The sequence below is a fragment of the Xyrauchen texanus genome, chromosome 34 (assembly GCF_025860055.1).
Source record: "Xyrauchen texanus isolate HMW12.3.18 chromosome 34, RBS_HiC_50CHRs, whole genome shotgun sequence".
Taxonomy (NCBI): Eukaryota; Metazoa; Chordata; class Actinopteri; order Cypriniformes; family Catostomidae; genus Xyrauchen; species Xyrauchen texanus.
Genome location: NC_068309.1, coordinates 32,082,720 through 32,153,139, shown reverse-complemented (window position 1 = coordinate 32,153,139; position 70,420 = coordinate 32,082,720). Strand labels below are relative to the sequence as shown.

Here is a 70,420-nt window from a genome sequence, read left to right as displayed (position 1 = left end):
AATGACACACCAACTCTGTCGCTGAGATGATCCCAGATGTGGCAGTTTATTGCACTGAACAAAGGAAAAGCAGGCAAGCAATGTGAGGTGAATATTCAGGTAAGTTACTAAGTCTTTGAACACAGTCTTTGGTCATACAGTAAACCAAGGCAGTAGGCACAGATCCACCAATGATTAATACCAAACTAACATGTGCCCAAACAGGTAGGTATGTATTAAAAGACATAAAGTACATTCAGAGTTCTCAAAGTCACGTTTCCAGCATATTCAGAGAGGTTCGTTGTATAACAGGCAAGTTTCAAACAGGTGAGTAGATATGCAGTAAACTCAGGTTTCACAAAGTCACTTATCTCCAGAATAGATCATTGACAATCAGGTAAGTAATAAACAGAAAAGCAATATTCCACTTCGGCAGAGCGAAATGGAAAGCCAAGGTACCTACAACAAGGCCAGGCACTGACATTGGCGGTGTCTCATTTGGAAGGCTGCATGCTAGGTTGGATGCGTCCTATGAAGGCTGCAGTATACAGAACATCCTCCTTTAAACAAGCCTTGATTAAATGAGACGGCCTTCCTAGAACAAACGGAAACGGAACGCAACATGGCTGCTATGACAGCACACCCTTCTTTAACAAGCATGAGCGCTTTGAGTGAGAAGGGAAGTCCCTTTAGAAGGGAATGTATAAGGTACATTCAGGCGAGTGAGAGCGGGTGACTGATGGTGAGGGAGAACCCAGTGCACTCCTGACATCGGACAAGTACATTGGTCATTCACTTTGCTGTTGTGTTTTCTAAAATTAGCAGTAAAAATGGTTGTTTAATGTAAAAAAAAATGCATTACAATTCTAACGAATCCTAAGGAAGTACCCTGTATATTTAATATTGTATGAGGGTTGTTGACAAATAACATAACTGTGAACTTTTATCAAGACTGAAGATTTATCAACATATGAAAATTAATCAACAACCCCACACCTTTACACTTAACATGTGCTCTCTAGAAACATGTCTTACATCCCTGAAAAAACATGTCCCAGCAGGATATCAAATGTCACATGGAGCAACCCACCAAAAAAATCATAATATTCATGACATAAAAATTTATAGTATTTGTCAAAATTACTTTTACCTCAAATGTAATATTTCAATAATATATATATAAACATTAATTAGGTGTAAGGAAAATATGATAAAATAAAAATATGATACAATTTTAAATGAAAAATCTGGATGTGTTCAAAATGTTTGGTATGTTCATGTCACGGTTTCGTGTCACCCGCACCATGTTTCGCGTCATCTGCACCGTGTTTCGCATCATCTGCACCATGTTCCGTGTCGTCTGCACCGTGTCTCGTGTTGTCCGCCCCGTGTTTTCCGTTTCACCCATCACTAGTTACTTTCCATGTCACGCTCCCTTGTTGTCCGCTCACGCTCCCTGTCATGTCTTCCTTGTTGTCCGCCCGTGCTTCACTGTCTCTGTGAAAACTACACTTCCCTTCTTCCCGTCGTTTCCGGCCCTGTCTGCGTGTTATTGTCCGCACCTGTCTGTCATTTTGTCATTACCGTGTCTCTTTATTTAAACCCCGCTGTTTTCCCTTCCCGTTGTCGTGCGTTGACGTTCTCTGTTCGTCGCCCATGTCTGTGCTGGTTACCTTCGCCTTTGTTCTCTGTTCTTGTTTCTCCACCTTGGTTTGCTTACCCTTGCCTTTGTTCTTTGTTCATGTTCCTCCACCTTAGTTAGCTTTTTCCCATTGTGGACCTTTGATTTGCTCCTGTGTTTGTTTATTTAGTTATTCCCTTAATAAACTGCGTTTGGATCTGATCCACCTGTCTGCCTGCTCCTGCTTCCCACACTAACGTTACAGTTCAAAACCACGTGAAACCAACATAAATATTGTATTACAGTTCTAAGATTTTTTTTTTATTAGATTATGTAGATTTTCCCTTTTCTTTATGGAGAACCTTATTTTTGACTGACCCGTGTATTTGAAAGACAAATAATATATTTAAATTTATGTATATTCTTAATGTTATAATGTTTATATTACCATTTTATTTTTATGTTTATATATTATCACATATAAAAATGTACCTTTTTAATTAGTTATACAGGCATAAGCTAAATCACAAATAAACTCGATATTTTTTATAATTATTAAGGTTTCAACCAGGCAATTTGTCCGCAACCAGGCAAGTAAAATAAACTTTGACTTGCCCTTGCAAAAATCCACTTGTGTGTCCCGGACAAGAGGACAAGCGTTAACGTCGAGCCCTGAGTTGTATTGCCACTTTTTGTTGCCACTGTTTCTAAACAAAGTCGACATACCAGCTTGGTCACGTTAATGGGCTCTCCTCTCTCATTCGGTTTAAAGCCAAAATGTTCCCTCACCTGTGGAATGAGGCTTTGAAACCAAGTCCATTTATTCTTCCAAACATTTTGGCTGGAATAATGCAGTCCTCTGGAAAAACACCTATTAAAACATTTATTAGCAACGAGTAACACGTAATCTTCACCTGTTGCTGTCTGCTCTGTGTGTGGAGCGGCTGCCTGAGCCCCGCCTCTGACACAGAGAGCAGAGGAGAGGACAGAAGCAGCGCGACAAGCTAACATATGTTGGTGACATTCATTCTGATGTAAACAAACATGCATGTAAACACAATGGGCAATATCGAGGTCAGAAAATATAAATGAGGAGATGTCCATATCATACGATAAGTCGATAACGTAATTATCGTGACAGGCCTAGGTATGGAATTATTTTCCAGTAAACACGTGGCTATGAAGTATTCCTGGTCTTGACCGTATAATGGTTCCATATCACTTAGCAAAATTATTTCAGTTATTTTAAAGAGCCGTACATGCTTCCACAGCTAAATAACCATATCAAACAACTTAAATTGATAAGAACTACAGCGTCTATAAAATTTTATTTCAATTTCAGTTGAAAAGCGCCCTTGCTCACTCTGTCACTCTTTTTACTCTTGTCTCATCCACACACACACACTCTCACACATTCACACACGCTGACATGCATGCATATGCACACACACACAGACTCCAGTCGCTCCCAACAAACAGAGCCAACACACCCCTGCAACATCATCAATACAACAGTTCTATATGATGTGAAACTACTTTTAATATCTGTCTCTTTCCCTCTCTCACCCACACTCTCACACACATTTTTTGGTCTCCCACACACATACTCATGACCCTGACACATAGCGATGTCAATGGACCCCCGCAACTTAATAACACAGTTGTGTAGCAACAGGCAAGCTAAATACAAGAATTGTGACACAGAGAAATACACCTAAAATTACATCTTGGTGATTTGAAGCAATGTTTCTGATGACAATTGCTGCAAATGAAGTTCCTAAACGTAAGTTTGGGAGGAGCGGGCCCATCTAATAAGCAGCTGCTTACCTCTCTTCGGTCTTAGCTGTTTTCAAGCATCCGGTCAGTCCATCCTTGAAACATATCCAACCTCCCAGGAATACAGCTATTCCCATCAGATGACGAACTCTCTTATCTTCCCGAGACACTAACAATCACATCTCATGTAAGATTGGATGCTCCTTTTTCAAGCACAGATAGCCCTTCTGAGCCTTCAAACCCCCAACCCCGAGTATGCTTCCCCAAGTGGTCTCACCGCACCAACCTGTACTGGCCTAAGACGGGCCTCCTCTTTCCCTAGCTTCTCCCTCACTTCTGCAGCTCCTATTTCAGCTCCTTCCCATGCCATCGCCTTGGACCCACCTCCAGACTCAACCCACCTCCACTCCTTAATCAGCTGCTGACATAGATCTTCCTGCTCTGCTCACATCAGTTACAACCAATGAATCTCATCATTCCTTTGATTGTGGCCCCTTAACCATCAACCTAAAAACTCCTCTACAAAACGAGAGCTCACTCTCACAGAATTCTGCATAGCTTTTGGTAGATTCACCAAATTAATATGCTCTATTTTCCCCACAAGATGCAGGGAGCTAATTGATTATCTCTCCATTATAGCAGAGCTCAGTCACTTTTACACCTACAATAAACTTTTTGCAACAAAATGCACCGCTCACGTCACCAATTGGAACCAATTCCCATAATGGAGGGCACTCGACCTAGAACTTTACAATTGAGTTTTCTTAGGATGTTGAAGCCTCTCTTGCGCCATCTGCAGATCCATCATTCACACAACTTCACTATGCCCCCAAATCAACCCAGATCCACCAACCCATTCAGCAATGCCCCAAGCTCCTAAGTCTACCTCTTATGTCCCCCACTCCAGGAGCGACCACAACCAGACTCTCCCCTTTAACTCAGGCAGACAAGTGTGCAACAGCTTCAATAACTCAAACTGTGCCGGTTTCTTCACATTTGTAATTTTTGTGGCGGAGCAGATGTCGGATCTATTTGTCCTGAATTTCGCTCCTCTATTATGCTCAATACAAATGTCAAAAAGTAACTCTCTTCCCCTATTATTGCTTCCACATTAGCAACTGAACTAGAAAATCACCCAGATAAAAACTTCACTCAGTTCCTCATTTCAGATCTGAAAGAAGATTTCGACCCCAGCCTGGAAAGCCTACCCAACTCCAGTTTGATCTGCAACAACTTGCGGTCTGTGCCAGCCGAACCCAACATAGTACAGGACCTCTCTCGACATAGTCATCAACAAAGAAATATATTCTGGATTCATGATCGGTCCTTTTCATCCCCCCCCCCATTTGAATTGTTCCGCATAAGTCCAATTAGAGTAGCCACTAGGAAATTCTCTGACCAAAAATGCATAATTTACAAAATGCACAAATTATCACCAGGCCCTCATTCTGCTTATGCGATCTAGGCCCTCGCGTCAGATAGATTGTAGCTCTGCAGCAGCACCTGCTCGTGACTCTAGGTCTATAAACACAGCGGCAAAATGTGTTAGCCTTTCGGATTTTATGCAGTCCCAGTCGACACTGCCACTGCAGTACTTTCTCCTGTCTGCAAATAGAAAACCGCAGCAGTGTAGGAAGTCCCAGCAAACTTCAGAGCTCAAGTTGAAGCTGCTTCCTCGAGCCACTTCACCGTGGACATCAAGCCAAATAAGTTTACTTAAATAGCTAAATAGCTTAAATATTAAATGGGCAAATTAACTCATGAATCACAGGTAATCCAACATGCAATCTCTGTTTTCTTTCATTCTTTCTGTCGCTTTCACTCATGTGCACACACAATCAAATGCACAAATTCTCTACCTTGTATTTCAGTAAGTGCTGCATTCAAGCATTGCAAGAATCGCAATCCTCTGTTGCTAGTTATAAAGTGACATTTTCAAACTAGCAATGGAGGCTTGGGCTGTATCAAAACAAGACGCTGAATCTGTGGTGGAAGAAAGTAGTTCCACTCGCAAAAGGGTTTTACGAACAAAAAACCTGAAAGATGTCTTGAGGTGTGGTAACCACTGTATAAGCGAAATAAATGACTCTGGCCCATCTAATCATTAAAAATAAAACTCATCTGTGCATCGTAGCCACATTAGCACCTCAGGTGCGCATTATTATTCAATAATTCAACAGTCCGTCATCAATTATTCCTTATATAACTTCTAACTAGTTAGTTTGTATATATTTTCACAGCCAAACCCCCAACCCCCTCTCTAAGCTACAAACAGACTGGAACAAATAGTATCTGAGTGTAAAGTGTTCTGTGGTTATTTCGTTCCAGCTCCATTTTGGATTTTCCGTTTTCTGCATGCTCCACTCTCAATGGTGAGAGAAATTCCTAACTTTTAATGCTGCTTCTCCAGTCAGATTAGGTGTATTAAACTGTGTATTAAAAAAGTAATGGAATGGTGAATGGAATTTGGGAATTATTAAAGATGTTTTAAAGCTCTCCGTGCTGAATTGATATCAGTGTATTAATTTAGATCTGTACAACGATAAGAGGGCCTGTTTTCATAGCTTTAGAAACTAAACGGATGACCACATATGCAATATCAAGAGAGCACAGCAGGAGACAGAGAGGAGGATAGAGACAAATGACTGTAAATAGAAAGAGCTCACTGCTCTCATGTCTCTACACTGCAGCTATGCCTGTCTGCTTAGGACTAGTCTCGCATTGCCAGCCCTATGACTACATCATTGCACATTTAAAATAGGAGTTGTTTAATAATTCCTGAGGTAATTTTAGTACCTGTCTCTCTTAAGGAAAGTGGCAGCACAGACACCGGTAGGATGGAATTAGCAACTATTTGACAGATCATCTTTACGTGGCTTTACTCTTTGTGTTTGGGTGCGAGAGAGAGAGAAAGGGAGAGAGATAGAGAGCGAGAGAGAGAGAGAGAGAGAGCTCTGTGACAGTGAGAGCAGGCACTTTTCAATGCAGAAATAATACAAAAGCAACTAATGACAAAAAATAAAAAAAAGAAAATAGGGAAAATTCCATCTCATATCACCATTCATCACATATCCATGTGATGGATAATATTTATTTGCAGTGCAACCTTTGGCTGGAACACAGTCTATACAATGTGGCAACATTTTACATAAACTGTGACATAAAAAAATACTCGAAATACAGTTGACAAATTTTCACAGGTATATCATTTAACAGGTATACTGTATAAGTTAAATCCCGGCATATTAACACTTTAAATAACACATTTTTGGTCTGTTTTTAAATGTTGCCTTGTGAAGGTGAACCAAACCAAGGAGAAACTCCAACATTGTAACATATTTAGTCTCTGTTTTGGAACAAATAAAATGAGAAACTGGCTTCAAAATGCCCTTAGTCTATAAATCCTTGCTCTTTCCTGAATATGCAAATGTACAGAATAACTTTCTTTACCTGAATGAGAAAGGAGTGTGTTTTTATATCTTTTGAATATACTGTACATTTTCGAGAACTTGCAACAAAAGTAAGACAGAAGGGAATGAAATAGTTTTAATGACAAATTTGGTAAAGGCATAAAATGATTATAAGTTCAGTCAAGTACTCAATCTTAGTCTAAAATTTTAATTGCATCAGTTGTTTCCAGGTTAAGTCAGTTTCACTGCAGCTCACTACAAGAGTTTTTTCTTTGTAACCCTCCTCCTCCCCAGCACCAATTGTCTAAACATAACAACTTGTCATATCCATTATAATACCATACATTTATTTTGAGAGTTTTCTTGACTAAACTGTGTTAAATAAATGTAAATGGCATATTTAATGGAAAAACATATTTAATTAATATAATAACCTTAATCTTTAACCTACTTATGAATATTAACGTGATGTACATGATGTACACAAAAAAATGCTTTGGAATCAGGCAGGTCAGTAATTATTGAAACCCGCAATTTGATGATAATAGTTACAAGAATATGAATAAGCATCTCTATATACTGTATACTTATTATTTATTATTTTATACAGTGTATTTATATAAACAGTATAATTGTCTTCTGTGTAAATAAAAAAATCAGCTTTGCAGTTTGATGTATCTTTCTGGTATATTCTTCTGCAAATGTTTGGTCACATGTACGTATTCCACAGAACCATGTGTATTAGAGTGTTGATTTTTAATATCTCATTGTTTCTGCAGGCAAAATAATGGCACAAGAGTGCTCTCTTCCTGTTGAGACTTCACGCTGTTTAAAAAAAATTCACATTTATTCACTCCATTAATCAATCGCTTTGAATGCTTCTGCTGACAATTACATGACATACGATGGAAATGAAGAACCTTTCTTCAATCAGACAATATGAGTGGAATCCTAATAAAAATCATTGTCATAAGGTAAATTCATTTAAATTCAATAATAGCTCATATAATTAATTTAAGAGTAACCACACTGTCATTATCTCCATTAGAAATTCATATTTATACACACTGGGGTGCACATATACTCAATAGATGACAGGAAATTGTGCTTGCTTCATTATTATTTGTCCATGCACGGGTGAACAGGGTGTAGATTTTAGTATTCATAGATCCTAAAGAGCAGACATTGATATGGATAGTTGGTGGTACACTAAATTGAGTTTCAAAGTTTCAAACTTGGGGAGGTTTTGAGAAATAGAAGAGAAGAAATTAAGAATATTCATGGTAATGAAAATGAATAGCATTCACACTATGCAGTGATTTTGGTGTTTATTTACTTTTTAGCATTTTTTTTAAATAGTTTTTTGTTTATGTGTGTGTGAAAGGGGTGATTTCAGAGAATCACCTGATAAACCTCTTGCCATGATGACCCCTTTCTATCGTCGAAAGCACCTACAATGGGCACACGAGCAAACACAACTGGACCTTGGATCAGTGGAAGGTCGCCTGGTCTGATGAAACCATTTTCTTTTACATCACATGGACGGCCATGTACGTGTGTGCTGTTTACCTGGGGAAGTGATGGCACCAGGATGCACTGCAGGAAGACAACAAGCCGGTGGAGGGACTGTGATGCTCTGGGCAATGTTCTGCTGGGAAACCCTGGGTCCAGCCATTCATGTGGATGTCAACTTAACACGTGTCACCTACCTAAACATTGTTGCATACCAGGTACACCCCTTCAATGGTATTCCCTGATGGCAGTGGCCTCTTTTAGCAGGATAATGTGCCCTGCCTCACTGCACACATTGTTCAGGAATGGTTTGAGGAACATGATGAAGTGTTCAAGTTGATGCCCTGGCCTCCAAATTCCCCAAATCTCAGTCTGATTGAGCATTTGTGGGATGTGCAGGACCAATTATTCCAACAAGTATTGGGCAGGTTGTCACAATGTTTTGGCTCATCAGTGTATGTTTTATTAATGTTTAAAGTAATCCAAAAATCTAAATAGACCAAATTTACATTTAAAATATTTTGAAATGTAATAACTTGCTCTGCCTCTGAAATGACTGTCCCTTTTGGCTGGCATCACATAAGCTGCATGTGCAGGACAAAAAATATTTAACCAATACTTTAGGCAAATAGGTATTTAGGCATCGTTTTTGGGCTAATAGTTAACACAGTAATTAAACATTAACATTATGTACTGTTTTAAAGGTTATGAAAATAAAAGCAAATAATGATATATTTTAAATTAAGAAGGGTTACCTATGTAATGCATTGAGATCCTCTTGATCCTATGTTCTGGTTAAAAAACCATCTCAAAAGTGAATGTTTTTGTACGGAATCCTCCATAATTGAATCCAAACTCACACTCAGGTCTGGTTCGATTCTACTATGGAACAGCCATTTTTCACAATCCAGTCACTTCCCAATGGATTAAAACAAGTTTAGTTTTAGTTTTCATTTCATTTGAAAATACCCCACATTATGGAAGTAAAATGGGTTGCAAATGTCATTTCATGTTGATGTCTCACACATCAACTACACACTAGGCCCCTCTTGCATTTGATAATCTGTTAATATAAATTTTCAAGCAATATTTGTCTTAACTACACAGAATTAATGAATTCATCGCATTGTACTATTGTTACAAATTCTCACAAATGCCAATTTGGTGTAGAACCAACTAATAATAATGATTCTAACCTGAAGCAACCCTGTGTTTTTGTGTCGCTTCTATGGCACTTTCGCTTCACTTTCACTCAGAGCATCCGTGGCTGGGCTTGAGGCTCCGTCTCCGAGTTCAAAGTCCAACACTCTATGAGGTGAGCTACCACAGAAGCTATGAGTGTTAGAATAACTGTGTTATGTGTAATACAAGCTTAAAAATGTATCGTTTTTCAAATGATGCAATAGATTAAAAGTGTTCTGATATAAAAACAAAGCAGTGTGTGAGTAATAGTATGAAAAATAAGAGTTTATAAAGTCATAAACAGCCATAGTATTAATTAATTTGTGTGAAAGTAAATAAATAAAATGTACAGTTGTTTTTGTGCCTCTATTGTTCACTTCACCAAGAAAATATAGAAAGCGGGATGCAAAACTTAGCAAAAATGTATTTATAGTAAGGTTCATTCTATGAGACTTGGCTGGAACCGTAAGGGAGTCAATTAGTCTCAACAGTAATTAGGCTCACGATGACTCTCCAATATTACAAGTCCAGCCAGAGGGAAAGGCACCCTGATTCCTTCATCTCCATGGTGGCAGCAGGCTAAAGTATATGACCAGCAGCATCCACAGTCTCAGATGTGGAACCAAGGAACAGGCTTGCAATTAAAACTTGCAAAATGTTCCTCTGGAGATATTCATAAAAACTAGTAGTGTAGTCTAGGGCATACACAGGGATATGCCGTATGTCCACCTCTCTTTCTTAAGATTTTGCATATGCCCACCTTAAATAAGTGATGATACGTATGGCCACCAGAACAACTTCTTGGCTTTTGACCCAGAACCTTTGTAATTTACTAACACAGTACCACAGCACCGTTGAAATATATATATATATATATATATATATATATATATATATATATATATATATAGTCTCTCTAAACAGGTAAGGAGCAGTGGGAGGTGGGACTGCAACTGATGGCATTACATTTTATGTATTCATTTTTGTGTGCAATGTTAAAATATAACAACGCACACTATGTAGAAATTGGTCCAATTTTCTGTTTATTTTTAGGTGTAAATGAAACACCCAAACACACACACACACACACACACACACACACACACACACACACACACACACACACACACACACACACACACACACACACAAACACAAAATCCCAGATTTTCTTTGTGGTCTTAGACTTTTGGACACCAATGTATTCTTTACTTACTTGTGAATCTTGCAGTCCAGTATCTAAGGTAATGTAAACAGAAATTCATACACAAACAATTAAAATAATAATAGAATTGCAGACAAGCATTGTACACAAAAACACACATGGCTCCAGTTTACTCTAAATCTCATGGCCAATGGAAGCCAAGCAGGATTGTGTCATCAAAGTTTCAAATGAAGTTTGTGGTTGCATTTAATGACTGGACCTCCAGCTGGTTTCTAAGGCTGCAGGCCTCTCATTAAGTGAATGGTAGTCATGCTGCTCTGTGCTGAAATAAAGTGTGGCTTTAGAAGGTTATGATGGTTTCTAGCTGCTCACAGACACGTTAATGTTGAGAAATTCTCAGACCACCAACCTCTGAGTCTAAAGCATATAAACTTTGAAAAAATCCATTTGTATAGACAAGAATATATGAGTCACTGACAAATAAGGTGTTCTTCGAGGATAAAATTGAGAAATCTTTCAAACATCTAGTTTAAAACACGTGAAGTTCATAGGTTTTTCCACTGTGCCTCAAAAAAAGTAGCTGATATGTATTTGTTAATCAAAGTAATGAGAAGAGGCTCTTTTCTGTTATTTATTTAAATGTTTATTTTTTAAGAAATAATAATAAAAGATTTTTCCACACTACTACTTTTTTTGTAAATCAGCTTTTAATGTGACATTTTATTTTACTTTATTTTGACATTAGGTCCCAGAAAAAATATCAAAATTACTTTGAACTCAGAAAATGAAAGCATGCTAAATGATTTTTTTTACATTAGGAAAAAAACAAAAACAAGCATTCATTGACCCATGTATGGAAATACCTTTAATATCAAATGTCATTGTCATTTTGTTTAATCTACATTATTTACACTCAAATAAGTGTTTTAGCTCCTTTCAGCTGGAAACATGTGCTGTCAATAAATTATGGATCATTGCATTTATTTAAAGTTGAGCCTGAAAATAAACCTGTTTATAAACAGCTGCTCACCAGTAGCTGATGGGCAAAGAAGGGTGGGTTCAATTCCCACTCTGTCAGGTAACCTCCAAAACCTCCAAACTCATCCAGAGGGGGTTCAAGGGCAAGAGGCGTTTGGTTGCAACCTGACAAATACGACTACCTCTGTTCTGTCAAGCACAAATAATTAAGCGGATAGTGGAGTACCATCTCTGATCCTGGACACCCCACATCTCTCCATAGAGAACTGTCAAAACAATAGCTGCAGACTTGCTCTCCCTGCCTCCTGACTGTTGACATTTTGTACTCTCCAGTGCTGCCTAACTAGACAAAAGTTTGGCTGTTTGAGGAAATCCACTTCTTCAAGGCGAAGAGCAATCTGACAGGCTTACAGTTATCTGTGTCTCTGTTTAGCTTTTCTCCTGGTTTTGAGTAAATTGTGTGTGCGTGGGTGATACTGAACTTTATTCATTCATTGTCATTCAACTGATTTGGGGAGTCCGGCGGGTGCAGTTTCGCCTGGTAAATCCCCACGAACCACCCGCCCCCAGCACGCTCGATTGCTTCCATCCGGGCTCGACGTGAGACTGGCTCGCCTCATGGCCAGTCTGATGTCTCCGTTGGCACCATGGAGCAAGATGATTTCGTCGCTACTGCATCAGAGTGCGTCGCAGCATCTGACACGGAGGACTCCTCCACGTCAGGAAGGTGGGATACCACCTTCGGGTCTGCCCGCCCAGTTAGAGGCTGACGTACAGATGTCCAACATGCTTGCCCGGGCCGCCGTGAGCATGGGGCTGGACTGGAACCCTCCGTCCTCCCCTCAACCCTCACGATTGGTTCCTTGGGTACGGGCGCCGCTCAAAGCCACGCACGCCCCCACCTTGTTGTCCAGGAATGTCATCTGTGGCTGAACCTGGTCGAGATGCGGGTGACTGACAAAGCTCGCTTTCTCAACGCCCCCATCTCCCAGTTGGTCTATTCGGTGACACCGTTGAAGACTTTGCTGAGCAGTTTTCAGCGGTGAAAAAGCAGACAGAGCCCATTCAACACATTATGCCTCTCCCACGTACTACCAGCCAAGCCCAATCTGCTCGCCGAGGACATCCCCCTACGGTAACAAGGAACCAACAGGTAGCTCCGCCTCAACCAGGGTCCACCTCTCAGCCCCAGCATAGAGCTACCCCAAGGAAACGGATGCCCCCCATCTCATGAACCTCTTCGAAGACCCGGAAATCTCCCAAGCGTTCCTGAGACAGACCACCCAAGGGATGAGATGTTTGCACAGGAGCTGGTAGCAAGACCACTCCTTCCCCTGGTGGAGGACCAGGAGGAAAATCCTTGTTTTCTATTTTCATTTGCCGCACCGCATTGTCAATAAAAGTCGTTGTCGATTTTCTCATTCCTTGGGTCACCTAGCCGGTGCCTGCAAATGCCATTCTCACGGCACCTGTGTGACACTATGGATGTAGAAACTTCACCTCCACAACCAGGACCACAAGCACGTCTTGATCCGTTCAGATAGTACCGCGATGGTAGCGTACATAAATAGCCATGGCGTCGTGCGCTCTTGTCACATGTCACAACTCTCCCGCCATCTCCTCCTTTGGAGTCAGCACTGATTGAGGTCGCTGCATGCCACTCATAACCCAGGCAGCCTCAACAAGGCAGCGGACACGCTGTCACGACATGCTTCGCTCAGCGGCGAGTGGAGGCTCCATCCCCAGGTGGTTCAGCTGATCTTGGACCGTTATGTCAAAGAACTGGTAGACCTGTTCGCTTCCCAAGAGAACTATCATTGCCCGCTCTGCTACTCTCTCAAGTCGGATGCTCCTCTCAGGACAGATGCGCTGGCACACAGCTGGGCCCGGAGGCTGCGCAAGTACGCATTTCCACCAGTGAGCCTACTTGCACAGGTGCTGTGCAAGGTCAGGGAGGACGAGGAACAAGTCAATCAAGTGGCTCCCTACTGGCCCATTCAGACTCTCGGACCTCATGCTCCTCGCTACAGCACATATGATAAACAAAAAAATGTATTGTGCAAAAATATCGATCGTTCTGCACAAAATGTTTACAAAGCTATATATTTCATTTAGAGCTGTGAAAGTTCATGTGGCTTCATGATTGCTGAAGTAAAGCGGAGAGCCACATTCAGTGCAGAATGAAAGTTTAAGAGAATTAATGGCCATTGCAATGAAAATGCAACCAATGAGGAAACTAGTTCTTTCAATCAGTCGAACTCCCACTTGGACTTTGGGAAACGTTTAATGTTATTTGCATTGGTGCTATTTTAGTGCATTTCTATCTTTATACTGTGGAAGGCTTTGTTTAGAAAATTTTAATAAAGCATTATATTGTTACATGTTGCTTTGTTTTCTCTCCTAAGAAGGAAATAAATGTTTTTTGACAGGAAATGAAGGATATACAGTATAGAGTCAAATTTAAGCATTTTCAAAATCTGCAATTAATCTCGATTAACTATGAAAAATTATGCATTTAATTGCAATGACAGCACTAATTGGACTATTTTTACTTAGTTTGAGTATTTAAGAGAATAGTTTTAAAAATGTTCCTGCTATAAATTACAAATATTTATAAAGTTAAAATGACGAGCGACACTACGTCACATTTCAGCACTTCAGTTATGGACAGTGACTCTTAAGTAACACTTAAAGTGTGTCATTGCTTGTTCATGTTAAGTGCACTTTTAGGAAACACACGTGAAAAAGGGAAGAACATTTGTAACTTTGCGTGTAAAGAATGCTCATAAAAGCTATGATCCATCGTTTTCCAGAAACACAGCCCTGTTCAGTTATAATTTTAGAAGATTGTGTCATACTCCCCTTTAACTACATTTAAACCATTAGTCACGTTTAACCTTCTGATATATGGATAACTTGTTTGGCACCCATATTACTGATGGCCAAAAAAGCAATATACTGGAATCTGAGCAAAAATTGCATCCTGCAATATCTGTGTTGTTATTACAATTGGCCAGATCCTTTATTGATTAGGGCTCTGTGCTGTGCAGCATGTAAACTTGAAAAACAAAAGCTCTGGCGAAACTTCGGACATGCAGAAGCAGCAATAAGGAATAATAATTGCCATATAGTCTTTAAGAGAGACAATATTCAATTAACAATTACAATTTGCATACCAAGAAATCTGAATATTAATTTCGGCAGCCGTTAGGCACAAAATGCACTCCGTCTCAGCCTCAAATCATGATTATAGTCATTGCAACCCATTAAATGTAGTCTGGGTCACATTTACTTTTTATATTTAATTGTTTTCTTAACAGCTTTCGAGGCCATGTCACGTAACATGTCCATATTGACACCTGCAGAATTTGGCTAGCTTTTACCAAATGACAGATACATTTGAACCAAAATACAGCAGAGTTTGATTGGAAGCACAACCGTTCAATTTCAACAACAAAATGTATGGGAAGTGTTTCTCCTCAGTCTCCTCCCTTTTAGATAATGATTCTATTTATTTTGCTACCCTAAGAATTTAGGATTATATGGTTAGTTGGATTTTATGTTTGCATTTTGCATTGTTTTCGCTGCTGTCTACAACCACATTAGAATATATCTGTGACACAATTTTGGGTTATGAACCACCAGTTGAGAACCACTATAAATCTGTCTTTAGGACTTATGGCACTGTAATGTCATCCCAGTTTATTTTGAAACAATTTTTAAAAAGCTGCTTTGGGTTTATCCTCAGAGATTTTTAAAGGGCAAGGTAACTGTAAAACAGTTAAAGGATGGGCAAGGAGGAGGCGAGAACCGGCTTGTCAGTATAAATGATATTTAATGAGAACTTAAACCAAAAGCATACACAAACACACACATGACGGACATGCCCGTAATTCTCTCTCTCTTGAACAATCGTCACCGGCCGCCTTTATCCCTCGCGCGCCTCGTCAGGCCTATTGGGGACCGGGCGCGCGATATTCCGACCCGGCCCCGCCCCCCTCCGCTCCACATTCCTCCCGGCGTTATCTCAGGCCGGGGTGCCACCGGCATGACTTACACCCCCCCTATCCCTGGGGTGGGGTGTATCTCGCGTGGTCATCCCCGCCTTCCTCGCCCTGGGAGGAGACGGAAGGTGACAAACAACAACAAAATAGGCGAGGGAAAAGGCCAACACGGTGCGAAAGGGAGAGAGAGAGGAAAGAGAGAAAAAGCTCACTCACCGGTTCTCTGATGTACCGTCGCGTGGTCCTCGAACACTCCTCCACACTCAGGCGGATGACAGCCGCTCCAACCCAGGGCGAACCGGAGTGAAACCGTCGACCCCCAGCGGGTAGAACGCACCTCCGCTTTTCTGGCGGCAAATGGGGACACTCCTCCGCCCCTGGCAGTGGCTCTACCGCTCCGGGCGGTCGGAGAGTTTCTTCCCTCATCCCCTCGCGGACGGCGGTCTTCCCTCGACCCCTCCGCGTCTCTGGGGACGGCAGGGCACTCCTCCTCCCCCGGCAGCGGCTCCCTCGCTCCAGGCAGTCGGGGTATCCAGTCCCCACTTGCCCCGCGGACGACGGCCGTACCCCGCATCCGGGCGGTCGGGCTACTCCGTCACCCGGCAGATGGCAGCGACACTCCCCTGGGTGGACGGCAGTGTCGAGGACCCTGCGACGGGCATCCCTCCTCCTTCCCGGGTTTCGGCACCAATGTAAAACAGTTAAAGGATGGGCAAGGAGGAGGCGAGAGCCGGCTTGTCAGTATAAATGATATTTAATGAGAACTTAAACCAAAAGCATACACAAACACACACGACGGACATGCCTGTAATTCTCTCTCTCTCGAACAATCGTCACCGGCCGCCTTTATCCCTCGCGTGCCTCGTCAGGCCGATTGGGGACCGGGCGCGCGATATTCCAACCCGGCCCCGCCCCCCTCCGCCCCACAGTGACATATTTTGCGCAACGTTTATTGATTGTTGAGAAGAGGTTGTTTAGAAGGATGCTGTTGGCTCTTACTGGACATTTAACATGAGCTATGACAATATAAGAAGTGCTTCAGTGAGTGTTATTTATTGATAGCACATCACAACAGGCATTTTAAACATTGTTTAATGTATAATGAAATGTGGAGCTATGTGGAGTTGAATTATAATGAATACAGTTATCATGAATATTTGGCCACACAAGCCTACATTGAAAAAGGCACATATGTGCAGTTGTTAAGGAGTTATTGATCTAATCTTTGTTGTTGTTGTTTTTTGGTATGAGCTGATGTAGTCTGATTGATTCAGTCACATTAAATCATATATATATATTATTATTATTATTATTATTATTATTATTATTATTTAACCATTTACCCTTGCATATACTGTAGTAAACTGGTGAGTTTCATGAATTGCCTTGACTTGGTGGCCCACCATTGGTGAAACAACACCTGTCGCAAAGACGTCCAGACTGTATTATAATGTTGCTCCTCATATTTTAGTTTTGCCTGAAATGTGTAGCCACATTCAATGAGGTTACAACAATAAAAACATGCTTTTTTTGTGTCAGGTAACCTGAAACATGCTTAATATGGTAAAATCTAAATTAAATAAAAAATTCAAGTAACATTTTTTAATATGATAAATAAAATTAGTAACCTGACTACATTAGTTTACATCAACAAACATATTTGACATGTGACATGCAAAATATCCATAATTCATTACACATTATAAGGCTGAGGTTTTATTACATATTAGCATTGGATTAAGGCTAATTATAAAAATATGTTTTTATTTTACAGCTTTACTTCTGTATCCCAAGCACTGATCCCCAGTAATAATAGATGTGAAAGTCCATAAAAGTGTTAATGCATCAGATTTAAATGAGGTCCAAATAACTGACTATAGTAATGAAGAATCATATTCACAATGACAGAAAATCTTTAATGGCCACAAATTGCAAACTATTGGTGATACAAAAACAAACACTACAAAATCAACAACAAAAACAGTTTCCTGTGGCCGTTCGTGATTGTTCTGTTTATGTTTCTGCCTTTGAAACCTGAATCTAATTCTTGGGGATCACGCTGTGTCTTTTTGGAATTATTCATTGCATATGTTTTTCAAAAAATTAATGGATACACATGTTTAAGACAAAACACTTCATCGTTCACACTTCAAAGGGTCTGATCTGCACCCGCTGTTAACACCCCCATGTCAGATACAGCATGGTAGTAGTGTATGGGTTAATGGATGCAGGACTGGCATCGCTCCAGGCCATGGGGGTTACATGCGGGACAGCGCAACTCTCTGATTGATTCATTGAAGCGGTTGGCTAACATGGACAGTTTGCTGCCATGACAGAGTGAGCAGGGCGCAGAACCAGAACCTCCACATTGTTCACAGAAGACTGCTTCCTGCTGCACAAACAAAAGGAGTAAAGAAACCAGTAGGCATTATGAACAAGCAAACAAAATGATAAACAACTCAGGTGCACACTATGTAAAGTGTGCATATTCTTAGGCCTGAGTACAAGCAAATGCTTCACAAGCTTGATTTTCTGTGTCAAACCACATTTTTCATTGCATTCTCAGCAGTGCAGCAAAAGCTTTAGTGTAAATTCTTCCTCTTCAGCCAGTTTTCTCTTTTAGGTCAATTACTGTCATGTCAGAGCAACAGGTAAAAGGAATAGTTCACTTAATTCTCTCATTCTTTTCTCACCCTCATGTCATCCCAGATGTGTAAGACTTTCTTTCTCTGCAGAACACAAATGAAGATTTTTAGAACAATATTTCAGCTCTGTAGGTCCCTACAATGCAATTGAATGGTGATCAGGCCTTTGAAGCAACACAAATCACATAAAGGCAGCATGACATTAATCTATATGACTCCTATGATTAAATCCATATCTTAAATGATATGTGTGTGATATGTGTGTGTGAGAAACAGATTAATATGTAAGCCTTTTATACTATAAATCTCCACTTTCGCATTCTTCTTTTGTTTTAAGCAATTTGCATTATTTTGCACACACTGCCACCTACTGGGCAGGAAGGAGAATTCATAGTAAACAATTACATCAACATTTATCTGTTTCTCATCCACACCTACCATATCACTTCTGAAAACATGGTTTTAACCACTGGAGTCTTATTGGATTACTTTTATGCTGCCTTTATGAGCTTTTTGAACCTTCAAAGTTCTGGCCACCATTCGCATTGTAGGACCTACAGAGCTTAGATATTCTTTTAAAAATCTTTGTTTGTGTTCAGCAGAAGAAAGAAAGTCATCCACGTCTGGGACGGCATGAGGGTGAGTAAACTATGAGAGAACTTATAGTTTTGGGTGAACTGTCCCTTTAAAGAGAATCTTGCTAAACAATAAAGTTAGTTAATCCATTGCAGTGTTGGGGAAGCTACTTTGAAACTGTAGTTCCCTTTACAAAAAGCTTCACTACGATGTTGCGCTGCTAAGCGCTACGGGGGAACAGCTTTAGCTGTGAGCCGAGCTGAATAATGTGTGGAACACGTCAATGAACATTGACCGGAATTTATAGCCTCGGCTGATGTAATCATTAGATGCACCTGAGGCCAGGCTATAAATGGATACGTCACCAGGTGTCGTCAGAAACTCTTTTTTCAGAGCGATTCTGTTTCTGTGTGTTTCACACACCCTGTCAAAACTTTCTTTCCTCTGTTAGGAGATAGAATCAGTTAGGCAGTGTGCAGTGAACGTTGTTCTATTTTTCTCTTCTGTTTAGAAAATATTATATATATATATATATATATATATAGCCTATATATATTTCTAAAAAAAAAAAAAAAAAGAGAGAGAATGATTGAAAAACGCTCCAAATTAGGGGATAGATTTTATCTTCCAGTCTAAGAAAGGGAACGCCTCATGGGTCCCTTCCCTTTCTTTGATAACCTCCATGAAGAGCTTTTTCAGCTCATGGAGAACCCCTAAAAAAAAAAAAAAATATATATATATATATATATAAAAATATATATATATTTTCTTCCAGTGTTCACATACCCTCGACGTCATTATATTCGTGGGTGCTGAGGCACGGGGGTATTCAGTGATGCCGCCGGTCGAAGAGACGCTTGCGGGGTAGCTCTCGCCGGGCTCGGCATCCTCACTTAAGAAGCCCTCTCTCCCCTCAAAGCCTTGTAGGACAACCTCCACTTTAGTGGGAAGGGCTTATCAAGCAGCAGGTCAGGCTGGTGCTGCTCTGCACACTATGCTGTTTTTCAGGTGTACCAGGCTGACCTCCTGGACGACCTGAGTGTGGGTTCTTCCCCTTCCAGAGAGAGAGTTAGGTTATTACACTAAATACTTCCCGTTTCCCATGGAGGGTGAGGGGTGGTGTCTGGCTTAGATCTTAAAGATTGAACTACCCGTGGGTGTTCAAGTCCAAGATGATGCCTGTCAAGACGGTCGTGTCTCAAGCCCTACAACTCATTTGGCTGGTCACCATCGATCTTATGATGCACTTCTATACTTCATTTAGAAGTTCTGCCACAACATGGAAAGTTCCTGAGGTTCACTTCTGGGGGCGAAGTCTTCCAGGGTCAGGTTCTTTCACTCAGCCTAGCCCTTTTTACCCGCACATTCACAATGCATGATGTAGCGCTGGCTCCTTGCGACTCCGGGGCATCTGCATTCTGAATTACGTAGACGACTGGCTGATCCTAGCGCAGTTCCAGGAACTGGCAGTTCAGCACAGGGACATCGTCTTAGCTCATCTGTTTCTCTGGGGTTGAGGCTCAACGCCAAGAAAAGCGTCCTCTCTCCCACTCAGAACACTGTCTATCGGGGCATCGTATGGAGTTCAATCACAATGCGGGCACAACTGTCTCCCGCTAGGATTGAGTCCATTCAGATCACCCTGAGCAAAGTCAGGCTAGGTCAAGGTTGCACTGTTATCAGTATCAACGATTTCCAGGTCTCAGGGCGAACGCGTCCACGGTGATCCCTCTGGACCATCTGCTCATGAGACCGTTTTTGTTGTGGCCAAAAGCCAGGGCATTTCTTCCAAGGGCCAAAACCCCTGGGCTAAATAGGGTTACGCACCTCAGGCTTCGTTCCCTTTCTATGTGGTTCAGACCCCGGTTTTCTGCCTTGGGTCCCACTCTAGGTGCGTCTTGTTGTCGCAGACTGCTAACGAAAGACGCCTCCCTGACGGGCGGGGTAGCGGCCTTAAGTGGTCGTCCAGCTTAAGGGGATAGGAGGGTCGTCAGCTCGGTTGTCACAGTCACTGTCTCGGGTTGATGGCTGTATTTCTGGCCCTGAAATACCTCCTCCTGAGGCTGCCATGTCTTGGTGCGGGTGGACAATACAGCGGTAGCCTCTTACATAAATCTTCAAGGAGACCCACGTCTCCTGTATTTCTGACACGTCGGATTCTCCTTAGGGCCCAGGGTAAGCTCCTGTCACTCAGGTCAGTTATATCCCTGGATGCCCGTATATGGGTGCAGATTTACGGTCCAGACAGGAAATACCAATGGGGGAGTTAAGAACTCCACCCTAAGGTAGTAGTTGCCCAGAGTTCGCCAGCAAGGGTTTTTGCCTCTTACTGATAGCACCTCGCTGGCCGAACAGGGCTTGGTTCTCGGAGCTAATCTCTTCCCTCGACGACTCGCCTTGGGCGATTCCGAACAGGAAGGATCTTCTATCTCAGGCACAGGGCAATATTTCATCCCTGCCCCGAATTGTGGAATCTTTCATGTTTGGCCCCTAAGGGTACCAACTGAGGGACACAGGGCTTTCTCCTGAGGTTATTGAGACCTTTTTAAATGCCAGGCTTTTTCCACTTGGAACAAGTTTGGGTGAGATCTTAGGGCAGAAGAGGACCTCTTTGCCTCTATGGATAGCGCAATGTCTCCTCTACTTCTCCCTGAAATCACCCAGCCCCCTTGGGTCTGGACGTTAAGACACATACATGACCCAGAATGCGTCTGTATGCATTTCTTTCCCCAGTTTCTCTGCTCCCGGGAGTCTTGGCGATGTTCACCAGCAAGGGTCTTGCCTCGTATTAATGGTGCTGCGCTGGCCGAACAGGATATGTTTCTCGGAGCTAATTCCTCTCCTCGACGGCTCGCCTTGGGCGATTCCGAACAGGGAGGACCTTCTCATCCTTGGCCCGAATTGTGAAACCTTTCATTCTGGCCCCTAAGGGTACCAAATGGGGTTCACGGGGTTTTCTCTTGGGGTTATCGAGACCATTTCTAGTGCTAGGGCTCCCTCCACTTGGAACTGATCTGGGTAGATTTTACAGGGCAGAAGAGGACCTCTTCGCCTCTGTTGATAGCGCAATGTCTCCTCTACTTCTCCCCGAGTCGCCCAGTCCCCCCCTCCCCCTCGGGAGGGGCTGAACGTAGTAACGCAAATGCGCCTGTATGCGTTTCCTTCTACTAAAGTTCTTATTACAGAACCAGCTAACTGCCAGTTTGTTTCAGTTCTGGATTTTCTGTAGAAAGAACTGTCAGCGGGCACTTGCCTCGCCACTGCCAGGTTCTATGTGGCCACTGCGGTTTGCCACGGCTTGGTGGGCGGGGTGCCCTCAAAGAGGCATCCTCATTATTGCCCGGGCCTACGAGGTGCGCGGTCAAGCTTCGCCAGTAGGTTTCAGGGCGCACTCTACCAGAGGGCTCTCCTCCTCTAAAACCTTGGCTAGAGGTCTCCCTCTGCAGCAAGTTTGTGGTGCGATAGGGTTCTCTTCGCACACATTCATCAACTTTATGGGCTAGATGCTTTGCTACTCCAGACTCTTATGTCCTTGAGTCGACATCTCAGCCCATGCCTAAACAAGTTTGTGATGCGGCAGGTTGTCCTCTCCGCACACATTCATTGGACTTTTTAGTTTGGATGTTCTGCACTCCGGGCTCTCATGCCCTTGAGTCGACATCTCAGCTCATACCTGAACAAGTTTGTGATGCGGCAGGCTGGTCCTCTCCACTCACATTCATCAGTTTTTATGACAAGTTTGTGGTGCGATAGGGTTCCCTTCGCACACATTCATCGAACTTTATGGGTTAGATGCTTTGCTACTCCGGGCTCTTATGCCCTTGAGTCGACATCTCAGCTCATGCCTGAACAAGTTTGTGATGCGGCAGGCTGGTCCTCTCCGCTCACATTCATCAGTTTTTATGACATGTTTGTGGTGCGATAGGGTTCTCTTCACACACATTCATTGAACTTTATGGGTTAGATGCTTTGCTACTCCGGGCTCTTATGCCCTTGAGTTGACATCTCAGCTCATGCCTGAACAAGTTTGTGATGCGGCAGGCTGGTCCTCTCCACACACATTCATCAAAATTGAATGGTTTAGATGTTTATGCTACTCCGGGCTCTTATGCCCTTGAGTCGACATCTGAAGCTCATGTCTGAGACCTCTCGCGTTTTTGTGAGTACACTGCACAACCGTAGGGGTCCGGACAGCCCCAAGCGGCGGCGTGGGTATTGCGTTCCCCGTAGCGCTTAGCAGAGCAACATCGTAGTGAAGCTTTTTGTAAAGGGAACGTCTCGGGTTACATGTGTAACCCTTGTTCCCTGAAAAAAGTGGAACGAGATGTTGCGCTGCTTTGCCGCACTGGGACGTCCCAGGACTGCTCTTCAAAAAGAAGTATCTGACGACACCTGGTGACGTATCCATATATAGCCTGGCCTCAGGTGCATCTAATGATTGCATCAGCCGAGGCTATAAATTCCGGTCAATGTTCATTGACGTGTTCCACACATTATTCAGCTCGGCTCACAGCTAAAGCTGTTCCCCGTAGCGCTTAGCAGCGCAACATCTCGTTCCGCTTTTTTCAGGGAACAAGGGTTACACATGTAACCCGAGACGCTTCCCAAGCTTCAACCTACTCATTAAATGGTTAAAACAGTCAAGCTACTCATTTAAAAAAGTAGTCACAACAAGCTTCCAACAAAAAGTAGCAAACTACACTTAAGTTATTTAGAGAATAAAAGATTTTTACATATACAGTATAACAAGCGGTTAAAATCACTTCTGATTGTAGAATTTAATAATATCACCTGATAGTTATATATGTAATTATGGTGACATTCCCTTGCTAAATTTAACCATGGCTTTACTACAGTAACCATAGTGAACCGTGATATTTGTAGTAAAGCCTGAGTTACCATAAAATTAACCATGGTTACAACAGTCATGATTACTACAATATAGAGCGCAACCGTCTGGTACTGCCGGCTTTCTAATAATACCTAGATAAATAAAATCCCATTCAGTTCTTCCATAAACAAATAGATTTTCAATGCTAACTCATAAACTTTTTAAGATGGACCTACCTTGAGCTCCGAGGTTGTTCATCACTGGTAAATGCTTCTGTTGAAGACATCCACTGTGTTATTTCAACTACATTGTTTTAAAAAATCATCTTTAATAGTGGATTTCCTTCTGAACAACTACATTACCCATAGTCCAGCAGAGAAAGCTTCACCAATCAGAGTACCGTGACCAACAAAGCCCACAAAATACACCCACGCCAATGATGCACTCTGAATGAAGTGAATGAGTCGGTCTCAAACTACTTTGTTTTCAGAATATTTCGCAATAAACGTAAACTACATTGTTTCTATAATTGTAATCAACAACCTAAAATCAATAGTTGTATATATTTCAATAGTTTTATATTCGATTACAGCATTCGCAATGCTTCATGGGATTGTAAACGGTGCCTTCATGAAAGACGGTAAGTACACAGACTTGTACTTTTGTCTTTTTGTTGGATTAATACTTTTTTGTCTTAAAACAAAGTCTTTAATGTTGTGATTCACCTCAGAGCTGGTTGGTTTGGTTCATTGGTTCATCTCTTTAATGGAGGATTTACTGAGGAAGAGAGTCTAAGGAAGAAAGGAATGGGAAAAATACTTCCGGAACCCAGATGGCTGAAAAAGTGGGCGGGCAATGTTGCGCTCTATTACTATAGTACAGCCATGGTTACTATATGGATACTACAGTATTGCTGTAGTAAAAGCATTGTTTAATGGTATCAAACCCATTGTTTTTTGGTGGAAACCATAGTTTTGATACAATCAATTACTACACTCATGGTACTACAACATTACTAAAGTAAAACCATGGTTCATTTTCTTAACAGTTTAACAAATAGGGTTACAACATTAAATTGTACATATATTTATACTTAATATGCACTAATACAACTAGAAAACACCCTATTTTATATAACGGAATCACAATATAGTGATAAACAGCTCCTATTAATGAAATATTTTGCTTTAAAAAAAAAGGCAAAGTCCCTTTTAGGCTGTGCGGCACTCAAATGAATCAGTGAATCATTATGTGAACTAGTTCATGCACATGAACTGTCAGAAAGAATCGGCTTGCTAGAATGAATCAGAGTTCCCAACTTTAAATATAAGGGGATCTTTTATTTTAACAGGTTCATTTACATCAACTGTCCAAAAGAACTGAATTACTTAAACGAGTGAGAAAGGACGGTTTAGGCAAGCGTGTTTGATTACTCCCTCGGCTCCATTGCTGCTTTCGTAATACAGTATGACAACTTGAGCTTTTTATGACGCTACAGCACTACACATTGGAAAATGAAGCTAACTACTGGGAAAACTACATTGAAAAAATCTGAACTACTGTCACGATACAGAAAAATGTTGTTTAGTTTGTTGCCACGCTACTTTTAGGTAACTATACCTCAACACTGAACTCCCTGATGGCACACGTACATCACTCAAACCTCTATTTGATGTGTGTGTTTACATCTGGAAGATGTATTTTTTAGGTTTTATGCTCATCTGCAATATGTCTATAAGACATTTCCTCTCAGATGTCAATAAGATATTCAGCAGATGTCTTTGAGATGTTTATAATTTAGAATGTTTGTAAATCTGATCTTATTAAGATGCAGATGTTAATTAGATTGTGATGCTTTTCAGATGAAAAGTTTTTTTTTTTTTGTGAAAAAAAAAACAGCTTGAAGATGTATGAGCTGTTTATTGCTAGATACCTGAATAATAAATAACACATCCAGTTTAATAAATTAAAACTAAAACAGTGATATGCTGCACAACAGTCAAAGACGTCCATAGTAGAAGTTTACATATTGAACATATTGAATGGAGGCAAATCGCAATAGGTCTGAACAGCCACTAGTATGTACATCGGAACAGCATGTTTGCAATGCGTTGGCCACACGTCTTTGTGCTAGCGTAAAGGTTGTTTCTGGCCTTAAAGGGGTGAAAACTGGTAAAGTTGAATACGGTTCTTTCTAATAATGTGTCATTGTCGCGGTTTTAAAATATGATTCCTTAAGTATTTGACATTATGGCAATGCTGATATAGGTGTAGCTTTACTTGTGTTTTAGTAATGTAAATGATTACATTTAGATGGACAGAACGGAAATATACAAATTGATTAGATGAACAGAACTATGAAAGTGAAGTGTACAAGGATTCATATCATGGTTCATTATTTTCAGTGGTGTATCAGATTCATGATGAACTGCATTGCAGCAGTAAAGAACATGTTATAGATGTCTTAATCATTGTTTTGATCAACTGAGCAACAAGAAAAATGTGACAATTACTGTGACAAAATACAGATCTTCAAAATACAGAACAAAGTGATAAAACCAATGTAGCTATTTTTCCGACAATAGACTAAAGGAATGTCAATCTAAATAATATGCCATCATGTTTATTTCCTGTTCAACATTTTCAAAACACCTTTTGTATTGCTTCTGGTTCCTCTGTATGGGTACATGCTGTTCTGTGTTTTCCTTTGCTCCGGGATTCTCGTCCTGGTGATTTCTCTTTCCTGTCCCGACTGCGATTAGGGCTTCTTCCAGATTCCCTTCTTCTGTGTGGAGCCCGAATAATCTTCAGATTGCTTGTGTAGATAATGATCTTTCCAAAATCTAATACTGGATCCTGTAAAACACAGACACAGAAAACACAGACATAATTTTTTTTTTTTTTTAGACAACTACCATGGCAATACCATACTTTTTGGCATTCTATGAAAAAGGAGTAAACTTGGAGTAAAATGCAAATACCATGGTACATAAATATGGTAATCATATTTCAAAATACCATTACCATCTGATTCCACCATTGTGACATGTTAATGCCACAGTATTACAGTACATGAAAAAATGTTACTGTGGAATAATGAAGGCCTCTTTTAAACTTCTTTTGTTGGGTAGCTGCAGCTGCTCCCTGTTCTAAAGATGTTCTAAAGGAATGTGTTTCCTGACTCACGTTTCACATGTAGCTCAAACATTTATATCACCCCCATATAAGGTAAATAACTATTTCATTGGTGGGGGTCCTGTGGAATGTGGTTTAAATAAATTAAATACATTGGATGACAAAATTATCTAACAGTTACACTGGAAATGCACCTTCATTTAAAAAAGAAAGACTTTACATTGTTACATTGCACATGCAAGAACCAATAGTGTCTTGGTGTCAATGATGTTAAAACTGAGGCGGCACTTTCTGATCTGAATACTTTTGCGAATGAGATTTAAGAGCTGCAATGGAGAGGAAGATTATCATTGAATAAAGAATTCACAAATCTATCGTATGGCTTCAGAAGACTGGAATGTAGTGCATTAGTTGTATGGACTACTTTCTATATACTACGTCGTTTTTGGAGTTTTACAGATGTGGTCACTATGAACTGTTTTTTACAGAAACGAGCTACATAAACATTCGGTAACCCTATTTGATTTCTACATGGTGTAAAGAAGGGTTCCTCAATAGGCAGCCCGCGAGAGACAGATGTTTGGCCCACGCTTAAGGCCTGCTTTGCCTTAAGCGTGGGCCAAACATGGGCCTGCTTTGCCTTAAGCGTGGGCCAAACATCTGCCTTGCATAAATATACGTCCTGTTTATATTTGCACATGCATTTTGCTACGAGCATATTCCAAACGGACTCCCGAACCCAACTACTCTTATTATAATATCTGGATTAATGCCTGGTACTGGATAATATAACACAAGGTCAGGGGTGGAAAGAGTACTGAAAATTCCTACTCAAGTAAAAGTAGCTGTCCTAAAAACTACTCAAGTAAGAGTAAAAGAGTAGCTCATTTAAAAGTACACATTAGTAGTGAGTATTGAGTATTTGGGTTGCGAAAGCTACATTATATGCCCCCTTATAATAAACAATGCTGCAATATAAAATTTTTGCATACATACCATAATTAATATTAATACTTTTACAGCTACTAAAGTTGTTCAGTGAGTGGTTTTCTCATTTTCTTGTAATTGTTGAGATACTAGACAGTGCTCTATTCAGTTTCATGTACACTTCATGTCTAACATTTTGATACAAATCTGCTTTTTATCCCACTGTTTACGTTCACTTTAGACATAACTGACTGTGTTTACATTAATACCTGACCAAGAGGAAGTGTTTTTGACCATTTAAGGCGCGCACCCGCATTAGCACGAGCACTCTCGGAACACACGTGTATCTAAAGCACACATACATAAGCCGCATGTCAGCCATACAGAAGTGATTAAATAAAAAGCCAATCTTTTAGATTTTATTGAGATCAACCAGTGGATATCTTGCTATCGTGATCAGTGTAATGAGCACCACTGGTCTGGATTTCCTTCCCTTTATACCCGTATGTAAGGGGGCGGGACATGCAATTTCTTTCTGCCAATTTCTCATTGGCCTTTTCTCAAGTTCATAGATGCGCAAGGCTGTCAAGAGAGACCCCTAGTGTCGCTTCTTCAACACAACGGCTCGTTCCCTCCATCAGGGAACAGAGGTTACAATAGTAACCTAGACGTTTTCAATGGAGAATAAACATAACCAAAATTTAACCAATGTGTATGACCAAAAGCCATCAAGGTTGGAGCTCTACAAGCTTTAATATGTCCTGTGGGGTATAGATTAAGTTTTCTTTTCCATAAAATAGCTATACTCTACATGAATTCTGACAAAAAACTATCAAACTGCCTCATAAGGCAACAGAACTCAACAGGCTGTACAACTGCATAAGCTGAGAGGTAACGTTTGGACATAAATCAAATATATTTTAATTACCAAAATCACATCTTATACAGCTCATATGGGGGGCAATTTTTACCTTTACAAAGGTCATTTACAACTTAGCAACTCCTTTTTAAAACAATGAACATTAGTCAGAGATAGGATTCATTCACCAAAAGTGGTTCATGTTCTGTAAAATTATTATTGTGTCATTAATAAAGTTTAATTTATCATCAAGGCTGTTTAACACATCCAGATATTATATTGGTTAATAATATTATTAACTACATTGAAGAATTTGATCATTTTAGCACAAGAACATGACACCAAACTGATGCGGAGCGTGAGAATTAGAGTGCCAATCTGTGAACGTTTATGCCGTGAGCATCCGCCACTGACTCTGGAACATCTGCACAACAGACGGACGACTTAAAATGAACAATGTCTAGTGAAAATTCAAACGAAGAACTTGATGTATATTTTCATTTGGAACTATATCAGATTGTTAAGATTTTTTTTACAATATCCTTCGTTAATTTCCGACCCTGGATGGAACTAGAGATGGAGATGAGAGATGTAACAGGTGTTTACACATCTCTCCTCACCATGCAGCAAGTACATTACACAAAGCATTTCTGCTGTTTCTGCGAGGGAGCGGCAGGATATGAAACACTTGCAATGTTAACAGCTTTGTTGATTATAAACAGGAACTATATAACTTTATTGTGTCGCTCACTTACGGAGATCTGGTACAACACCATTTGCATGTTGAATTAACAGGTTTAGAATGGTTTATAAATCTGTAGCATCCAATAGCGGTTCTAGCATGTATGAGTATGTGTGAGGGAAGAATTATAAGTTGAATTTCAGGCACTGTAAACTGTATTATATTAAAATATAAAAGTTGCCTTGGTTCCCCTCCTTTATTATTTCATTATACAAAATTTCAAAAATTTTAAAATAAAACATAACTCTGCAATCTGCTATAATAATGCAATAAAAAGCTGCATCAATAGCATTTTTTTTCCTCTCTTTTTTATGGGATATTTTACTACAAGCTTAGTAAATTCGATTTTACATTGGCATTAGAATATAACAGGGCACAGTGATATAAATATTACATAATATACATTAAGACAAAACACAATAAGCAGACTTTCAAAAACAGATCAGGTTTATGTTTGCAGTAGAAAGGGTTTAAGTATATCATATTTCGGGGTACCAGCTCCACCTCCATCTGTGAGTCATCGTTTTCTATAATGAGCATCATCAAGAATCAGGATTGTGCACATATTGATCAGTGCCTTGGCTTTTTACATTTGACAGAATTTGGATCTAGGAGAAAACTAATTGGGGAACCCTGATATAAAATATTTTAAAATGGACCTGCTAACGAGTCCAAAGGGGGACACTATATCACAAAAGAATATTTATGTTTAAAACATTAAGATCCATAAGTCAGGCATATGAGGTATCATTTGAAAGATTTGAATCTGAATTTTCAGAGATAACCATCACTTCTGCATTTATAACAGATAACATTATATTAAATATTACATATATGTTGAGACAAAATGTGATAAAGGTGCTGTCAGTTCTTGACAACTTGACCTGAAAAACAAAGGATCTTTGGCAGTTTAGTCTTTCAGCAGCACGTCACAGGTGACATTTGAGAAAAAAAGAGAAAAAAAGTATTTTGCAGAACTCCACAAAGACTCAAAACAGCCTTGAACCTTTTTTCTTTTTTTTATGGAGGCCATATTGCTGATTGCGTTTGTTTATGTATTCCTTGTCTGGGTGAATCCATCTGGATGCCAGGGAAGGTTTATCTTATTTTCAGGTTAGAGGCAGAGAAACACAGTTACTGTAGCATTAGACTAGAAAGATAAGCTGAAAGTGAGCAATTGTGCCATTGGGATGTAATTGTATGCCAAATTTTAGAAGCTGTGTTGGAGTGTGGATCTATAAATAGATGTGGGGAACTATGAATTAGTTACAGTGTGGCATAAAACTGTGAATTCATAAATAACACTGGGACCATGGAAGAGAAAAAATCGTCTGGAAATGCTTTTAGTGCATTCACAATGCCAGAGTTAAATAAAGACCAACCAAACAAACTAAACATAATTAGGAAGCAAAAGAGAAGCCCTCACATAACACAAACTGTGTATCACCTGTGATCATTTCTGCAAAATGTGTTAACGTTGTTAGATTTTCAGAAATTGGTTGACCAGTTCATAACATCAAGTACATTTCTTAACTGACACTGTCTGGTTTCCCCGTAATGTTGCATTTTAGCTTTAATTAAGTAAAGTCTTTATGTAAAGAAAATATATAGTCAGATTACTTCTTTTAACTTAAAACTTGATTTTGATCATTAAGTCTCCTCACATTCATTCTCTTTCTGTCACATTCCTCATTGATAGGCCCAGGGGAGGGGTCTTTGTCTCTCATGTGTGAAATACATCCATATTCATGATCATTCACGTCTCCTCGCATATTACCCCAATACTAAAATTGTCTTACAAAAGTTACATTACTATATTGTTTTGTATGAATGAGTGATCAGGATGAATTTCACATCATTTTGTAGCAATAATTCTAGGCTACAAGATCCAGTTCTCAAAAGGCTTGTGGACAAATGTTTAGTATCTGTTATATGACCTTATTTCAGTGACATAAAATTTTAGTTTTTTCAGAAACCCTGCATAAACGTTATTTTTGCAAAAATACAAAAATGTACATGCATGTTGCTCACATATTTTATTGTAGCCCAGTTTGTGCTGAATACAGAGTTATCAGACTTTAGCCATTAATATGTTTTTAAGCAACTGAAAAAGCACAAATGTCAAGGCATGTCAAAACTTCTCCAGGGCCCAAAATACCCTCTGAAACCCATAATAAGTTGACTTTACTCAATTTACTGAGTAACTTGTTTCCTCAATTTAATTGAGTAATGGTGTCTCAAAAACTTGACTTTTCACTTGACTTGGGCATCGTATAGAATTCACTTTTTACAGTAAGTTAACATAACTAGATGCAAGACACTTCGAAGGGAGAGCAATCATGATAGCCATGCTGTAAGATCGCTTCCAACAGAATTACTAATAAAAAATACTTAAAAGGTTTCGAATAAACTTTATTTATGAGCCCTACACCTTTCAGCCCTCCAAAGCACTCACAGTGGATGGTAAAGTCTTCAAAGGGAATAGGACATAGGGATGATCATTCATTGTAACTGTTCAAAATACAATGTGGCAAAAGTAGCGTTTTGTGACTCTACATTGCACTCTCTCTCTCTCTTAATGTTTCTCTCTCTAGGTGCAGGGTCAGCTTCGTTATAGTCTGCATATATATAGATATTAGAAGTTTTACACTAGATGCCCTTCCTGATGCAACCCCCAGTGGGAGGACTCTCACTCACACGGGGCAATTTAGAGTCTCCAATTTACTTAACCTGCATGTTTTTGGAATTGTGGGGGAAACCAGAGCACCTGGAGGAAACCCACACAAACACGGGGAGAACATGCAAACTCATTTAGCTGAACAATATTGACAAATATAATGTAGTTCAGTTAGTAGCATCGATAATTTTAGTTAACTACTCCCCAAAACTAATGTAAATATTCTGGATATTGACCACACAGTCTGAACAAATGGATCAGATTTCATCACTTTAAAATTAAAATGTGAAACGTCAGCCCAAAGGATTTTGAATTTCAAAACCAGATCGGATTTGTGTACAGTGAGAACAATGCCTATGCCATTTTTTTCACCAAGCTGAAGTCGTAAGTCTGATAATTTAGAATAAAATAGACACACTTCTTCTCAAGATGACGTAATTGGTGTGGGACGAGTTTAGAAATTTTTTTTTACCCAAAGTATTATCAATATTAATATTGATGCTTGCCTTAGCAACCAATTGTTTTACGGTAGGATGTTCTTACTTTGTTATCCCCTTCAGGTAGATCTTCACAGGCCAGGGTCCTGCATGCCCCCACTCCTCGATAGACATTTATTCTCTGGGCAATCAGTCCTGTTGGAGGGTAGAAACTCTGGTCCTGTATGTCTTCTAAACCACACAGCTGTCCCATCTCCATCTTGGTGTGGATGAAGCTGTGCGGATATTGCTCCTCTGGACTCTCCAGCTCTTGTCCATCTTCGTAAACATGTTTCAGCACCCGACCGCTGTACGACGAGGCCAGCTTGAACCTCACCTTCCTGGGCTTGCCCTCGATTATTGTCCCTTGCTGCCCCTGAAGCTCCTCCATTGTCTCTCTCAACTCAAATTCCCAATAGTCCTCTAAAGAAAAGGTGGAAGAACAGTACTGAGGAGAGGCCAGGCCAGTCCAGCTGCTTTCCATAAGATTGATCAATAATTGAGCAGGAGATTGTGTGCCCGACAGGAGAGGTGGAAACCGAGAACCCACAGTTTCATCAAATAATGATGGTTCAAGGAGAGTAGCAGGTGTGTCTGCCCTAGTTAGTTATGCATCACCTGTAATGAACGTCAGTATGCATTTGTGTGTGCAGCTTCATACTGAATCCTACTGTTTTACTTCATACTACTCATACTGAAACAATAAATTGCTATTGACCGGTTTTGTGTGACGTTACTATATGACCATGGCACCAAGTTTGCAACAAAAACCTTCATTGATGAAGTGGGAGAGCTGGGGTAAAACACATATTTGTTTTTGCTCTTTTATTTAGAAAATATTTAGCCTGCAGCTTAGAAATTTCACCTGTCATTACATGTGTCACTTCAATGTATAACACAATCGAGTCAGATACAATTCAACTAGAAATGCACATAGGATGATGATACATTTGTAACACCAAGACCATAATTGTTATCGGCGTATGTGATTATTTTAACACAATGTTTTAATAAAAAAAAGCACTATAATGTCAATGTACAGTATAGTTAATGTGTATAGAATAATGTTGGTCAATAAACAACACATCATAAGAATATAGAGCACAAACTCCAGAAAAGGTTATTCCATAAATGTCAGGTTGGAGCAAATTGTCACATTTCGTTATAGTTATAAATATAAAGTTATAAATATATACTATTAACATGCCAAATTAAAAATGAACATATTGTCACAGGTCTGTGAGATAGGACCCAAGAGCAGAGGGTAGCAGTTCAACTGGATTTATTAATCAACACAAAAAGCTCTTCATTCAAAACAACACAAAAGCCCAGGCGATCTTTTTCTGCCGAGACGTGGGCAGAGACCAATGAATCCTCCTCCACAGGAGCTGGGCACAGATGAGATCCTCCCCCGAGACGTGGGCAGAGACCAAGGAATCCTCCTCCACGGGAACAGTGCTTACGCGCTGGTGAGGTAGGCGGCCAACTTGAAGGTAACCAACAGACACATGAGCAAGCTCCAACTAAAAGAGAGCACAGTAAACACTGGACAGCATACTTCACCTTCACATTGACAATCACAGTGATAATAACAAACAATAACAATGATCCAACATCATACATGACACATGTAGGGATTTAAATAAGCGGGAAACAATGAAGAAGCAGGTGCCACTCGCAGCTGAAGGTTGTAATGAGCAGTGTTCCCATTCAGCACGCCATCACCTGAAACATATGTATACATGGGCATGCAGAACATTTCTACCCTTGTATCACCTTTACCCTGTTTTTTATGAACACACTTTTATAAAGTGAAAACATAAATTTTTTGTAACACCTCAAACACACAGTTTCCTGCATCTCTACTCTTGGGTATATCACTGAATCTACATACAAAATATGACAACAGATTGTGAATACATGTGGACAAAAGGCTTGTGTCCAAGTGCATGGCTAGACAACTACTACTACATATCCATCACAATGAAAAAATGTCATCCCCAATTGTGGCTATAGCAATGGTAATGTGAACAATAACTCTGGCCTCCTCTCTTGGCAAGAGCATTAAAGTCTGTTGTAATCTGTGATGTTGAGATCCTCTGAACAGCTGACAAGTGGCTATTTGTTAAATTTGATCTGTGGCTGGATTTGTTGTAGTTCATGATTGAGAAGGTTTGTTCACAACATAAGTAGACCCAAACAAAACAAGCATCCTTTGGGCATAAAACTGGTCAGTAGTTGCTGTTTTGCACTTGTCCTTCAAAGCATTGTCACATTGGTTTTAGTTGTGTGTCTGGTGGTGATTTCTCGCTGCCGAAATTCAGGGGGCATGATATAAGTTCAAGCTCAGCCTTAATTTTCGCAAAGTCTGTGAAGCGATTGGAAAACTCGGCATGCAGGTTGATCAAAGTGCTACTGTATTTGTTTTTCAGAGCTAAACACAGTACTGAGTCTGCTCTTCTAAGAGTAGTAAATTACCTTTTTACTATCTGTAGATTCCTGTAACAATGCCATTCTGGTATTGATAGATTTAAGTGCAGCCTTTGATACTGTGTATCATCGCATCCTTCTAAATAGGTAAAATCTCGAGGTATGCAGTATATGTAATGCTGCATTAGAGTGGTTTTTGTCTTATTTAACTAATAGGAGTTTTTCGGTGGAAATTGGAACTTTTCATAGAGCGTAGCTCCCATTACATGTGGGGTGCCTCAGGGCTCTATTCTGAGTCCAACTTTATTTCCTTTATACATGCTCCCTCTCCGTTCTATATTTCAGTATCACAAGGACTCCTATCAAATCTTCACTGATGATACCAGCTCTATTTTCCTCTAAAATCGGGTACGGATTCAGTCTCCTCCTTGTTAGCATGTTTAAAGGATATTAAAGGCTGGATGGATGATAACTTCCTCTAATTGAACCAAAAACAGACTGAAGTCATTTTGTTTGGCCCCCACAGCAGTTAGAAAATTGTAGCCCTTCCCTGGGTCTCCTTCAAGAAAATATTCATGACTATGTTAGATATCTTGGGGCTATTTTTGATCCTAAATAAAACATTTATAAACAAATAAATTCTGTTGTCAGAATAGTGCTTAAGATATTTAAGAGGCATCCAGTGTTCACCAGTTCCAGGGAACTGTTTATGGACAAATAGCGCACATTATCACCTGGAAAGGGGAAAGGCGCAAGTGCAAGCGATACAACCGACCAGCCGCCTGGCCGACCTGCTGTTATCCCGTAACACTCAGGTTGAAGCCGGTTGTATGCGGAGGTTGTAAAATCTCACGAAAGTATTGGGTGTAGCCCAACCCGCTGCTCTGCATATGTCCGCTAGAGAGGCGCCCCTCACCAGTGCCCAAGAGGACACAACACCTCTTGTGGAGTGCGCCCGGATTCCCAAGGGGCATGGAAGTTCTTGGGATTGGTAGGCCAAGAAAATGGCATCCACAATCCAATGGGCCAGCCTTTGTTTGGAGATAGCTTTCCCCTTCTGCTGACCTCCAAAGCAGACAAAGAGCTGCTCCGAGCATCTCACATGAGAGTGAGCTGGCCCTAACTCCAGGCATTTGCTGGTAACAGAGAGCGCTTGTAGGTCCCTCACCCTCTTGATAGACGTGAGCACCACCAGGAGGGCCATCTTCAGAGATAAAGTGCTAAGAAAGGCCTGCTCCGGGGGCTCAAAGGGGATTCTCTGTAAGGCAGGTAGGGAAAGAGAGATCCCAAGAAGGAATTAGGCATGGCCTAGAAGGATTTAATCTCCTTGTGCCCTTGAGGAACCTGGTGATCAAGTTGTGCTGTCATGAAGGCCTCCCATCCAGTGTGTCATGTCATGCTGCTATGGTAGCTACGTACACCGTCAGGGTAGAGGGAGAGAGCCGTCTCTTTAGCCCCTCCTGTAGGAAGGAGAGCACAGACCTAACTGCGCAACCCACGGGAAGAACATCAGTTTGTGAAGAGATGCCACTTCAGAGCATACAGCCGCCTCGTAAAGAGGGCTCTGTCCTGAGTGATCGTGTATATCACTACTGGCGGAAGGACTGCTAGGTCTACCACGTCCCTTCCAGGAGCCAGACATGGAGATTCCAGAGCTCCGGCAGTGAGTGCCAGAGTGTGCCCTGCCCCTAAGTGAGAAGGTCCTGCGCCAGGGAGGGGCTAATGGCAGGAGCATCAGGTCTGAGAACCAAGTCTGGTTGGGCCAGTATGGTTCATTCATTAGGACCTGCTGCCAATCCTCCTATGTCTGTGCAACAAGGCTCACTGGGGGAAACGCATACTTGAGCAGCCCCCGAGGCCAGCTCTGTGCCAGGGCATCTATGCCTTGGAATGCCTCGGACAGCGAGTACCAAAGGGCCCAATGAGAGGCCTCGCGGGAGGCAAACAGTTCCACGTGTAACTCCCCGAATCTCTCCCAAATCAGCTGGACTGCATGGGGGTGGACTCTCCACTCTCCATGGAGCATTTCATGTTGTGAAAGCACGTCCTCTGAATGGTTGAGAATGCCCGGGATGTGAGTGGCTTGCAGAGACTTCAATGTCTGCTGACTCCAAAGGAGGAGGCGATGGATGAGTTGCGACATGAATGTACACTGCCTTTGCGGTTTTCATACGCCACGGTCACTGTGTTGTCCATCCGGATCAACACATGCTTGCCCTGGATCGGCGGCCAAAGCCTCCACAGGGCCAGTGATACTACCAGCAACTCTAGGCAGTTGATTTGCCATTGCAGACGGGGCCCTGTCAGGTTGTGACGCTTTCCTGCGAGAAGGTCTCTTTCTCAGCGACCGGCGCACGGGCTATGGTGGTGGGGGAACCTGGGCTGATGCTGCAGGAGGACGGCCTTGGCGAGCGTCAGATGGGATGCGGGACCTTGGAGGCCTGTTGGTGGCCAAGTCGCACCACTGCAGGATGTCCTTGATAGCCTACGTCTGCTTCTTCACCGTCGAGAACTGATGGGCGAAGTCCTCGACAGTGTCACCGAAAAGCCCCCCTTGCGAGATGGGTGCATCAAGAAAGCAAGGTTGAGCCACAGGTCCCACTCTTGGACCACCATAGCGGACATCGTCCGGCCTTCAACACACTTTTACACAGGGCTTACTGATGAATAATACAGTGAAGAAATAATAATTCCTCTGAGTTTGGGCTTTATTCTTTGTGCCTGGCCAATGTTTTTTCCGGTAAGATTTGGCGATCCATCCCTTGTGATGCTTGTCAGTTTTCTCCACGGTAAGTTAATTTAAGTCATATAAGTCAGAGCTTCTGGTGGATCTCAAGGCAGCAGTGAATTAGATATGACTGAGCTCATTCTAATTCTTGCAGAATGTTCATGGTTTAATATACCGTACTGCGGGCTACAGCATTATCTATTGGATTTTGTTTGAATGGCACCAAATTAATGATTTTTGCGCAAACTCCTAATTCAAATGTAGTGATATTTAACACTTTTAAAAAATTATAGAAGTGCCCGGCCATGCTTTGCTCCCCTCTGGTACAGGGCATCACTGCAGTGTGTTTTTTGGGTTGATATAGAGTCCCACAGACACACTACACCAACTTCTTGCCTGAATCTAACTCCAACCATCCTTTACAAAAATTAACCATGGTTTAACTACAGTAACAGGCTAATGACATTTACAAAAGCTAATTAGAGTCAGGAGTTGGCAAACCTGGCATCCAATTAATGAAACGAGATTGGAGATGTGGGTTAGAGCTACTTTGAGTTCTAAAATGCAATAAAAAAATATATATTTCCAATTCACAAGAAGCATCTGCTTACGTGGACCATGCCATGCAAAAAAGAGATCTCTGTACATGTATTTAATTGTATTTAAATAAAAGCTTGTGAGGACATTGATTACATTATTTCCTTTTGTGTTCCACAGAAAAAGAAAGTCATACAGGTTTGAAATTGCATGAGGAGGAGCACATTTTACATTTTTGTTTGAACTATCCCTTTAACCTAAGTAACAGTTGAAAACAAAAATAATAGTACATGCAAAAAATGTACAAGCAAACCCCTACAATTAGCTATGTAATTGATATTAGTTTGTGCACTCAACAAACACTGTGTCTCAGCAGATTTGTCTCATTCACAACTGATTACACAAATTTAGATCATTATCATTAGTAAAATTTCAAATAGCTAACAGCTATTCATATCTGTTAGATTCTTAACTGGCAGACTGCAGAATTCCTCGAGATTAGTCCTAAGCCAGTGGGGGCCATTTTACTGAGACAGTAATCTAACAAATGGCTGACATTAACCCTTATGCGTTCCAAACATAAATCTTGCAATTATCCCCCTAGATGACTGACATTGCATTCTAACTCGCTGGTTTGTCTCTTTTTCCTCTCTACATTCATTTCTGCTATTATTATGAAATCATTCATGCAAGAAATAGTTTTTGTTTGCCTTTCGGTAAAAGACTCATTGAGGGTGTCAAGTCTCCAACTAGGCTGTCCTAAATGAGTATTAATCTTCATGCACGCTTATTTTCAGCAGTCATTAGATAGTATATTATTACCTCCACTGGAACGTTATTTTTCTGAGTTTTTAGAGGTTTTCCTTATGATGCCTTTGATAATATATGTCTTTAGCTTTGAATTTTTCAGATGGCCATAAACTTGTGCCGCTAGGCAATCATTTTTGATCGGGTAACCCTTAAACTGTGGAAGCTAGTGTATGTGCTATTGATATACTGTCAGGAGCGGTGTTTAGTTGTAATTCACTGCATGCATTTACTGTTTGAAAATATCTTTGAATAATCAATTTATTTTGAATTGGTTTGTGACAACTATATATCCTAAATGATTTGCTTGAGGCTAAATGTTTTGAATGTCTACGGAGCCTTGTAGGTCAGGGAGGGAATTCATTTTCTGAAACATAGATTTTCGCAATAGATTTGTGTTTTATCACAATGAGTTTTATGTTCCCTTGCAATCATTTTTCATTCCCTCCCAATAGCTTTATCCATCCCTTATGAAAATGAACCATGATTTTAAAACAGGAACCATAGTTCAACTATGGCATTTGTAGTAAAACCACACTAACCACAAAACTGACCATGGTTATATTACAGTAACCAGTAACACTTTACAATAAGATTTCATTTGTTAACAATTGTTAACATGAACCAACAATAATCAATACATTTTTTGTACAGAATATATTTATCTTTATTTATCTTAATAAACACACTGTATAGTAATACATTTTCTTTTATTAAAAGTTGTGTGTTAACATTAGTTAATGCACTATGAACTAACCTGCACTAACAATGAACAATAGTACTTTTATTAACTAACATTAACTAAGATTGATAAATGCTGTAAACATATTCTTCACTGTTAGTTCATGATACTTAATGCAGTAACTGATGTTATAATTTAAAGTGTTACTCAGTAACCATATTTTAACCATTAAATTGGTAGTAAAACAATATTAACCACAGAATTTACAATGGTTTTATTACAGTAACCATATTTTAACCATAATATTTGTAGTAAAACCATAAGTTAAAATACAGGAAATCCCAAACTATGGTAATAATAATCATAATTATTCTGTCAAAATATACAAACAAACATGGTATACAGTTTTAATATAGTAGTAATTTCTCTCCTCAAATTCTCACAGTGAGAACATGACCCATCCACAAATGCTGCCTCAGCGTGCTGGCGACCCAAGCAGTTGAGACAGATTTCGTGGCCGTCCGATGGGGAGAGATAACGGCCACACCCAGTAGCACAAAGGCGAATCTTTTACACCTGTGAACTCAGCTGCCAAAGTGCCCAAGGGAAGAACAACACTTGACCGTGCGAGAGCAACCGCTGATATGCAGCTTATATCCAGCAATAACGAGATGACGGGATGAACACAACACATCTATTCGGCACATGTAAGTCTGAATGAGTGGTGCACGCCATCTCCTTTTATACCCGTATGTCTGGGGCAGAGAGCGGGAAGCAAATTCCACTCGCCAGTTCACAATTGCCTTTTCTGAATAAATCAGTGGTGATTGGGGCTTCTAAGAGTGACCCCTAGTGTCACTACATCGACACAATGTCGAGTGAATGACAGACAGGGAACCATTTTTTTAATTAACTATGGTTTTACTATTTTTACAGTTTTTTTTTTGGCAGAATGAAAATATTTTTATTAACATTTTGTTTATCATTTACCATATCAATACTACTTTTCCTGTAGTAAAACCATGGTAAATGTTGTGGTTGCTATGGATATACTATAATAAATACCCAGGGTTGGGGAGTAACAGAATTCATGTAACGTGATTACGTGTTTAAAATACTAAATGTTAGTAACTGTATGATCAGTTATATTCAAAAAGAATTTTGGTTACTGAACTGATAACTTTGCATTTTACTGTCATTTGTTTAATTTAATATTTATTCTATTCTGTTGAAAAACCTTTACGAGTTTTAATAATTCAATCTGAGGGGCATTGTAACGCTTGAGTAACGAGGCAGACGAGGAGATGCGGATCCAAACGCAGTTTAAACTTTATTTAATTAACAAACAGGTAAACACAAAGGAACAACCCACAATGGGGAAATCAAACATAAAAACTGTTAACTAAACACGATGTAAACAAACAGAGGACTCGGGAAGGAAACACACACCAGGCTAACATCAAACAACGATAGACAAGGACTGAACAAAGAAACAGGGTATAAATACATAAACATGGGAAAAAGGGGCCAATGAACGAACAGAACTCAAACAAGATAACAAGGTGATTAACAGAAGCAAAAGGCAAACTAATGAGGACAGGTGAAAACAATGACAGAAAACACGAACGCTAACAAAGAGACTATGGAGTTACATAAGGGACTAAAGTGAAAACTAAGAAATGCAAAAGTGACAAAAATGGCAAACAAAAGGGCAACAGTGAAACAAGACAGGGTATACATAACAGAGCCCCCCCTCAAAGGATCGGCTTCCAGACGATCCTAGAAGACAAAGACAAAAGACAAAAAACCCACAGAGAACAAAATGATGGCACCGGGGGCAGACAGGCAGACCAGGGGGGCACAAGAACAAGGAGGCAGTCCAAGGGGCACAGAGGGCAGGCAGGAAGTCCAAGGGGGCCACGAGGGAAATGAGACAGTCCACGGGGGCACAAAGGGAGATGAGACAGTCCACGGGGGCACAAAGGGAGATGAGACAGTCCACGGGGGCACAAGGGACAATTAGGCAGTCCATGGGGGCACAAAGGGACAGGTTTAGGAGGCCGGGGTGGTATCGACCGGGCAGGGACAGGTTTCGATGGTCTGGGAGCTGGCCACCGGGCAAGGGTAGGTGCAGGAGGCCTGGGAGCTGGCCACAGGGCTAGGACAGGTTTGGGGGACCTGGGAGGAGGCCACTGGACAGGGACTGGGTCAGGAGGCCAGGGGGGAGGCCTCAGGACGGGAACAGGGTCAGGAGGCCTGGGTGGAGGCCACAGGACTGGGACTGGGTCAGGAGGTCTGGGAAGAGGCCACAGGACAGGGACTGGGTCAGGGGGCCTGGGAAGAGGCCACAGGACGGGAACAGGGTCAGAAGCCCTGGGAGGAGGCCACAGGACAGGGACCGGGTCAGGAGGCCTGGGAGGAGGCCACAGGATAGAGGCCGGCTTTGGTGGCCTGGGAGGTGGTCGTGGGCCAAGGGCCGGTTCAGGGGACCTGGGAGGTGACCACAGGACAGAGGCCGGTTTTGGTGGCCTAGGAGATGGAGTGGCCACAGGGGAGGCCGGTGAGCAGCGTGAGGCGGAGCCAAGGAGGACCTCTGAGGCAGAGCCGAGGGAGGTGATGGCTCAGAAGGCCCAGAAGGCGGAGCTGAGGGAGGCTCAGGAGGTGGAGCTGAAGGAGGCTCAGGAGGCGGAGCCGAGGTAGGCGGCGCCGTGGGAGGCTTTAGGAACGGAGACCAGGAAGGCTCTGGAGTCTCTGGGGGCAGAGACATAGGAGGCTCTGAGGGTGGAGCCGTCGAAGGCTTGAGTGGCTCGAGAGGCGGAGCCGTAGGAGGCTCGGGAGGTGGAGGCTCGGGAGGCTCTGAGGGCAGTGCCGTCGAAGGCTTGAGTGGCTCGTGAGGCGGAGCCGTAGGAGGCTCGGGAGGCTCTGAGGGCGGAGCCGTCGAAGGCTTGAGTGGCTCGAGAGGCGGAGCCATAGGAGGCTCTGGAAGCGGAGCCGTAGGAGGCTCTGGGGCGGAGCCGCAGGAGGCTCGAGAGGCTCTGGGGGCGGAGCCGTAGGAGGCTCAAGAGGCGGAGCCCTCGGTGGCTCGAGAGGCCTGGAAGGCGGAGCCCTGGAAGGCTCGAGAGGCAGAGCCCTGGGAGGCTCGAGAGGCTTGAGAGGTGGAGCCCCAGGAGGCTCGGGAGGAGGAGCTCTGGAAAGCTCGGGAGGCTCGAGAGGCTTGAGGGGTGGAGCCCTGGTAGGCTCGAGAGGCTTGAGGGGCGGAGCCCTGGTAGGCTCGAGAGGCTTGAGGGGCGGAGCCCTGGGAAGCTCGGAGGGCGGAGCTCTGGAAAGCTCGGGAGGCTTGAGAGACGGAGCCCTGGAAGGCTCGAGAGACTTGAGGCGGAGTCCTGGGAGGCTCGAGAGGCTTGAAGGGTGGAGCCCTGGTAGGCTCGAGAGGCTTGAGGGGCGGAGCTCTGGGAAGCTCGGAGGGCGGAGCTCTGGAAAGCTCGGAGGGCGGAGCTCTGGAAAGCTCGGAGGGCGGAGCTCTGGAAAGCTCAGGAAGCTCGGAAGGCTCTGGAAAGCTCAGGAAGGCGGAGCTCTGGAAAGCTCAGAAGGCGGAGCTCTGGAAAGCTCGGGAAACTCGGAAGGCAGAGCTCTGGAAAGCTCGGGAAGCTTCGGAAGGCGGAGCTCTGGAAAGCTCGAGGAAGCTTCGGGAGGCGGAGCTCTGGAAAGCTCGGAGAAGCTTCGGAAGGCGGAGCTCTGGAAAGCTCAGGGAGGCTCTCGGCAGAGGCTGGAGCTCTGGAGCAAGCTCGGGAGGCAGGAGCCCTGGCTCAGGGACGGTCGAGGCTACAGGCTGGCTCAGGGACGGTCGAGGCTACAGGCGCTGGCTCAGGGACAGTCTGAGGCTACAGGCACTGGCACACTGGCGTTTGAGGCTATCGGCACTGGCTCACTGGCGTCTGAGGCTACAGGCTCTGGCTGGGTTACCGTGGTATGTGCCAGCTTAGGTTCGCCGGCGCTGAGGGCAGAGCCAAGGGGGTTTAGGGCATGGGGCTGCGGCAGGCGGAGGCTGGAGTGCAGAGACCTATCCCTTTCTCCTCTTCCTCCGGGCTGATGCAACTGGCGAAGCTGGGATGCTGTTCCTGGTCAAGCGTGGCTTCAGGCTCAGGCTGGCCGTGGTTGACGAGGGCTCAGGCTCGCTGACAGTAGAGGCCGTAGGGCGCTGGTTCGGCTCACTGTGACATGCGTGGCCGCTGGCTCGCTCACTGTGACATGCGTGGCCGCTGGCTCGCTCACTGTGACATCGCGTGGCCGCTGGCTCGCTCACCGTGACAGGCGTGGCCGCTGGCTCGCGAGACCGGGGCAGGCGTGGCCGCTGGCTGCGCAGACCGGGGCGAGGCGTGGGCGCTGGCTGCGCAGACCGGGGCAGGCGTGGGCGGGAGGCGGAAGCCTGTCTTTTCCTCCTCCTCGGGCGGACGAAGTGGACTGTGCAGGTTCAAGGGAAGCCACTGGCGTGGGGGTTGCTTCGCTGACAGGTGAGGCTGGTGTGACAGGGAGCGGTGAGCTGCACGCTAGTAGGGTCGATCTCCAGGTAGTCAGCGGAGAGTGCAGCCGGGCGTTGCCTGTGGCACCCGCTCCCTCAGCGAGGGATTTAAGCTGTCCTTAAAAAACCACCAATCGAGTCCGGGAAGTCCGTAAAGGTCGCCAGGAGGAGAAAGTAGAGGCGTGGTCTACCAAAGGCTGGTCTTCTTGCCGCAAGTTGAGCAGCCGGCATTTGGCCCGTATAGCTGCTGGATCCATGTGTGGTCTATCGTTCTGTAGCAGCTTGAGTAACGAGGCAGGCGAGGAGATCGCGGATCCAAGCGCAGTTTAAACTTTATTTAATTAACAAACAGGTAAACACAAAGGAACAACCCACAATGGGGAAATCAAACATAAAAACTGTTAACTAAACACGATGTAAACAAACAGAGGACTCGGGAAGGAAACACACACCAGGCTAACATCAAACAACGATAGACAAGGACTGAACAAAGAAACAGGGTATAAATACATAAACATGGGAAAAAGGGGCCAATGAACGAACAGAACTCAAACAAGATAACAAGGTGATTAACAGAAGCAAAAGGCAAACTAATGAGGACAGGTGAAAACAATGACAGAAAACACGAACGCTAACAAAGAGACTATGGAGTTACATAAGGGACTAAAGTGAAAACTAAGAAATGCAAAAGTGACAAAAATGGCAAACAAAAGGGCAACAGTGAAACAAGACAGGGTATACATAACAGGCATTTGAACAGCAGTGAAACACTTTCTTATGATGTGTTACTTTCATACTGTTGTGAGTGATATGAAGTCATTGAGGAACTTTCCCTTTGGAGCTTAATAGATGAGCTACATAATGTTTTTACAGCTTAACAAAAAACAGTTAGAAACGCTTTGACAGATGAAACAAAAATCCAATAAATACACGATTACATGCCTTGTCAATATTTTTATGTGGTTCGGGTATTTTTAAAAGAAATGCCAACCAATGTTGCCTTTAACATCATATAGAAAGCTACAAATAATATATGTTCTGCCTCATTCTATATACAGAATCCATATATGATCAGAAAAGTTTGGAGCAGCATGCTAAGCTAAATGCTATTTCTTGCCTTTACATGTATCTGTTACTAGACTCAATTATATTTTTTAATTAATTCTATGCCAAATTCACATTGAAGCATAACTTTTTGTTCTCTAGTAAGACCTTTGTTATTAGAGGCAAAGATGTAGGCTACTACAAAAATCTTATTGTATGTTAAAAGTGTATTTTCTTATTTTATTTATTTGTTTATAGTCAAAACAAGTGAATTGTTTTGCCAGTGCTGAAGAAGTAATCCAAGTAATTAGAACACTGACCTTGAGTAATGTAACAGAATACGTTACAAATCGCATTTTACAACATATATTCTGTCATCATGTAACGGAATACTTTTTAAAATAACCTTCCCAATTCTGTAAATACCATAGATGATTAAACTATTGTTACTGTAGTAAAACCATGGTACATTTTCATAAGGGATGGATAAAGCTATTGGTGGGGAACCCAAATTTGAGAAAACACCAAACCTTTAGGAGACGCAAAACGTTTTGTGAGGGAACGCAAAACTATGCTTTCCCTCACAAATGCTGCAGTTTTTTGTGTGAAAAGGGACTTTTTAGCACCAGTGCACCTGCAGGGGTCTGGCTGTGAGTGAATGGTTAATGGAGGGTCAGCTGCCAACATTAGACTTCGTCAGAATGAATGGCAGTCTGCCACTACTTGGTGACTCGGTGAGATCACACTGCTTGGCTGCTCTTGGGCAACCAAGCGTTTATATGTAGCAGTGCGGTTACTCCCCTCGATACTGTGCTAATACTGTCCAATATGGGAATGTGGCCCATCAGCCTCTCCATTTGGCTGGGTGTCAGGCCATTCTTCCCCTAAACAAGCATATTTACTTCTCTGCCTCATGTGTTGCCTGAGATAAAAATAAAGACACAGGGAGTCTGCTTAATTATATTCAGACTGATACAATGTGCCAGGTTAGGCAATTAGGACCGATACAAATGGTCTGTGTTAAAGCTCAGAGCTAACTGCACTAACTTCTAATGGGGAATGGGGTAAGAGAGATATTTTTAGAGATATTTTAGGGTATTTGCATTCAACAGAAATTAGAAAACTCTGTAACTAAGGGCCATACTTCTTTCAAATGTTTCTTTGAGAAATGAACCACATTTGTTAAATTGAACAATTTTCGAAGTGATTATTTGCATCCAGGTGTAAATAGAACCTGCTGACTATTTGCACCTCAATATTCTGGTGGAATCACAGAAAATTATGACAATGTGCAATGTTATTTTCACTGCAGTGTTATAGTGAGCATGCCTCTTTTCTGCAAGGGAACTGAGTTTGAATCTGCCTTGTGTCCATCTGTTCTGCACATCCTGTTTCCTGTCTCCACTCTTATTCTGAGTTTGGAATGGCATACTAACTGGGGCGTAGATTCTGGGTGTGGGTAGTTTTTTTTATTGGTAACCCCCTAATAATCAAAAGAAGCAAGTACCCCCCACCCCCACACAAAATATTTACACGACATTCTAGTAGCACCATACTACTCTTACTACTTCTGCCATGTCTGTCTATGGCAGAAATAGTAAAAGCAGTTTGGGAGTATCCCATTATCGTTAGTATGCTTACTATTTCTCAACTCTTAATAGCAGCTACCGTTTATTTTTAATTTGAAAACATGAAATTATCATAGTGCAGTGGGGTGGTTATGAGTTTGGTACTACAAGCCCCATGTAGGGCGCCCTCTTACATCATTCATTTTCTAAGCAGGGTCCGGATACACAAGCACCAGATAACTACAGGTAATGTTTATTTCATGTCTTTGCATGTTTTAAGGGAACACACTGTATGTGGTATTAAAGTTTAATGTTTAAAAGAACTCTAAAATTGTCAGAAATGCAGCTTACCATGCACTGTTTTGGTGACTCGTTTCATTCACTCAAATGATCAAGAGAGAGTTGTTTGATGGTGTGTCCCAAGCAGTTCACCTGCTCTCATTTAATTGTGGGTGCAACATTGATTTGTGGGCTTTGTTAGAAAGTGTTATCAGAGGTAATGGGTGTGATTTATAATAGTGTAAAGTGTTAAGTGTTGAATGGAGATCTGTCCAGGGAGATGTAGACATGGTTGAAATATGTAGATGGGCGGCAGCCAAACACTCCATCGACTGGCCATCATAGCAAGTGGGCCAGGATGCAGAGAGAGGCCTGTATGATGGTAAACGGCTGCCGTCTTGTGCTGCCCTAGTAAAACAATTGATTCCTGCCCTCCCTGTGTGTCGCAGAGATACAACATTTTTGGGACAAGCCTTTTTCTCACAGAGTACCTATTAAAGGTTTCTCTAGGTTGGATGTGCATGGGATGGATGATCTAGGGATGTCCAGCCCCCCTCCGGTCGAGGCATCGGTTGAGAATCATCTCAAATCTGATTGTTGGATGGCCTTTTTGCTCCCCCACCCCCTTCATTGCTGGGATGGACAGAGAGATTGTGGTGCTCCATTTGTTAGAAGATCTACAGATCTCAATCTGTGCTTGTCAAGAGAAGCCGTCCAGAGCTGCGGCTGCAGCATGGATCTTGCTGTTGTGGGTGAATGGGCTCTTTGGCTTGTCGTTTTTGTCTAAGAAAGAGAAGACAGACTTCCTGGACACCCTGGTGGAACTGGAAGCCCTTTTCGGGGCTACGGTTTATACGATGTGGCAGCAGTGCGATTCAAGGAAGAAAGATGGGTAGGCGATTGAAACTTGCCTTCCCCAAAATATCACTGCTCGAGCTCTGCAGCCATGACATTCTGGGTTCTTAACCCATTTTAGAGGTGGGCAATCTGGATTCAGAATCCAGAACCTAGACCCCCCACCCCCCCGCCCCAGCAGTCAGTGCAGGGAGGGGAACAGCCGAAACAGCCTCAGCCGCGAAGGAAGACTTCTTTTATGGTGGCAGCTGCAAAACATCGGCCGTCTAACCCTCAGGGGAACAAGAATAAGCGACCTAAGAAGTGGTCTGGTTCGTGACATGGAGTGGGTGAACAGCACTCATGGAGTCTCTGTTCCAGTCCTTCCTCAAGAAGAGAGATGATCGTCCACCCAAAAACTAAGTTTCGTGTTGCACAGGTCTTACAAAAAGAGTTTAAGGAGAGTGTTGGCACCAGTTTTCCCAGTACCTCTAAGTTTGCATTTCCCCTCTCCACCCACAGAGTCAGAAATGAGAGAGGAGGACAGTTTGCACAAAAACATGAGTGTTACAAAAATACAATTATTGTCTATGCATCCAGGCAGTGGGCCGAGGGCACAGAAGTGTGATAAAATAAACACAAAAACCTCAAAATAATGTCCCATTTAGAGCTCCAATCCCCGGATCTGCCGTTCCACCATCAGCGAGTAAGAGCTACAGCATAAAGAGTACTCTCTACTCACACAGAAGGTTGGTGCACAAGCGCAGTCCACCCTTGGGTTTTATCTACAATAGAATGGGGTTATCGCCAGCAATTCACTGTAAAACTACCTCTCTACAATGTGTTAATATCAACAGTGGAGGGGGAGTCAGCTCTGATTGTGGAGGAAGAAATGAGCTATGAGGGTGGTGCCAGCGGAGGACAGCTGTAAGGGATAGCTCCAGGTATTTCGGCATCCCCAAGAGAGGGGGAAGTCTCTGTCCCATTCTGGATTTTTTTAACCTCAACAAACACCTCAGAAGGTACAAATACAAAATGCTCACACTCAAAACGCCCTTTTGTTCATCCCAGAGACTGGTTTACTTCAGTGAACTGAAAGACGCATATTTTCACATTGGCATTTACCCGTCACACAGAAAATTTGTAAGGTTTGCTTATCAGGGAGTAGCCTACTAATTTTTTACGGTGCCTTTTGGACTGTCATTAGCAACAAGAGTGTTCAGCAAGTGTGGAAGCAGCGCTAACGCCTCTGAGATTAACGGGTCTCAGAATGTCTGTTTACATAGATGATATACTGCTCTGTGCTCTGTCATGCCAGCAAGCAGAGATAGATTCTAGAGCGCTGGTGTCTCATTTAGAGAACATAGGTTTCAAAATAAACGAGACAAAGAGATGTCTGGTGCCCTTGCAGGAAATAATATATCTGGCCTCAGATTAAACTCCAATCTGTATCAAGCGTTTCTGTCAGAGGAGCCCATTGGATCGATTCTCAGCTGTTTGTCCCTTTTTCTGAATTTAGACTGTGTCTACGCCTTTTGGGTCTGATGGCCTCAACAGCACCAGTCATTCCATTGGGAATATTGCGAATGAGAGAGTTTCAGCACTGGATAGCAGTGCAGCATTTGCGTCCTCACCATCATTTAAATTGCAGGGGGACAGTGACGTCAGACGGAATGCTCGCTCTCCATCACTGGAAGATCCGCTTTCCTTCATGGGGGAATCCCTCATGGAGGGCAGTTTCTCAGAGGAAAGTGGTGACCACAGACACATCACTCACTATTAAAGTGTTCAATGGCAGAATAGTGAATGGTGTTTGGCCTACGTCTCTACACAATGCGCACATAAACTTTCTGGAGTTACTGACAGTGCTTTGCACTGTTCCTTCAAAGCCACCATGTCCTAGACAAATCAGACAAGATGACAACAGTGGCATATATAAACAGATAAGGGGTACACATTCACAGCAAATTCAGAGCTTGGCACAAAAGCTGACTGTGTGGATTGCACTTTCTCTCATTACGGGTGGCGCATGTTCCGGGAGTTCAGGGGAATCCTCTGTATGGAGAGTGGAAGCTTCACTCTCAGGTGGTGAGTCAGCTGTGGGAGAGATTACAGACAAGCTGCCATAGATCTCTTTGCATCGCACAAAAACACTCATTACCCTCTGTTCTTCAGATGGTGCTCCTATGGGTATGGATGCTCTAGCGCATCCATGACAATATGCACTAATTTATGCATTTCCCCAACTGAGTTTGATCATTCCAACTCTAAGAAGAGTTAGAGATTGTCCTGTACTGGCCGGGGAAACTGTGGCTGGCAGAAATAATACAACTCTTGTATGGCCAGCCTTGACCACTCCCACTGCGCAGAGACTTGCTGTCACAAGCACAGGGGAAAGATTTCACCCCGACCAAGTAGCTCTTTGGGCTTGGCACATGAGAGGCTTTACCCCCAAGGGTGATTGAAGCTGTTCATGTCCAAACTCTGAAAATATGGTGGAACAATCAAAGTATGTCCCTAACAATAGCCTTTGAATGAGATTTGTGTTAAACTATCTTTAGGTCACGGTTTTTGGTTTTCCAGTAATTATTATTATGTTTATATTTACAATTGTAATTATGATCTAATTTGTACTGGTATTGGAAAATCGGAAGCAACATTTCAAGTTCCCATGTGATAATGTTGGTTTCCAGCATGGTTTTGGTCTGGGGAGGAAGTTTTGAGTTCTGAAAGATAATATGTTTTCATAGATTATTGTACTCCTTTAACCCAAAAGATTAAGAAAATTTGATTTCCAGTATGTCCTTAATAATAATATATTATCCTGTTTCATTTATTTATTTTTTGTTGTTGCTGTAAATATTATTCTTATTTTCTAAAGATATCAATAAACCAAAAAAAAGGTTTAATATTCATTATGTTTTATTGTTTATAACACTTTACAATAAGGTTCCATTTGTTAACATTAGTAAACATAAACTAACAATGAACAACACTTATCAAGCATTTATTAATCTTAGTTAATGTGAAATCCAACATATACTAATACAGATTTAAAATGAAAATGTGTATTAGTTAACATTAGTTAATGAACTATGAACTAACATGGACTAACAATGAACAATTCTATTTTTATCAACTAACATAAATTATGTAATAAATGTATCGTTCAATGTTAGTTCATGAAACTTGTTAATGTTAATGAATGGAACCTTTTTGTAAAGTGTTACCATTTCATTTTGGTTAAGTGTAACCAAATATGGTTATTATCCAAATTTATAGACTGTCAACAAAAATGGAGCTAAAATAATTTAATTCAAAGAACAGAATTGAAATATAAAGAAAGAAGCAACCTCTAAAACAAGATATTTATGCAGATTTTGGTAAATTCAGTGACACCGAAGTAATATAAACTTCACATCACAGCCAAGTTGAAAACATAGAGCCTTCAAAATGGTAATTCTCCTCACCTGACACCTGGTTGGGTTGTGAATAATTGTTTTCTTAGTACTCAGTTAAACCTCTCTGCCCTCTCCCTGTCACTTGTAAGTTACTCATTGGTTGTGGCAGCACCTAAGAGATTTAATACAGTCATGAATTGGCTCTCCTTGTTATTAATTAGGGGTCTATAGCACTGATAGTCAAATGGAATACTAAAAGAACTTGCTTTGTAGTAGCGCTACCAAAGGAGTATCATAAACCAAAAGGGACAAGCCTCATGTCTTGAAATTTGTGAGAGCATCCATATGTGGCATTGCGTATAGCTTCTGCATGCAAAATGGTGACTCCACATCATTCACACCTTGTGAACTTGCTATAGCCAATGTCTCTGCCAAATGGTCCAGACCTTAATGCTTATTAAAAGCACTGGTATCACTTACATGCGGTGATATGATTGGTCATTATCTTTGTTGTAGGGACATCCTGTGGCACCGGAGCTGAGGAAGCTAAATATGGAGTTTGTGGATGTGAGAAAAGCACATTAACGCACTGGAAAGAACTCGTGCATCATGCTGAATTATGCACAATCTTCTGGCTAAACCAGATGGAAGGGGTTTTGTAGAAAAGTGCTTTGGATGATACAAATGAAGGTTTTACTGGCAGCATTGTTTAATGTTTGAGTTAAGTACTGATCTGGGAACCCTTTGGCCTCTTAATAAATTACATTTGAGGGCAAAATCTTGACATCAGTAACTGGTCCATGAAAAGTCTGTTTTTGCCTATTATTGTGTCACATGCCTTGTTTGTTTTCTGGTGGGAATAGACGGAAAGGGAAGCGAAAATTACAAAGGCAAAGAAGAAGAATTTTTATTGGCCAAAAAAACACCAACCGTTCAATTCTAGTGACTTTGAGAAAAGCAATTTTACTTGAACTGTCAGTCGATAAAAAATGTAATCGCGATTAATCACATAATTGTTTTGTAGTTAATCGTGATTAGTCGCTGATTTTGAAAGTGCTGAAATTTGACTATGTTTATATATATATATATATATATATATATATATATATATATATATATATATATATATATATATCACCAATTCAAGTCACACCAAACTTTTCCCAAAGTCTAAGTGGGAGTTTAACTAATTGAAAGAGCTAGTTCCCATATAGGTTGCAAATTCATTGCAATTGGCATTAAATCTCTTAAACTCTCATCATCCATAATATTAATCTGCCAGTAGACTGTGGCTATCCGCTTTCCTACAGCAATCGTGAAGCTGCATTGCTGATTCGCATGAGGGTGGCAACACCAGTGTCAAGTGCCGCTTTGAACTTGCCATTCGCATTATATAGGCTGAAAAATCCTTGATTTCTGTATCAAGTCCCAGCTGGGCTTGTTATGTACATCAAATAGCACTAAGAGCTCCTTTATCTATCATTTCATCACTGACGTGCTGTCAGAGATTATTTTATTTAACAAGATAACAACCTTCACAGCTCTATCATAGGAAGAAGCTTAATGGTCAACTTTAGCGTGTTAAAACAGTATGCCTGTAATGACACATTGGAAAGTTTCCACGCTTCACACCAGTGTTTATGCTGTATTTACAATAAATGCGTTAATCGCAATTGAGAAAAATTAACGCATTAAACTTTTTTAATTAATCGTATGCGTTAATTCTGACAGCTGTAATTTTAATTATTTTTTTTTTTTTGTGTAAGCAGTTCAATGGAAAGGAGGAGGCGAGAAACGGCCTGGCGATATAAACTATATTTTAATGATTAACTTAAAGAAAAGACAAACACACACACGTGACGGACATGTTTGTAAACGATCTCTCTCTCGTTGCACCACCGTCCGCAATTATCCCTCTCGGAGGCTTAATTAGCCTGATAAGGGACCCGGACCCGCCCTCCGCCCTGTCACATACAGTAACTATTAGCTAAAGCATTTCTAAAAGACTTAGAGGCCATTCAGATCAAACTAAATATTGTTCAAAAAAGCAAGATGCAGTGCAACCAATAGAGCAGAATGCAGGTGTGTTTTTTAAAACAGAAGTTCTTTTTAACTTGACATGGCATCTAAAGACTATGGCACTCCTTTGCGAGACGCCTGTCTAGCGCAAGTTTACATAGGAAAACAATTGAAAAAAGCTTTGATGCCTTAGCATGTTGTGTGAACGACCCATTATACACATGACACAGCACTAGTTAAAGTTTTGCTAAGTGGTTTGGCCAATTCAGTAAAAATAATCTATTCAAAAGAATGATTAATTCTTGAATCATGCATCTAATTCTACACATCCCATAAAATAACATGATCACAGGGACAATCTGTGACAATCATTATTTGGAGGTGGCATTTTTCCCTCTATGATAAAATTTTACTCCATGAAGGTTTGCTTTAGGGTTGGGGTTTGGGTTAGGGTGTACAATAATAAAAATTAATTCTTCACTGTATTACATCAAAAACAACTCACTTTACAAGTCATTTTGGCACCACTTTGTAGACATTTCACCCAGAAACTTGAGCTCTCACTTGCCCTTACATGAAAAAAAAATAATAATACTTCCAGCTTTGGCCACTGGGGGCAGTGCTTCGAAATTCAGAACTGAGTTAGCTCAAGAAATGTCAACATACTGTTTCCAAATTCACAGTGAGATGGATCAAAATGTGGGACACGCATCACGATTGCGGAAATATTCTCAGGAAAAATATTTCTTAGCTCAGTCAGAGCAACTATGGTACACAGTGTGTGCAGCCATACAAAAGCCCTAGCAAACAATAAAACGAGCAAAAAAACACATTGTAGATTAGTGGTTCTCAACTCTGTTTCTGGAGGCTCCCCAACACTGCACATTTTGTATATCTCCCTTTTCTGACACACCCAATTCGGGTCTTGGAATCTACACTAACTTGCTGATGAGTTGAATCATGTGTGTTTGACTAGGGAGATATCCAAAATATGTAGTGTTGGGAGGAGTCCAGGAACAGGGTTGAGAACCACCTGTGCCGTAATGAGGGGCCAGAATATCATAGAAACTTGGTGGTAGGCTTTTTTAAGTTGGGCCAGTAAGCAACACACCACTCTAACCACTTAACAACTGTATAGCAATGCCCTGTCACCACCTACAACACCTTAGCATCATGGACAGCAAGCGCCACTCACATTTTCTTCTGAAATGTACATATTCCGTTTTTTGTATTTGTAAGTGCTATAAAGCTACATTAAAGATATTAGTTTTTTATAACAAAGAGAGAGGTTATATTGTGTATAAAGTAATCTTACAGTATTATTAGCATTTTAGCATGTCAATGCTCCCACGCAAAAACTCTAGTTTCTTAGCATTGAACCAGAAAAACTTGGCACAGTAATTTCCAACCTCATTGGTGCCTGTACAGGTAACACGAATCTCACTCATAAACCATTACTCAGAAAATAAAAATAATAAGAAGAAGAAAAAACACTGCCTGCTGGTGAGCATGTTTTGTGGTTGCATAACTGCGACACTGAGGCTAATTTCATCTAAGCATGTTCACTCCACTCACAAGCAGCTTCAATTACAGATGGCTGTCAACCTGATTTCAATGTGCACTTGAAGCCTAAATCCAGGTCTCTTGGAAAGGCCAGACCTGTTCCTGAAGCATAATGAAAGTGTTAGTTCTATTTCCAGTCCTCTAATTTGATTGGACAAACAGTGTGCTGATAATTCATATAACAGCAATGGGATGCTTCACTATTTGTATCACTCCAATTACCTTGCCGAGTCATAACTCTGTTGTTATGGCTACAACAGCACTCTTGCCTGTGTTATATTGTTTAAAAAGAGCAGTAAGTGATGTTAGCAAACGCTAGCAAAATAGCATTCTGACATGACAAACGAACAACTGACAACTTCTCATGAAGCTGAATAGGGAGTTAAACTTGAATGATATGCTTTAACTACTACGCTTTTACCTGCCAGGCCCATATAAACACCAACAGCCAGTGGTCAAATTTTTCTTTGCCGTTTTCTGAGCCTAGCGCTGTCACAGACAGATGTGATTTTAGAAGTCAGGACACCTAAGTAAGGGATAATGTACAGTCAGCCGGTTGTTATCAAAAATAAAATAAAACCTGACAGGGTGATCTTGTATGATCCTGAAGGGGTTTATTTTGTGATAACAACCAACTGGCTGTACATAATCCCGCTTATTATATAGCTAAATAACAAAATAAATAAGTAAATGGACCTAAAATATTGATTGGCATTGAAATTATGTAATTTATGAGAAGAAATAAATCGCTGAACAGCTGATTTGCACCTCCGGTTTGCGTCTGAGTTCTGGTGGTTTATTTTGTGAAAATTACCATCTAACTCCTCATTATCTATCCTATTACAAGACTACTTGCCATTTAAATAAATAAATGGACATAAAACATTAATTTGAGTTTACATTATTTTAGAAATCGCACAGTGATCTGAGAAGCAGGAAAGATGACTCATAACACCCGAATGACCGGTCTAATATGTCATTGGCGCCATTGACCAATCAGAATAGAGTATACCAGAGCACCGTGAAATAATTCAGTGATATATGTCAGGTAATAAAACATTTTCTGCTTGCCATTCTATTAAAAAAAAAAACACTTGAGTATGTACCTACATGTGTGGACTGGTTTTTTATATTTGTATTAAAGATCAAATATGGGGGCAGGACTAAACCGTTATGAGTGGGGTGCAGGTGAAAATCTTTAGGAAATACTGCAGAATCCCAATTTCAAGTATTAAATCTTAAAACCGGAGTGCATTTGTGCTGGAGTGGAAAGATACATTTTTTTGTTGTTGTTGTTGGTTATTTTTTCTTTGTTCTGCAGGTTCTTGGTTAGGTCCCCTGAGCAGTTCTGTATCACCTTAATGCCTTATTTTCTGTGTGTGGGTGAGATGCTGCAGATCTTTATCTCACACTGGACAAAATACTGTAACACTGCTAAAATATAGGCTTCACTTCTACAGCAGTTAAAGTGGAGTGTTTGCCATCCTCATATTCTGTGGTCTAAAGAACGGCTTGTCAATAAAAAAAATATTCTGTAGAAAAACTGATTGTTCATGCAGCCTTAACGTCCAAATTAAACATATTTATAATGAATATTTTGCAGTCCTGGTAGGTGACTGGTCAATATATTTTTCCAGCCATGCTAAAATCCACAATACAGTAACAAGTGTTGGGTGTATTGTGATTATAAAGTACTTAGTTACAGTAATAAAATACTTTTTTTTTTGCTTAAATCCAGAATATAGTTGGGTATTATGTGATTACACAGTAAATAGTTACTGTAATCTAATGACTTTTTATTCAAAAGGTAATGAAAAGATTACATTTCAAATTCTCATAAATACTTGAACTAGTAAATAGTAATACATATGCATATTTTTATTTAATTCATAACTCATTATTTGATCAGTCTGCACAAATGAAGACATTTCTAAAGTCTCAGTGAAGTGCTTTGACGAGCGCAGTTCTATTAGGTGTTTTGACGTGTTTCCTACTGAGATCTTAATGCACGCAGATAACTAGACACTAAAACTAGAAACTTAAATTTTGTATACACTGACGGCAAATAGTTTGGAATAATGTTCAGATTTTGCTCTTATGAAAAGAAATTGGTACTTTTATTCACCAAAGTGGCATTCAACTAAACACAATGTATAATCAGTACATTAATAACGTGAAAATTACTAATACAATTTGAAAAAAAAAAACTTCTTAAACTACTTCAAACAGTTCATCAAAAATCCTCATCAAAAAAACGAAGAAATCCACATGCAGCAATGACAGCTTTGTAGATTCTTGTCATTCTAACTGTCAGTTTGTCCAGATCCTCAGGTGATATTTCACCCCACACTTCCTACCCAGGAACAAAACATTTGTTAGATAGTGTTATTAAACCACAGCAGCCTGAGATTTCATTTAAGAAATATCCAGTTCTCTTGTGTTACATGCTTCAATGTAATGTGTGACGGCGTTGACCCGATAAAACATCACATTTAGATTACAGAAAGTGAAACGCTCATTTAATGTTAATTATGCAGCACATATATTTAATGAAATTGCAGCCTCTTACGCATACCTGTCAACACTCCCGTTTTTCCCGGGAGTCTCCCTTATTTCACACCAATCTCCTGTTTTGTTATTTCTTAGCTACCGTAATTTGTATGACCCAAACCTCGTTAAATTAATAATCTATATATTACAATCGACACATCATACAATTTCAACCCATTTGTGACCTCAACCTGGCAACTTACAACCCAGTTGAGCTGTTGATATCTGCGCAGTTACTAGACGCGGGAAGTTGAATCAAGCATCACTGGTAGATGTGAGGAGAAGACTCAGGTATTGCGGTAACCTTGGGGGTAACCATTTGTAATGCCTGAGCAAAAATCATATTATCATGATATCATGTCATTGAAGTCTAGGGTAACTGAAACACACAAAAAATGACTCAACTTTAATTTTACTTCAGTTACATACTATTATGTGTAATTAATGGCTTAAAAGTCATTAAATGTCATATTTACAAAGTTATATCAACATACATCATAAAACGATTTTAAAGGATTTCTACTCAGGCAGTGAATAGAGTTTCCATAAATAGCTGGCATGAAATCTGAAAGCTGACTTCTTCAGTGATCAGCACAAAGCAATATTTTGTAATACTGCAGACATTTGTACATGAAATACTGTGCTTGTATTGTAGCTGAGATACAAATCCACCCCTGCAATTTCTGGAAAATTATTATATAAAATGTCCTATTCAGTAGTAACCACAAAATACTGTTATTGTTCTATTTGGCTCAGCGCTGAGTAAAGTAACATGCATGCCGCTTGTACACTTCAGCAGCATAGTAAGGAAACTTTCACTAATTAAATTTGATTTGGCAAAATATCAAGTCAATAATATAACGATACATGCTCTTTTCTATTTCTGTCATGTGACCATAGTGACCTGCTGCCTGTTTCCAGAGCACACGCACAGAGACTGTAGCAGGATTTTTGGACTTTCATCCTGTAATCGGATTAAATTTAATTCAATATTAGTAGGTCCTCTGGTGAAACTGAATTAAACAGTCGTTTTAATTGGCAATAATGAGAACAAATCTGCGTATAAAGCTTAATAGGATGGAACATGCTAAAGTGTCATTTGAGCAATTAGAGGATCTCTTTTAATAAACTGTGGATTTTACTATCTCACTATTATACCTGTACTTTTGCGTTGGTCTGTTTTTATTTTTATTTTTTTAAGCTATAGTGTCTGTTTTGAGACTTTGTGATTGAGATGCTATGGAGATGGTTATTTTAAGAGTAGTGGATCATTAATAAATGTTTAATTAGGCATAAACAGTCCTCACTTTAGATTAGGTCACGCAAAATGCTTAGTTTGCAAATAGTCAAATGCTTTATTGTAACCTATATATTAAGTAATAACTGCTTAAACAGCATTACTAAAACAGTAACAAATACATAATTACATTTAATGTAAATCCAATTAATTACATTAATTTATTTACTGTGAATTCATGCCTTCATGTAAAAAAATATTATCAAACTGCCTATAAATAAATCAATTTAAAAAAAATTGCTACAGTGAATATAAACATAGCAAACTATTGTATGTAGCTTATTAATGTAGGAACAATAATTTATAAATGATCAATTGACTATAAACTAATGCTTTACAAATACGTTATACTGTGTAATTATTATAAAGTGTTACCATTTCGCCAAACCCACTAGCGCCTAGACTTATAGCATGCTTTCACCAAAATAACAAAACCATGGCCATGCCCATCGACTTTGCATGTATGACTTAAAGCATAGCACTACGCATAACTGAACGTTCACACCAGAGGTGGCGAGAGCGCCAAATCGACCGGAAGTCATTCATTTTCAATGACAGCCAGCGTCTCGGCGGCGAGAAGCGGCGCGGCGAGTCTTGGGCGGCGTGGGCGTCAGATGGAAGTTCAAGTGCAGTCAACATTATGGTAATGAGCTGTGACGCGGTTCGGCGGCAACCTATTGGAATATAGAAGTGCTCCGCTCTAGCGAAGTCTACAGAACACAACAGTGTAAACTTTGGTTCCCACCAAACATTTGTTCCGAAGACAAAATTGAGGAGAAACTAATTACTGCCGTGACGGGTTTCCCTGTAATATATGACCAAGACCACAGTTATTATTACAAATGTATTTTATTTTGATAACAAACAACTATAAATTTAATTACTTTCTGCCATCGATCGATTTCTTATTTTCACATTTTAAAGAGTTCATGAGGATATATGCTACTTGTGATGGGTCGGCAAAAAGTAAATGGTCCACATGTCTGGATGTTTAAATTGCGGCCCCTTTAAATATAGTTCACAAAACAAAGCATTTTGAACAAACGTTGTGTAACGAACCCCGCTCCTTCGGTTCGCCCCGCTCCCTCGAGCTCACACGCTCGTTCTGCTCCCTCGAGCTCACACGCTCGTTCTGCTTCCTCGAGCTCACATGCTCGTTCCCAATCTCCCCCCTCGGGCTCAGATGCCCGCTCCCAATCGCCAGAGTATTGAATACACCTGCACTCGTCTCAATCACCCCTTCATTGTATACACCTGCACTCGTCCCATCACCTAGTTATTCGTTTCACTTGCACCGCTCGTGTGTTCCCCTATATTTATCACGAACCTTTCGTCTCACTCGTGTTGGTTATTGTTTAGTTACCCCTTCGCTTTGCCAGCTCTAGTGTTCCCCTAGCTCCCCTGTTTATTCTACCTGTTAGTATTACTCGCTATTCTGATTCTGATTACCCGGCTTCGACCTTACGCTTTCCTCGACCACTCTATTTGTAGATTTGCCCCTTTGCCTTATCCTGATTCCCCGGCTTCAACCTTACGCTCCCCTTGACTACTCTTCTTCTGGATTTTCCCTATTGTACTTTTGCCTGCTCTTAATAAAAGCAGTTTTCATCTACATTGTGACTGTCTCTTCTTGTGCGGGTTACAGAATAACCAACCTTACAGAAGACAGCCACAATGGAAGCCGCCGAGGATTTCCGCAGCTCACTAGAGCGGATATGCACGGCGCTTTGTGCCCAGGGATCTACCGTTGGCAAACATGACCAAGCACTCACGGCTCAGGGACAGCAAATACAAGAAATTCTGCAAACGGTACGTGCTATTTCCGATCAGAAATAGCATGTACCGTGCCACCTGTGTCTGTCCTGTGTCTGTCCCTGTGTCCATTGATGTTCCCACTGTGGTTCCCACTGATGTTTCCCAGCGCCGCAAGCTTTCAAACCCCCGAGCGGTTTGACGGTTCGTCAGATGCTTGTCAGGGGTTTTTGATGCAATGCACTGTATATATGACTTATCACCCCCTTTTGCACACTGACTGTGAGAAAGTGCATTTTGTTATCTCCCTGCTCTGGGGCAAAGCACGGCAATGGGCTACCGCATTGTGGACCGCCAATAGCCCCCTTTTATTGTCGTATGATCAATTTTGTCACCAGATTGCTGTGGTTTTTAATCACCCGGCAGTTGGCAGAGATACAGGCAGCCGCCTCGTGTTTTTAAAACAGGCGTCACGCACAGCCGCTGCCTATGCACTCGATTTCCGCACCCTTGCCGCGGGTAGCGGGTGGAGCGACCCTGCCTTGTTGACTGTGTACCGCCTGGGGTTGAATGACCGGCTCCAAATGGAATTAGCATGCCGAGGAGAATCGCTGTCACTGGAGGACTACATTCAGCTCTCCATCACTGTGGACAACCTGCTTCGGGACTGTGCTTATCGGAGCCCCTCTGTCGTCCACGAGCCTTCTACGGTTCTCAACCCGCCCAAACCCATGACTCCCGAGCGCTCTTCCACAGCCGAGCCCATGCAACTTGGTTGCGCTCCACTAACCCAAGCAGAACGAACCAGACGGTTGACACTGAATCTCTGCCTGTACTGCGGCACCCCAGGTCACCACATTGACTCCTGCCCAGCCGGTCCTCGGTGTTCCCTCTCCAGAAGCCAGGTGAGAACATCTGTCTTTCTCAACGTTACCCAGAAACAAGTCTGCCTCCCAGTAATGTTGAGTTTTAATGATGTCTCCTTTTCTACCCCAGCCCTAGTGGATTCCGGGGCAGCGGGCAATTTTTTAGACGATGGCTTGGTCCAGAAGCTATCCATCCCACTCAGTCCGGTCGTGCCCCCCCTCAGAGTTAACTCTCTGGATGGGGCACCCCTCGGATCGGGCCTCATTTCCTTCCGGACCATGCCATTGTCCCTCCAAGTGGGCTTATTTCACACAGAGCTAATCCAATTTTTTATAGTACACTCACCCAGAGACCCTGTAGTTTTAGGCCACCCCTGGTTGGCGCTTCATGACCCCCACATTTCCTGGCACACAGGGGAGCTGTTGCGCTGGACCGACCACTGCCTATCACACTGCATTTCCCTTCCTGTGTCCTCCACCTCCGTAGAGAGCCCCGAAGTAAACTCCTCTGTCACCATCCCTCCTGAATACTCTTCTTTTTGCTGACGTGTTCGAGAAGACCCAGGTTAGTCTTCCCCCCCACCGTAGCGTGGACTGCGCCATCGAGCTCCTTCCGGGGTCCCCACTCCCCAAGAGCCGAGTCTACCCCCTAGCATTACCCGAAACTAAAGCCATGGAAGACTACATTGACGAGGCACTCAAACTAGGCATCATCCGGCCGTCCACCTCCCCGGTGGCGTCCTGCTTCTTTTTCGTGGGCAAAAAGGACGGCGGGCTTCGCCCCTGCATCGATTACCGGGCCCTAAACAAGGCCACCGTGACGTTCGCCTACCCCCTACCTCTCATCCAACCGTCCCTCGAACAGGTCAGTAAGGCGAAGGTATTCACCAAACTCGATCTCAGGAGTGTGTACAACCTTGTGCGCATCCGCAAGGGGGACGAATGGAAGACGGCGTTCATCACCACCAGGGGGCACTACGAGTATTTGGTGATGCCGTACGGCCTCGCCAACTCCCCTTCAGTGTTCCAGTCGTTTATGAACGACGTCTTCCGAGACATGCTAGACCTCTTCCTGATCGTCTACATCGACTGACCTGTTAATATACTCCGCTACACTCTCTGAACACACCGCCCACGCCTCGAGGGTGTTACAGAGACTACGAGAGCACGACCTATTCGTGGAAGGCAGAGAAGTGTGCCTTTCACCGCCCCTCCGTCTCCTTCTTGGTTTACGTCCTGTCAGCAGGAACTATGGAGATGGAGACCGACAAAGTTGCTGCAGTCCTATCTTGACCCAAACCTAGTACGCTCAAGGAGCTCCAACGGTTCCTGGGTTTCGCCAATTACTACCAGCGTTTCATTAGAGACTTCGGCAAAATCGCCGCACCCCTCACTTCTCTCACACGAGGCAACCCGAAGTTCCTCACCTGGAACACACCCGCCCGACAAGCCTTCCAGGCCCTTAAGGAGGCCTTCACGACCTCCCCAGTCCTGCGGCAGCCCGATCCCACTCTCCCGTTCGTGGTAGAGGTAGATGCCTCTGAGGTAGGGGTGGGGGCTGTACTCTCCCAACCACACAGGACTCCTGCCAAGTTATACCCGTGTGCGTTCTACTCTCACAAGCTGTCCTCCCCCGAACAGAACTACGACGTCGGGAATAGAGAGCTGCTGGCCATCAAGCTGGCCCTGGAGGAATGGCGCCATTGGCTGGAGGGCTCTAGGTTCGCACTTTCTCGCCTGTTCAGCCATGGCTCGGAACCCCCTGAGTCAGAAACCATTCTCCCCACATCGTGCGTCGTTGCACCCGTTCAGTGGGAACTGACGGAGGCCATCCTGCAGGCTCAAGGCGACGAGCCTGCACCTCCTCAAACCCCCCCCAACAAGGTATATGTCCCCACCATTATTCGCCCTCAACTGATGCAGTGGGTACATACTTCACTTTGTTCTGGCCACCCGGGAATTACCCGGTCTACCGAGCTGCTCGCTAGGCGATATTGGTGGCCCTCACTCAAAGACGACATTCACGACTTTGTCCTCTCATGTCCCGCCTGTGCCCAGTCCAAGACGCTCGTCACCTTCCTGCAGGTCTCCTCCAGCCGTTACCAGTACCTGACCGACCGTGGTCCCATGTTGCTATGGACTTCATCACGGACTTGCCCCCCTCCGACGGCCGGACCGAGATCCTTGTGGTCATAGACCGTTTTTCAAAAATGTGCCGCCTGATTCCTCTGCCCGGGTTGCCCAACGCGACACAACTGGCCGACCTGGTGATCACCCACATCTTCCGTAACTTCGGTATTCCCGAGGAGATCACCTCTGATCGGGGTACCCAATTCACGTCTCGCTTCTGGCGAGCTTTCAGCGACAGGCTGAGTATCCAACTCAACTTCTCCTCGGGATACCACCCCAAACCAATGGCCAAACCGAGCATCTCAATCAAGAGATAGGCAGGTACCTGAGGGCCTACTGCGCCCAAAACCAGGGCAGTTGGCACACCTACCTCCCCTGGGCCGAATACGCCCAGAACAGCCTTGTCAGCTCATCGACACACCTCACCCCCTCCACCACTCGATGTCGGTGGTCAACCCGCCTATACGGTCCGGGCTTTGCTAGACTCCCGACGTCGGGGAGGCGAGCTGCAATACCTGGTTGACTGGGAGGGCTACGGACCTGAGGAGCAGTCGTGGGTATGGTCGAGAGATGTCCTGGATCCAGCTCTTAAGCTGGACTACCATCGCCAGCATCCCGATCATCCCGCACCACTTCCCAGAGGTCGCGCTCCTCGCAACCGAACGCGGCCGTCAGGAGCCGTCCGTAGCAGAGGGGGGAGTACTGTAACGAACCCCGCTCCTTCGGTTCGCCCCACTCCCTCGAGCTCACACGCTTGTTCTGCTCCCTCGAGCTCACACGCTCGTTCTGCTTCCTCGAGCTCACATGCTCGTTCCCAATCTCCCCCCTCGGGCTCACATGCCCGCTCCCAATCGCCAGAGTATTGAATACACCTGCACTCGTCTCAATCACCCCTTCATTGTATACACCTGCACTCGTCCCATCACCTAGTTATTCACCTGCACCACTCGTGTGTTCCCCTATATTTATCACGACCCTTTCGTCTCACTCGTGTTGGTTATTGTTTAGTTACCCCTTCGCTTTGCCAGCTCTAGTGTTCCCCTAGCTCCCCTGTTTATTCTACCTGTTAGTATTACTCACTATTCTGATTACCCGGCTTCGACCTTAAGCTTTCCTCGATCACTCTATTTGTAGATTTGCCCCTTTGCCTTATCCTGATTCCCCGGCTTCGACCTTACGCTCCCCTTGACTACTCTTCTTCTGGATTTTCCCTATTGTACTTTTGCCTGCTCTTAATAAAAGCAGTTTTCATCTACATTGTGACTGTCTCTTCTTGTGCGGGTTACACGTTGCCACCTATTTCAACTACGTCAGAGCGTCCACGAGCGTCCTCGAGCGTTGAAGGCAGGGCAGCAAGAGCAAATTTTGACGCTCTCGCTGCTTCTGGTGTGAACGTACGGTTAGGCAAGTGCTCATAAAAAATGCTCCTAATATTTTTGGAAATATCCTACATTAATGTTTGTGTAATCCATACTGAAAATGTGAATTCTTTGAATTTCATTCTGTGTAATTCTACCATGACCCGAATTCGGATAAGCGGTTGAAGATGGATGGATTGTAATTCTACTTCCATGAATTCAAATTTGAATTACAACTCTGATTCCTGTTTGCTCACTCAATTTATATTAAATTAAAAATCAGTAATTGCATTGGAATTTAAAATGTATTCTCAATTCAATTCTGAATGGCGCACATCCGCATATGAATGATGTTCATTTATTTTCTAAGCACCGAAAGCACCTTATTTTTAGACCCACGGAATTTTGAATCACGCCGTGCAACCTTTTTGCCATATTTTTATAAGGCACAGAAAAGCATTGTGTGCATTTCACATTACAAAGTCCAGGAAATAATTAATCATGGCACTCATTACTGTCTCCTCTTGTATTATCTACAATGTTTAGTTTTTTTTAAGTCATTTTCTGGAAAAGTAACTCAAGCCTTAAGAACCCATCAGGGTGATATCAATGCTTGCTGACCTTTAGAGTTAAGTCAACCCTCTCTCTGTGAGAACTTCGTCCTAAAAATCCCCATTTCACTTCAGAGAGATTTTCCACCTTGATGTCTAAAGAAAATTGTGAAGAGAAGGTACAGATATCTGCCGAAATATTCATTGGATCACCCAGAGTGCGTGGATTGAGATACCAGGTTTATGCCATGTTGAGGAAAGTTCAAAGCAAGACGTCCTATCAGGAAGGCTTCAAATGGACCACCGACCTGTAAGGAGATTCCCCAGTCAGTCATAAAGGTGGCCCATGTGATAAGCTCACCTCTACATGATGTGTGTGTGTACAGTCTACACATTGCCTTTGAATTTTGTTAGAATTAATTTTAAAGTGGTAGTATCTTATATTAGCCGGGACATCTTGTATTTTGTCTGAAATTAAAATGTCACGTTGTGTAAGGTCTTCTAATGCAAAACATTTGTAGTATTGTAATAAGGGTTGCCAACTGTACCATTTTATTAGTATTAGTATTTTTTTATTATAATTATTAATGCCAGAAAACTTACAAAAAGTGTAAATAGCAAGGGGTATATGAAAAAGGGGGTTTAACAAAGTACAAAAAGGGTGTAACAAGAGAGATACGCACATAGGTACTTACATAGACAATACAAGATAGTGTTGACATCAACTATAAAAAGATTGCTCAATAACATAACAGGGGATATAAGTATTATTAATACATACACATACATATATAACATTAAACATTCAGAACAGAGCATGAAACATACACATAGAAGGCAGACACCAGCAAAGTGAATTGTGGGTTTAAATATGTTGAAATATACATATTACGGGTCTGGGTCAATATCAGAAAATAAATAAAAAAGAAGCCATGAAAAGCAGAGGATAATTAAAAATATGTTTAATATACAGTATACACATAATATAATATATTAAATAACTATAATACATACAGTGCATCCGGAAAGTATTCACATCGCTTCACTTTTTCCACTTTTGTTATGTTACAGCCTTATTCCAAAATTGATTAAATTAATTATATTCCTCAAAATTCTACAAACAATACCCCATAATGACAACGTGAAAGAAGTTTGTTTGAAATCTTTGCAAATGTATTAAAAATTAAAAACCACATGTACAGAAGTATTCACAGCCTTTTCTGAATAATTTGTTGAAGCACCTTTGGCACAAATTACAGCCTCAAATCTTTTTGTATATTATGCTACAAGCATGGCACACCTATCTTTGGGCAGTTTCTCCCATTCTTCTTTGCAGGACCTCTCAAGCTCCATCAGGTTGGATGGGGAGCATCGGTGCACAGCCATTTTCAGATCTCTCCAGAGATGTTCAATCGGGTTCAAGTCTGGGCTCTGGCTGGGCCACTCAAGGACATTCACAGAGTTGTCCCGTAGCCACTCCTTTGTTATCTTGGCTGTGTGCTTAGGGTCGTTGTCCTGTTGGAAGATGAACCTTCGCCCCAGTCTGAGATCCAGAGCGCTCTGGAGCAGGTTTTCATCAAGGATGTCTCTGTACATTGCAGCATTTATCTTTCCCTGATCCTGACTAGTTTCCCAGTTCCTGCTGCTGAAAAACATCCCCACAGCATGATGCTGCCACCACCATGCTTCACTGTAGGGATGGTATTGGCCAGGTGATGAGCGGTGCCTGGTTTCCTCCAGACATGACCCTTTGCCATTCTGGCCAAAGAGTTCAATCTTTTGTTTCTTATAGTCTGAGAGTCCTTCAGGTGCCTTTTGGCAAACTCCAGGGAGGCTTTCATGTGCCTTTTACTGAAGAGTGGCTTCGGTCTGGCCACTCTACCATACAGGCCTGATTGGTGGAGTGATGCAGAAATGGTTGTTCTTCTGGAAGGTTCTCCTCTGTCCACAGAGAAACACTGGAGATCTGTCAGAGTGACCATCGGGTTCTTGGTCATCTCCCTGACTAATGCCCTTCTCCCCTGATCGCTCAGTTTGGCCGGGCAGCCAGCTCTAGGAAGAGTCCTGGTGGTTCCAAACTTCATCCATTTACGGATGATGGAGGTCACTGTACTCATTGGGACCTTCAATGCTGCAGACATTTTTCTGTACCCTTCCTCAGATCTGTGCCTCGATACAATCCTGTCTCGGAGGTGTACAGACAATTCCTTGGACTTCATGGCTTGGTTTGTGCTCTGACATACACTGTTATCTGTGGGAATTTATATAGACAGGCGTGTGCCTTTCCAAATCATGTCCAATCAACTGAATTTACCACAGTTGGACTCCAATCAAGTTGTAGAAACATCTCAAGGATGATCAGTGGAAACAGGATGCACCTGAGCTCAATTTTGAGAATCATGGCAAAGGCTGTGAATACTTATGTACATGTGATTTTTTTTTTTTCATTTTTTGTTTAGAATAAATTTGCAAAGATTTCAAACAAACTTCTTTCACGTTGTCATGGGGTACTGCTTGTACAATTTTGAGGAAAATAATGCATTTAATCAATTTTGGAATAAGGCTGTAACATAACAAAAAGTGGAATAAGTGATGCGCTGTGAATACTTTCCGGATGCACTGTAATAACCTGTTTTTAGGTATTTCACATTATGTAGTACTATGTAGTTGTTAAGAATGCAAATCCAGATAATTAAATCAGGAGTTTATACACCCAAACAAACATCCACCTGCACAGGATCGGTACATTTGAATATCACACCTGCGGGACAGGTACAGGATGGCAACAACAACTGCCTGAGTTACACCGGGAATGCACAATCCCTCCATCAGTGCTCAGACTGTCCGCAATAGGCTGAGAGAGGCTGGAATGAGGGCTTGTAGTCCTGTTGTAAGGCAGCTCCTTACCAGACATCACCGGCACCAACGTCACATTTGGGCACAAACCCACCTTCACTGGACCAGACAGGACTGGCAAAAAGTGCTCTTCATTGACAAGTCATGGTTTTGTCTCACCAGGGGTGATGGTTGGACTTACGTTTATCGTAGAAGGAATGCGCGTTACACCGAGGCCTGTACTCTGGAGCGGGATCAATTTGGAGGTGGAGGGTCCGTCATGGTCTGGGCCGGTGTGTCACAGCATCATCAGACTGAGTTTGTTGTTATTGCAGGCAATCTCAACGCTGTACATTACAGGGATGATATCCTACTCCCTCATGTGGTACCCTTCCTGCAGGCTCATCCTGACATGTTGTTCCAGCATGACAATGCCACTCATTCTGTGCATGATTTCCTCCAAGACAGGAATGTCAGTGTTCTGCCATGGCCAACAAAAAGCCTGGAACTCAATACCATTGAGCACATCTGGCACCTGTTTAATTGGAGGGTGAGGTTTAGGGCCATTACTCCCAGAAATGTCCGGGAACTTGCAAGTGCTTTGGTGGAAGAGTGGGGTAACATCTCACAGCAAGATCTGGCAAATCTGGTGCAGTCCATGAGGAGGAGATGCACTGCAGAACTTAATGCAGCTGGTGGTCATACCAGATACTGGCTGTTATTTTTGATATATATATACTGTATACACACACACACACACACACACACACACACATATACATACAAACATACACATACATATACACTATACATACAATTATTTATTGATATAAAGTCTATGATATTTGATGGGATAGACCTTGTATGATATTTGATGGGATAGACCTTGATTCCATAGGTAAGAAACAGCACCAAAATCTACACAACCGATCCCCCCGAAAAGCCCACACACCCCGGCTCCCAGCCCGGTGCACCGCCCCCACAGAGATTGTCATCCACCTACATCCTCCATAACATCTGTCCAGAGTTCCCACTTCACCCAACCGGTCAAGGACTGCCCTCTGCTCCTATGAGCATTGCAATTTCCTCTGTCTTCATGCATTCTCTCCACATCAGAGTGCCACCCACTAGTGGATACACAAAGTTAAGATCTTGCATTGACATCATGGAAAATTGAGGGACAATTAAGGCAATTGAATTGCTCAATGACAATTCCCAATTGTGAATCTCTGATGTTAAGATCCATCTCAGACATTCAGGGCGAGTTGTGGGACCCAATCATCACACCAGAGACGAAAAAAGAAAAGTTCTCATCAACTCCAATGAGGGCAATATACCACACCAAGAGACAAAGACATGCAAACACCCGAGTAGGATGCACAGTGCAGACCTTCTTAGAGTTCTTAAAGACTGCACAGTAAATATACATATACATTTTCATGATATGCAAACTTTGTGATATAATACAGTAAATTATTATAATACAATATAATAAGTATTTAAGTCTGCAAGGGGTGTGCAAATTCTTGAGATAAAAAGCAGTTTAGAAAATGATGATGTTAATTGTTTTTTTTTATACATTTGCAGTTATATTATAATATTATATATAACAGAATTAAATACATTTATATAGTATAAAACATGTATAATGTAATATATATTAGAAAATATATAATAAGATAGTTATCTGTTATGTTGAGAGTACAATATGTGCATTTGTCTGAATCTACTATCTCCATGTGAAACATTTTATGTTGGGTTAGGTGTGTTCTGTGTATGATTTTGTATTGAATTAATTGTATGTTTGTATTTCTACTAAAAATGAATATATTGTTACAGAATTGTTTCCAGAAGTTATTATCAGTGGTGATATTGAGGTGCTGTTCCCATTGTCTGACTGGTACTGAACATGATGTGTCAAAAGATAATAGTAAATTGTATAACTTAGATAAGAATTTTGTGGAGTATTGTGGAATCTTATTAATAATTTCAGTAAGTGGTGGTATTAATTTTGTGTTTCCTATTTCTTCTTTGATAGAACTTTTTATTTGAAATTAATTTGTGTTGTATTTCTTTGACAGTTCTGAGAATGTAATAAAGTTATTGTCCATGTAGAGATGATGTAAGTGTGTGATACCTTTTTCAATAGAATTTTTGTTAAATAGTGGAATTTTA

The 70,420-nt window shown here is 41.9% G+C and overlaps 1 protein-coding gene across 1 annotated transcript; it reads right to left on the bottom strand.

The window, feature by feature from the left end:
• Positions 1 to 17,845: 17,845 nt before the first annotated feature.
• Positions 17,846 to 32,887, bottom strand: LOC127628037 (glutaredoxin domain-containing cysteine-rich protein 2-like). Its single transcript, XM_052104693.1, has 3 exons — positions 32,563 to 32,887; positions 26,332 to 26,535; positions 17,846 to 18,019 (listed from the first exon to the last, which is right to left on the bottom strand). Exons 1-3 carry the CDS (start codon positions 32,884 to 32,886, stop codon positions 17,846 to 17,848), a joined length of 702 nt encoding a protein of 233 aa, XP_051960653.1. The 5' UTR covers position 32,887.
• Between the last annotated feature and the right edge of the window lie 37,533 nt (positions 32,888 to 70,420).

What these genes read in the sequence shown, in the direction of transcription:
- LOC127628037 (XM_052104693.1), bottom strand. Translation starts at nt 32,886, where the DNA reads ATGGAGGAGCTTCAGGGGCAGCAAGGGACAATAATCGAGGGCAAGCCC. An exon ending in TACCTGAAGGGGATAACAAA is followed by an intron (nt 26,536 to 32,562) that starts GTAAGAACATCC and finishes TGTGTTTTACAG; the next exon opens with GATCCAGTATTAGATTTTGG. An exon ending in AACCAGAAGCAATACAAAAG is followed by an intron (nt 18,020 to 26,331) that starts GTGTTTTGAAAA and finishes TTGTTTGTGCAG; the next exon opens with CAGGAAGCAGTCTTCTGTGA.